Source organism: Ranitomeya imitator, chromosome 2 (assembly GCF_032444005.1).
Source record: "Ranitomeya imitator isolate aRanImi1 chromosome 2, aRanImi1.pri, whole genome shotgun sequence".
In the NCBI taxonomy this organism is placed as follows: domain Eukaryota; kingdom Metazoa; phylum Chordata; class Amphibia; order Anura; family Dendrobatidae; genus Ranitomeya; species Ranitomeya imitator.
The window spans coordinates 117,174,796-117,246,884 of NC_091283.1; positions in this window are offsets into that span (position 1 = coordinate 117,174,796).

The following is a 72,089-nucleotide window of genomic DNA, read 5'->3' on the forward strand; positions in this document are numbered from 1 at the left end:
AAAAAAAAAAAAAGTGGGAGATTAATATTGGCCTCTGGGCTTGTGTGCCAGTCCTGAGCGTGCCATCTCTCTCACAAATAGTGGGCCATAGAAAGCCTATTTATTTTTTTTTTTTTGGTTTTATAAATTCTCCCTGAAAAAAAAAAAGGGAGATTAATATTGGCCTTTGGGCTTGTGTGCCAGTCCTAAGCGTGCCAAAAAAATATATATAGAAAAAAGCATCACTGCATCACATGCACACCATCCAAATAATAACAAATATATAGAAAAAATATATATATAGTTTATTAACACATCTAAAACACACCAACAATATAAAACATACTTAAAAAACATCAAAAACAATGCATCACAGGTTAAATAGCCGTACAGATAGTAATAGGGTAAGCACCAATATCTAACCTAACTGGCTCATATATATTGTTCCATGTGGTTATAACAAAGTCAGCCAGCCACTAGTACAGATCCAAATGAAGGAAAAAAGGCTGAATAAATATATCACCACAAATAGAAGGCCATAGCTAGATAGGTGACCAAGGTCCTAGTAATAAACAGGACATAAGGTAAAAGTAATCACCCATAACACGGCACAGAAAAAGCTCATAGTAAGATTCAAATGAGCATACAACCTGATGTGACCCTAATATCCCACGCGTATCGCCCGGCGAACCGGGCTTCCTCAGGGAATGTGCAGGAAGACGTATAGATGTGACTTATATACATACAGCGTAATCATCAATGCCATACCGGTGTGGAATGCACGGCCGACCGGAAGGAGCAGGAGACTCGCGAAGCCGCAGAACTACAGATGCGCTGATAGGACAAGACGGCGCACACAGATAAAACTCCACCCCCCCATGAGGAGGACAGAAAACAAGTGCGCCTGTGCAGACCCAATAGTAAACTGCACAGACGCCAGATACGGCGCCATGGAAACCAAGATGGAACACATAATGTGCGTCCGGAGCTGGTATATCAGCATAACTCCACCCACAAAAAAAAAGGGGGGGGGAAAGGGGGGAAAAAAAAGAGGGAGAGAGAGCGCCCATGTAAAGATGTAAAAATCTAAACACGGCTGTGCCAGTGGTAACGCCGCAGAAGACCCAACCGCCAAAGATAAGGCAGGATACCACTTCCAACCTCAGTAAATGTGTGTATATAGATGATACATGTGTAAGGCCCGCGCAAGACGGCCCAAAACCACTAACAGATAGACCGTCATAGCAACTATAACAGAAATACCTAGAGGTATATATGGTAATACCCGAATAACACCTGTTATAAATATAGCACGGTGAAATTCGTATGACCTATAGACCCAAAATAAGGGCAAACAGGTATAGCCCCGATATGCAACCATAAACCATACTTTCCAGGTCATACATCAGGCACTCTCCGGAGAGTCCACCACACATAACCACATACAAGAATCACACAAATATTGATATCCCACACCAATCCATAATACTAAGACAAACTTTATTACATCCTGCAGCATCATATAAATTAAGGGCAAGTATATTTACATAAAATGTTCTAGAGCGTCCTAAAAGAAACGTTTGTAGATGTAATAAGACAATATAGCCCTCAACAATGAATCCTGCGACGAATATATCCTTGGAGAAAGAAGAGGTAGAAACGAACCCAAAGGAGCTATTAGAGAGGAAATCCTCCCATAGCATAAAATAGAAAACCATTCACCTGCCTAATGAGCCAGGGCTAGGGGCTAGTGAAATCAAAACGCAGGGATAATCCACTCACCTACCTAATGAGCCAGTCCTAAGGATTAATATAGTACAAGACCCAAGCATCTAAATATCCTTAACAACCTATAAAAAATCATAACAAACCCATATAAAGCAAAATCCCCTTCAAAAACCCAAATTACCCTAACAACAACAAAATATCTAACTAAACAATACTATAAATATACAGAGGGCCACTAAAGGGCCATATTCATAAGGCAGTCCATATTCCATAGGAACTCAGGGGTTCCAATCCAATATCCAGGTAGGCATCCTCCACATCCAATTTTTGATCGCCAGAAGTCTACGTCCAACAGGGAATTTAGCCTAGGAATCCAGTGAAGAGCAATTCTTCGTTCAAACCTGCGGGAGCAACAGAACCCAAATTAAAGATCCAGCGAGCCTCCTTTTGCAAGAGGGACCGTTTGTGAACACCCCCTCTATTAGATATCTGGAGACTTTCCAGGCCAATGACTTTGGTGTTCAACACTCGGCCACCATGATGAGCTAAATAGTGGGCAGCTACCGGGGTTAACATCTTTCCTTTAAGGGAATCAGTAGCCGCCAGGTTTATAGTAGAAAAATGCTTTTGGGTCCTGCGACGTAGCTCCTGGGAGGTTTGGCCCACATAGATGTATTGACAGGGGCAAATCAGAGCATAAATGACATACGCCGTCTTGCAGTTGATATAAGAGCGTAGTCTATGCTTACTCCCATCCTTAGGGTTAGTAAAGAAATCCCTAGTTGGAACCATATGTGGGCAGATGTTGCAATCACCACACGCAAAGGACCCATGTAGTACCACACCCCGATGTAGCCTCGTGGTCTGCCTCCTATAATGACTATTAGTCAGAAGGTCCCGAAAATTCGGGGCCCTCCTGGCTGTAAGAAGAGGCCTATCCCCCACCACTAGGGACGTGTGTAAATCCGTGGCCAAAATATCCCAATGTTTTTGCAGGATCCGTCGAACTTGTGGCCAATTATCATTATAGTTAGTAATAAACCTGGATTTGCCATCTCGTACCTTGCTCCGAGGTTCAAGCAATGATTCTTGTGTACATGCCGCCGCACGCTGAAAGGCTTTAGCGATGCTTTTCTTAGGATAATGCCGCTGTTTAAACCGGTCCGTCAGTCCACGGGCCTCTATCCGGAAGTCTTCATCAGAGGTACAGTTCCTTCGAGTCCTCAGGAACTGTCCTATAGGGACGCCATCTTTAGTATGCTTCGGATGAAAACTTCTATAGTCCAACAGACTATTAGTCGCGGTGGACTTGCGAAACAGCCTCGTCGAAAGCCCATCGCCACTAACCTGAAGCTGCAGATCCAAGAAGGTGACTGTCATAGGGGAGAAAAAATATGTAAGAATGATGTTATGTACATTCTCATTCAGAGAATCAATAAACTCACGACACCCCTGTTCGTCACCTTCCCAAATAAAGAACACGTCGTCGATATAACGACTCCAATACCGGACGTGTTCCTTAAACTCCTTCAGGGGGTAGACCATGGTAGCCTCCCACCAGCCTAAAAAAAGATTAGCAATGGCCGGGGCACATCTAGCGCCCATGGCCACCCCCGAGGTCTGAAGATAATAGGTACGGTCAAACAAAAAGTAATTGTGCCTCATAATGAACTCCATAAGGTCTACCACCCAAGAATCATGCAAGCGATCTGATTGTCCAAATTTATCAAAGAAGTATAGGGCGGCCGTAACCCCATCTTCATGACTTATATTCGAGTACAGAGACTCGACATCGCACGTCACTAGCAAGAACTGAGACGGCAACGAAACTCCCCGACAGATACGGATAAAATGCGCCGAATCTTGAACAAATGAATGTAAATCCTTGACCATCGGCTGAAGAAAATGGTCAACATAGACACCAGCCTTTTCACACAAGCTGCCTATACTTGCCACAATAGGACATCCTGGTGGCCTGTGTAGGCACTTGTGGATTTTCGGCAACATATAAAATGTTGCCGTAATCGGAATCTCAACCCAAAGGAATTTAAACTCCTGATGTCCAATAATGTTCAAGTCCATAGCCCTTTCCAAAAGACGTCTAAACTTAGCAGCAAAGACCCCCGTAGGATCAGAGGGGAGCCTCTTATAAAAACAACTATTGCCAAGTTGGCGTTGGGCTTCTTCCAAATAGAGCGCATGCGGCCACAGCACAACATTGCCGCCCTTATCCGCTTCTTTCACAAGGAAGGCAGTATTAGACCTAAGCCCATTAAGGGCCCGTTTCTCCTCGCTACTAAGATTGCCCATGATGGAAGGGCATGGGCGTAGAGCCATGATGTCCCTCTTTGTGAGTTCAAAAAAGACCCTAACGGCAGGAACAAGGGAAAACGGAGGTGCCACGTTAGATCTACTTCTAAAGGGAAAAGGGTTCTTACCACTGTCTGGCTCATTCTCCTGTAGCAGCTGCAACAAATCCTGAAACACCATCTGTTCTGTTCGATCAAAACCTCCCATCATATGTGGTCTATTGTGGAGGACCTGTAATACAAGGCATCGGCAAAATAAGTAGAGATCCTTGACAAGTGTAAACTTGTCCAACGGGTATACTGGGGAGAACGTAAGACCCCGCTGAAGCACAGAGAGCTCAATGGGAGAAAGCACATAATCAGACAGGTTTACTACTCGTAGTACATCAGAGACTACCTGGTCACCTGAAGATGGATTCGTGGCCCCTTGGAGAGCATCTACTTGCGATGGCCTTTGTACGGTTTGTGTGTTGCCGGCCGACGGTTCCCAAACCGAGTTATCCGTGTTGACATGGCTACAGCGTTTCCGCCCCCGTCTGACCCGACGTCGGGCTCGCTGTCTGCCGAGGATAAAAAATCACTCTCCGAAGTGCCATCCATTCTCCTAGTAGCCGCATGTATGGTATCTCCGATATTTCGGGTCTTAGTGCCCTGTCTTGAGTTGCCTTGATGTCTCCATTTAAACACCTTCTGTGCCTCAAAATCATTGCGATCTCTTAGAAATTTAGATTTCTTTCTCAACATTATCTCGTGATCATACTTGTCCAAAGTCTCCTTCAGCTTAACCTTAAATGGCTGGACCTGGGTGGCATCATCAAATTTTATTAGCCTGGATTCTAACTCCTTAATACTAACCTTAGTATCTACAAGGAGTTTTCTATCGTGTTCCAAAAGCATATGTATGATAATGCCTGAACACTTGAGCAATCACTGCTCCCAGGTAATACGAAAATCCGGAGAAGGTTCCCAAGCTGGAAAAATGGACACTCTTAGACCTCGGGGTACAATGTTAGTCTTCACATACTCCTCCAGGCTCCGTATATTCCAAAAAAAAAAAAGGGAGATTAATATTGGCCTTTGGACTTGTGTGCCAGTCCTAAGCGTGCCATCTCTCTCTCAGATAGTGGGCCATAGAAAGCCTATTTATTTATTTTTTTATTGGGTTTATAAATTTTCCCTGAAAAAAAATAAAAAGTGGGAGATTAATATTGGCCTCTGGGCTTGTGTGCCAGTCCTGAGCGTGCCATCTCTCTCACAAATAGTAGGCCATAGAAAGCCTATTTATGTTTTTGGTTGATTTGGGTTCTAAATTCTACCTGAAAAAATCACTACATCAATCAGTGGGAGATAAATATTGGCCTCTGGGCTTGTGTGCCACTCCTGACTCCTGTGTGCGTCATCTCTCACTCAGTGGGCCATAGAAAGCCTTTTTTTGTTTTATTTGTTTTCTAAATTCTCCCTGAAAAAATCATTTTATTTTATTTGGTTTCTAAATTCTTCCTGAAAAAATCATTTTATTCTATTATTTTTTTTTCCTAAAGTCTCCCTGTAAAAAACAAAAAAAACAAATCAGTGGGAGATTAATATTGCCCTTTCTGCTTGTGTGCCAGTCTTGACTCCTGGGTGTGCCATCTCTCTCTCTCTCTCCAATTGTGGGCCATAGAAAGCCTATTATTTTTTTAGCTTGATTTGGGTTCCAAAATCTACCTGAAAAAATCACTACATCAATCAGTGGGAGATAAATATTGGCCTCTGGGCTTGTGTGCCACTCCTGACTCCTGTGTGCGTCATCTCTCATTCAGTGGACCATAGAAAGCCTTTTTTTGTTTTATTTGTTTTCTAAATTCTCCCTGAAAAAATCATTTTATTTTATTTGGTTTCTAAATTGTTCCTGAAAAAATCATTTTATTCTATTTTTTTTTTTTCCTAAAGTCTCCCTGAAAAAAAAAAAAACAACAAATCAGTGGGAGATTAATATTGCCCTTTCTGCTTGTGTGCCAGTCTTGACTCCTGGGTGTGCCATCTCTCTCTCTCTCTCCAATTGTGGGCCATAGAAAGCCTATTATTTTTTTAGCTTGATTTGGGTTCCAAAATCTACCTGAAAAAATCACTACATCAATCAGTGGGAGATAAATATTGGCCTCTAGGCTTGTGTGCCACTCCTGACTCCTGTGTGCGTCATCTCTCACTCAGTGGGCCATAGAAAGCCTTTTTTTGTTTTATTTGTTTTCTAAATTCTCCCTGAAAAAATCATTTTATTTTATTTGGTTTCTAAATTCTTCCTGAAAAAATCATTTTATTCTATTATTTTTTTTTCCTAATGTCTCCCTGAAAAAAAAACAAAAACAAATCAGTGGGAGATTAATATTGCCCTTTCTGCTTGTGTGCCAGTCTTGACTCCTGGGTATGCCATCTCTCTCTCTCTCTCCAATTGTGGGCCATAGAATGCCTATTATTTTTTTAGCTTGATTTGGGTTCCAAAATCTACCTGAAAAAATCACTACATTAATCAGTGGGAGATAAATATTGGCCTCTGGGCTTGTGTGCCACTCCTGACTCCTGTGTGCGTCATCTCTCACTCAGTGGGCCATAGAAAGCCTTTTTTTGTTTTATTTGTTTTCTAAATTCTCCCTGAAAAAATCATTTTATTTTATTTGGTTTCTAAATTCTTCCTGAAAAAATCATTTTATTCTATTATTTTTTTTTCCCAAAGTCTCCCTGAAAAAAACAAAAAAAACAAATCAGTGGGAGATTAATATTGCCCTTTCTGCTTGTGTGCCAGTCTTGACTCCTGGGTGTGCCATCTCTCTCTCTCTCTCCAATTGTGGGCCATAGAAAGCCTATTATTTTTTTAGCTTGATTTGGGTTCCAAAATCTACCTGAAAAAATCACTACATCAATCAGTGGGAGATAAATATTGGCCTCTAGGCTTGTGTGCCACTCCTGACTCCTGTGTGCGTCATCTCTCACTCAGTGGGCCATAGAAAGCCTATTTTTGTTTTATTTGTTTTCTAAATTCTCCCTGAAAAAATCATTTTATTTTATTTGGTTTCTAAATTCTTCCTGAAAAAATCATTTTATTCTATTATTTTTTTTTCCTAAAGTCTCCCTGAAAAAAAAACAAAAAACAAATCAGTGGGAGATTAATATTGCCCTTTCTACTTGTGTGCCAGTCTTGACTCCTGGGTGTGCCATCTCTCTCTCTCTCTCTCTCCAATTGTGGGCCATAGAAAGCCTATTATTTTTTTAGCTTGATTTGGGTTCCAAAATCTACCTGAAAAAATCACTACATCAATCAGTGGGAGATAAATATTGGCCTCTGGGCTTGTGTGCCACTCCTGACTCCTGTGTGCGTCATCTCTCACTCAGTGGGCCATAGAAAGCCTTTTTTTGTTTTATTTGTTTTCTAAATTCTCCCTGAAAAAATCATTTTATTTTATTTGGTTTCTAAATTCTTCCTGAAAAAATCATTTTATTCTATTATTTTTTTTTCCTAAAGTCTCCCTGAAAAAAAGAAAAAAACAAATCAGTGGGAGATTAATATTGCCCTTTCTGCTTGTGTGCCAGTCTTGACTCCTGGGTGTGCCATCTCTCTCTCTCTCTCCAATTGTGGGCCATAGAAAGCCTATTATTTTTTTAGCTCGATTTGGGTTCCAAAATCTACCTGAAAAAATCACTACATCAATCAGTGGGAGATAAATATTGGCCTCTGGGCTTGTGTGCCACTCCTGACTCCTGTGTGCGTCATCTCTCACTCAGTGGGCCATAGAAAGCCTTTTTTTGTTTTATTTGTTTTCTAAATTCTCCCTGAAAAAATCATTTTATTTTATTTGGTTTCTAAATTCTTCCTGAAAAAATCATTTTATTCTATTATTTTTTTTTCCTAAAGTCTCCCTGAAAAAAACAAAAAAAACAAATCAGTGTGAGATTAATATTGCCCTTTCTGCTTGTGTGCCAGTCTTGACTCCTGGGTGTGCCATCTCTCTCTCTCTCTCCAATTGTGGGCCATAGAAAGCCTATTATTTTTTTAGCTTGATTTGGGTTCCAAAATCTACCTGAAAAAATCACTACATCAATCAGTGGGAGATAAATATTGGCCTCTGGGCTTGTGTGCCACTCCTGACTCCTGTGTGCGTCATCTCTCACTCAGTGGGCCATAGAAAGCCTTTTTTTGTTTTATTTGTTTTCTAAATTCTCCCTGAAAAAATCATTTTATTTTATTTGGTTTCTAAATTCTTCCTGAAAAAATCATTTTATTCTATTATTTTTTTTTCCCAAAGTCTCCCTGAAAAAAACAAAAAAAACAAATCAGTGGGAGATTAATATTGCCCTTTCTGCTTGTGTGCCAGTCTTGACTCCTGGGTGTGCCATCTCTCTCTCTCTCTCCAATTGTGGGCCATAGAAAGCCTATTATTTTTTTAGCTTGATTTGGGTTCCAAAATCTACCTGAAAAAATCACTACATCAATCAGTGGGAGATAAATATTGGCCTCTAGGCTTGTGTGCCACTCCTGACTCCTGTGTGCGTCATCTCTCACTCAGTGGGCCATAGAAAGCCTATTTTTGTTTTATTTGTTTTCTAAATTCTCCCTGAAAAAGTCATTTTATTTTATTTGGTTTCTAAATTCTTCCTGAAAAAATCATTTTATTCTATTATTTTTTTTTCCTAAAGTCTCCCTGAAAAAAAAACAAAAAACAAATCAGTGGGAGATTAATATTGCCCTTTCTGCTTGTGTGCCAGTCTTGACTCCTGGGTGTGCCATCTCTCTCTCTCTCTCCAATTGTGGGCCATAGAAAGCCTATTATTTTTTTAGCTTGATTTGGGTTCCAAAATCTACCTGAAAAAATCACTACATCAATCAGTGGGAGATAAATATTGGCCTCTGGGCTTGTGTGCCACTCCTGACTCCTGTGTGCGTCATCTCTCACTCAGTGGGCCATAGAAAGCCTTTTTTTGTTTTATTTGTTTTCTAAATTCTCCCTGAAAAAATCATTTTATTTTATTTGGTTTCTAAATTCTTCCTGAAAAAATCATTTTATTCTATTATTTTTTTTTCCCAAAGTCTCCCTGAAAAAAACAAAAAAAACAAATCAGTGGGAGATTAATATTGCCCTTTCTGCTTGTGTGCCAGTCTTGACTCCTGGGTGTGCCATCTCTCTCTCTCTCTCCAATTGTGGGCCATAGAAAGCCTATTATTTTTTTAGCTTGATTTGGGTTCCAAAATCTACCTGAAAAAATCACTACATCAATCAGTGGGAGATAAATATTGGCCTCTAGGCTTGTGTGCCACTCCTGACTCCTGTGTGCGTCATCTCTCACTCAGTGGGCCATAGAAAGCCTATTTTTGTTTTATTTGTTTTCTAAATTCTCCCTGAAAAAGTCATTTTATTTTATTTGGTTTCTAAATTCTTCCTGAAAAAATCATTTTATTCTATTATTTTTTTTTCCTAAAGTCTCCCTGAAAAAAAAACAAAAAACAAATCAGTGGGAGATTAATATTGCCCTTTCTACTTGTGTGCCAGTCTTGACTCCTGGGTGTGCCATCTCTCTCTCTCTCTCCAATTGTGGGCCATAGAAAGCCTATTATTTTTTTAGCTTGATTTGGGTTCCAAAATCTACCTGAAAAAATCACTACATCAATCAGTGGGAGATAAATATTGGCCTCTGGGCTTGTGTGCCACTCCTGACTCCTGTGTGCGTCATCTCTCACTCAGTGGGCCATAGAAAGCCTTTTTTTGTTTTATTTGTTTTCTAAATTCTCCCTGAAAAAATCATTTTATTTTATTTGGTTTCTAAATTCTTCCTGAAAAAATCATTTTATTCTATTATTTTTTTTTCCTAAAGTCTCCCTGAAAAAAAGAAAAAAACAAATCAGTGGGAGATTAATATTGCCCTTTCTGCTTGTGTGCCAGTCTTGACTCCTGGGTGTGCCATCTCTCTCTCTCTCTCCAATTGTGGGCCATAGAAAGCCTATTATTTTTTTAGCTCGATTTGGGTTCCAAAATCTACCTGAAAAAATCACTACATCAATCAGTGGGAGATAAATATTGGCCTCTGGGCTTGTGTGCCACTCCTGACTCCTGTGTGCGTCATCTCTCACTCAGTGGGCCATAGAAAGCCTTTTTTTGTTTTATTTGTTTTCTAAATTCTCCCTGAAAAAATCATTTTATTTTATTTGGTTTCTAAATTCTTCCTGAAAAAATCATTTTATTCTATTATTTTTTTTTCCTAAAGTCTCCCTGAAAAAAACAAAAAAAACAAATCAGTGTGAGATTAATATTGCCCTTTCTGCTTGTGTGCCAGTCTTGACTCCTGGGTGTGCCATCTCTCTCTCTCTCTCCAATTGTGGGCCATAGAAAGCCTATTATTTTTTTAGCTTGATTTGGGTTCCAAAATCTACCTGAAAAAATCACTACATCAATCAGTGGGAGATAAATATTGGCCTCTGGGCTTGTGTGCCACTCCTGACTCCTGTGTGCGTCATCTCTCACTCAGTGGGCCATAGAAAGCCTTTTTTTGTTTTATTTGTTTTCTAAATTCTCCCTGAAAAAATCATTTTATTTTATTTGGTTTCTAAATTCTTCCTGAAAAAATCATTTTATTCTATTATTTTTTTTCCTAAAGTCTCCCTGAAAAAAAAAAAAAAAAAAAATCAGTGGGAGATTAATATTGCCCTTTCTGCTTGTGTGCCAGTCTTGACTCCTGGGTGTGCCATCTCTCTCTCTCTCTCCAATTGTGGGCCATAGAAAGCCTATTAATTTTTTTAGCTTGATTTGGGTTCCAAAATCTACCTGAAAAAATCACTACATCAATCAGTGGGAGATAAATATTGGCCTCTGGGCTTGTGTGCCACTCCTGACTCCTGTGTGCGTCATCTCTCACTCAGTGGGCCATAGAAAGCCTTTTTTTTGTTTTATTTGTTTTCTAAATTCTCCCTGAAAAAATCATTTTATTTTATTTGGTTTCTAAATTCTTCCTGAAAAAATCATTTTATTCTATTATTTTTTTTTCCTAAAGTCTCCCTGAAAAAAAAAAAAAAATCAAATCAGTGGGAGATTAATATTTACATTTGTGCTTCAGTGACAGTCCTGCGTGTGTGGCATCTCTCTCATTTGTTGCCACCAACAACAGAGTGTGTAACATTGTGCCTGATTTTCGTTGTGGTCTCACTCACCTGTAAAGGGGTAGCTAAATCATACTGAAGTTATAGCTCACCGTGTAAGTTGTGTGACAGCAACAAATACCGTTAGTTTGTTTACGTTTTTAAAACAATGAGGAAGTCTGGTGGAAGAGGTCGTGGCCGGGGGCGTTCATTGTCAGCTGGTAATGAGGGTAGTGGTAGTGGTGGAGCATCAGCTGGTCGTGGGAAAAAAATATTGCACCTAAGTCTGGAGCTGTGGAGCCAGGTTCGTCGTCTGGCTACACAAGGCCTCGAACGCTCCCTTTTCTGGGAGTAGGAAAACCGCTTTTAAAGCCGGAGCAGCAAGAGCAAGTTTTGGCTTATCTTGCTGACTCAGCCTCTAGCTCGTTTGCCTCCTCTCGTGAAACTGGTAAATGTCAAAGCAGCGCGTCGTTAGTGGATGTTCACGGTCAGGGACTAGTCGCTTCCTTGTCCTCTTCAGCAAAAACAACAACAGAGAAGAATGCAGCAGGCGGCACAACGGGTTACTCCATGGAGCTCTTTACACATACCGTCCCTGGCTTAGAAAGTGAAGCAGTTAACAGTCCATGCCCATTACAAGTTGAATCTGATATGGAGTGCACTGATGCACAGCCACAGCCAGACTACTATGCTGGTCCTTTGACTCAGACCACAACATTGCCCTCGCAGGGTAATGATCAAGAATCAGACCCTGATGAGACTATGTTGCCCCATCACGAACGCTATACCACCGACCGACACGGTGACACAGACGAAGTTGCACACGAGCTACAAGAAGAGGTAATAGATGACCCAGTTCTTGACCCCGATTGGCAGCCATTGGGGGAACAGGGTGCAGGCGGCAGCAGTTCTGAAGCGGAGGAGGAGGGGCTGCAGCAGGCATCAACATCGCAACAGGTTCGATCTGCCGGGCCCGTATCTTGCCCAAAACGCGTGGCAAAGCCAAAACCTGTTGGAGGACAGCGTGGCCATCCGGTTAAAGCTCAGTCTGCAATGCCTGAAAAGGTATCCGATGCTAGAAAGAGTGCAGTCTGGCATTTTTTTAAACAACATCCAATTGATCAGCGCAAAGTCATCTGTCAAAAATGTTCAACTACCTTAAGCAGAGGACAGAATCTGAAAAGTCTCAATACAAGTTGCATGCATAGACATTTAACCACCATGCATTTGCAAGCCTGGACTAACTACCAAACGTCCCTTAAGGTTGTAGCACCCTCGGCCAATGAAGCTAGTCAGCAACGCAACATCCCTTCCGGCAGTGTAGGGCCACCATTTTCCGCACCACCTGCAGTATCTGTGCAGGTTTCTTTGCCAGGCCAAAGCAGTCAGGGTCAGGGAATCACCAGTTTCGTAGTAGGAAACACTGCATCTAGGGCACCGGCGGCAACAATACCATCTCCCACCGTCTCTCAGTCTGCCATGTCCACCGGCACCCCCGCTAGTTCCACGATCTCCAGCTCTCCAGTCCAGCTCACCCTACATGAGACTATGGTTAGAAAAAGCAAGTACTTAGCCTCGCATCCGCGTACACAGGGTTTGAACGCCCACATAGCTAGACTAATCTCGTTAGAGATGATGCCTTACCGGTTAGTTGAAAGTGAAGCTTTCAAAGCCCTGATGGACTACGCTGTACCACGCTACGAGCTACCCAGTCGACACTTTTTTTCCAGAAAAGCCATCCCAGCCTTCCACCAGCATGTTAAAGAGCGCATCGTCCATGCACTCAGGCAATCTGTGAGCACAAAGGTGCACCTGACAACAGATGCATGGACCAGTAGGCATGGCCAGGGACGTTACGTGTCCATCACGGCACACTGGGTGAATGTTGTGGATGCAGGGTCCACAGGGGACAGCAAGTTTGGGACAGTTCTGCCTAGCCCACGGTCTAGGAAACAGTTGGCTGTAGCCGTTCGCACCCCCTCCTCCTCCTCTTCGTCCTCCTGCAGAAGCGAGAGCTCGTCCACAGACCGCAGTCGCACAACCACTCCATCCGCAGCTGCCACTGTTGCACACCAGGTCTCCCATTATGGGGCAGCTACTGGCAAACGTCAGCAGGCTGTATTGGCTATGAAGTGTTTGGGCGACAACAGACACACCGCGGAAGTTCTGTCCGAGTTCTTGCAGAAAGAAACGCAGTCGTGGCTGGGCACTGTAGATCTTGAGGCAGGCAAGGTAGTGAGTGATAACGGAAGGAATTTCATGGCTGCCATCTCCCTTTCCCAACTGAAACACATTCCTTGCCTGGCTCACACCTTAAACCTGGTGGTGCAGTGCTTCCTGAAAAGTTATCCGGGGTTATCCGACCTGCTCCTCAAAGTGCGTGGACTTTGCTCACATATCCGCCGTTCGCCCGTACACTCCAGCCGTATGCAGACCTATCAGCGTTCTTTGAACCTTCCCCAGCATCGCCTAATCATAGACGTTGCAACAAGGTAGAACTCAACACTGCACATGCTTCAGAGACTGTGCGAACAGAGGCGGGCTGTTATGTTTTTGTGGGAGGATACACATACACGGGCAGGCAGTAGGATGGCAGACATGGAGTTGTCAGGTGTGCAGTGGTCGAAGATTCAAGACATGTGTCAAGTCCTTCAGTGTTTTGAGGAATGCACACGGCTGGTTAGTGCAGACAACGCCATAATAAGCATGAGCATCCCCCTAATGCGTCTGCTGATGCAAAGTTTGACGCACATAAAGGATCAGGCGTCTGCAGCTGAGGAAGAGGAAAGCCTTGATGACGGTCAGCCATTGTCTGGCCAGGGCAGTGTACAGGACGAGTTAGCGGGCCAAGAGGAGGAGGAGGACGAGGAGGATGATGGGGATGATTATATTTTTAATGAGGAAGCTTTTCCGGGGCCACTGGAAATTGGTGGCGCGGCAAGGCCGGGTTCTGGTTTTTGGAGGGACACAAGTGACGTGGATTTGCCTGAAACTGCCCCTCAACCAAGCACAACCGCAGATTTGAGAACTGGAATTTTGGCCCACAAGGCGGATTATGCCTTACGTATCCTCAAAAGGGACACACGCATAACTAAAATGATGAACGATGACGATTACTGGTTGGCCTGCCTCCTTGATCCTCGCTATAAAGGCAAATTGCAAAATATAATGCCACATGAGAACTTGGAACTAATATTAGCAACCAAACAATCAACTCTTGTTGACCGTTTGCTTCTGGCATTCCCTGCACACAGCGCCCGTGATCGTTCTCACACGAGCTGCAGGGGCCAGCAGACCAGAGGAGTTAGAGGGGCAGAAATCAGAAGTGGCGTTGGCCAGAGGGGTTTTCTGACCAGGTTGTGGAGTGATTTTGCTATGACCGCAGACAGGACATGTACTGCAGCATCAATTCAAAGTGACAGGAGACAACATTTGTCCAGTATGGTTACAAACTATTTTTCATCCCTTATCGATGTTCTCCCTCAACCGTCATTCCCATTTGATTACTGGGCATCAAAATTAGACACCTGGCCAGAATTGGCAGAATATGCATTGCAGGAGCTTGCTTGCCCGGCAGCTAGTGTCCTATCAGAAAGAGTATTCAGTGCTGCAGGTTCAATACTAACAGAAAAAAGGACTCGTCTGGCTACCCAAAATGTAGATGATCTAACCTTCATTAAAATGAACCACAACTGGATTTCGAAATCTTTTGCCCCACCTTGCCCGGCTGACACCTAGCTTTCCTATGAAAAGGTCTTGCCTGTGGACTATTCTGAATGCCTTTTCCAATCTCGTAATTTTCTGCACCTGATTGTCCAGCATACGACATGTTTACACCTCACTAAATGGCCAAACTCCCCACACGGGGCCGTGGTATCGACACTTGGCGACAGCACCCGTGAGAGTGCTGTTTGTCTGAAGAGGTGGGTGTGCCCACTTTTGGTCGACGGTACTGCCACTGGGTCCCTCCTAGTACAATAAAGTGTCTCTGGCGGTGGTGGTGCGCACCCAACGTCAGACACACCGTTGTAATATGAGGGGCCCTGGGCCTGTACCGCCGGCCACAAGACAGTTCCCCCCCCCCCAGCTCAAACAGTGCTCTACCACTTGCAAAATTATCTCACAGCTCCACCAATGTTTAGTCTATGCGCTGACATCCTTCAATGCCTGCCACTGACAATACCATTGTATTGACATTTTTGTTATGTTAGGCCTTCGAAGCCTGTCTGCGGTCACTCCTTCCACTATGCCTCCACTGACCACACCACTGCTGCCCATGTCCCCCTGGAACCAATTTAAAATTGCCTACAGCCAGCCCAATTTTTTTATTTTAGGCCTTCCATGCCTGTCTGCGGTCCGTTCTTTCTACTACTACTACACTGACCAGGCCACTGCTGCCCGTGTACCCCTGGAACCAATTTAAAATTGCCTACAGCCATGTGTTATTATTTTAGGCCTTCGATGCCTGTGTGCGGTCACTCCTTCCACTAGGCCTCCACTGACCACACCACTGCTGCCCGTGTACCTTTGGAACCAATTTAAAATTGCCTACAGCCATGTGTTATTATTTTAGGCCTTCGATGCCTGTCTGCGGTCACTCCTTCCACTAGGCCTCCACTGACCACACCACTGCTGCCCGTGTACCCCTGGAACCAATTTAAAATTGCCTACAGCCATGTGTTATTATTTTAGGCCTTCAATGCCTGTCTGCGGTCACTCCTTACAATATGCCTCCACTGACCACACCACTGCTGCCCGTGTACCCCTGGAACCAATTTAAAATTGCCTACAGCCAGCCCAATTTTTTTATTTTAGGCCTTCGATGCCTGTCTGCGGTCCGTTCTTTCTACTACTACTACACTGACCAGGCCACTGCTGCCCGTGTACCCCTGGAACCAATTTAAAATTGCCTACAGCCATGTGTTATTATTTTAGGCCTTCGATGCCTGTCTGCGGTCACTCCTTCCACTAGGCCTCCACTGACCACACCACTGCTGCCCGTGTACCCCTGGAACCAATTTAAAATTGCCTACAGCCATCCCAATTTTTTTATTTTAGGCCTTCGATGCCTGTCTGCGGTCACTCCTTCCACTAGGCCTCCACTGACCACACTACTGCTGCTCGTGTACCCCTGGAACCAATTTAAAATTGCCTACAGCCATGTGTTATTATTTTAGGCCTTCGATGCCTGTCTGCGGTCACTCCTTCCACTAGGCCTCCACTGACCACACCACTGCTGCCCGTGTACCCCTGGAACCAATTTAAAATTGCCTACAGCCATGTGTTATTATTTTAGGCCTTCGATGCCTGTCTGCGGTCACTCCTTACAATATGCCTCCACTGACCACACCACTGCTGCCCGTGTACCCCTGGAACCAATTTAAAATTGCCTACAGCCAGCCCAACTTTTTTATTTTAGGCCTTCGATGCCTGTCTGCGGTCACTCCTTCCACTAGGCCTCCACTGACCACACCACTGCTGCCCGTGTACCCCTGGAACCAATTTAAAATTGCCTACAGCCAGCCCAATTTTTTTAGTTTAGGCCTTCGATGCCTGTCTGCGGTCCGTTCTTTCTACTACTACTACACTGACCAGGCCACTGCTGCCCGTGTTCCCCTGGAACCAATTTAAAATTGCCAACAGCAATGTGTTATTATTGTTAGGCCTTCGATGCCTGTCTGCGGTCACTCCTTCCACTAGGCCTCCACTGACCACACCACTGCTGCCCGTATACCCCTGGAACCAATTTAAAATTGCCTACAGCCAGCCCAATTTTTTTATTTTAGGCCTTCGATGCCTGTCTGCGGTCCGTTCTTTCTACTACTACTACACTGACCAGGCCACTGCTGCCCGTGTTCCCCTGGAACCAATTTAAAATTGCCAACAGCAATGTGTTATTATGTTAGGCCTTCGATGCCTGTTTGCGGTCACTCCTTCCAATAGTTCTCCACTGACCAGACCAATGCTGGCCGTGTACCCCTGGAACCCAGCTGAAAGTGCATGTAGCCTCCTTTTTTTCTTTGTTTTATATTTAGAAAGCCCAGATGAACTACGCTGTGCAACGGTTCAAGCTACCCAGTCGACATTTCTTTTGCGAGAAAAGCCATCCCAGCCCTCCACCGGCATGAAAAAGTCTGCATTGTCATAGCACTCAGGCAATCAAACAGTAGAAAGGTGCACCTGACAAGAGACGCATGGACCAGTAGGCATGTCCACAAAAAGTTACGTGTCCATTACGGCGCACTGGGTTAATGTGTTGGATGCATGGTCCACAGGGGACAGCCTACAAAGTCTGTCTGCAGTCCCTAATTCCAATTTTCCTCCGCTGACCACACCACTGCTGCCCGTGTACCCCTGGAACCAATTTTACAGTGTCTACAGCCTAATTTTGTTATGTTAGGCCTACTACGCCTGTCTGCGGTCTCTCCTTCCAATACTCGTCCACTGACCACACCACTGCTGCCCGTGGACCCCATGAACCTATTTTTAATTGCATAGAGCATCCTTTTTTTAATAGTAGGCGTACAAAGTCTGTCTGCGGTCCACTATTGAAATTGTCCTCCACTGCCCAGAGCACTGCTGCTTGTGTACCCCTGTAACTTTTTTAAGCTGCAGTGAGCCACATTTTTGAGTTAAGTCCTACTACCTGTGTCTGTCTGCGCCACTCAATTCAGCTGTGTTCCTTTGAAAAAAGCTGAGCGTCAATAGTCTTGTTTTCAGCATCTAGGAATTTTAAAACTGCATTGGGGGTACAACTTTGGTAGGGCCTACTAACGGTGTCTGCCTCCCCAAGGTGTGCCCCAGGTTTCCTCGCCATTGCTTCGATCTTAATGCTCTCGTTTAGTAGTTGTTGGAAACTACACTGCATTAGGCCTACAAATTGGGTATGGGGTGTAGAGAGATGGTGTGTTCCACTCCAAGGTGTTCTCCAGGTTACCTTTCCTGAGCTCCGATCTTCCGGCTCTCGTTTAGTAGTTCTTGGAAACTACACTGCATTAGGCCTACAAATTGGGTATGGGGTGTAGAGAGATGGTGTGTTCCACTCCAAGGTGTTCTCCAGGTTGCCTTTCCTGAGCTTCGATCTTCCGGCTCTCGTTTAGTAGTTCTTGGAAACTACACTGCATTAGGCCTACAAATTGGGTATGGGGTGTAGAGAGATGGTGTGTTCCACTCCAAGGTGTTCTCCAGGTTGCCTTTCCTGAGCTTCGATCTTCCGGCTCTCGTTTAGTAGTTCTTGGAAACTACGCTGCATTAGGCCTACAAATTGGGTATGGGGTGTAGAGAGATGGTGTGTTCCACTCCAAGGTGTTCTCCAGGTTGCCTTTCCTGAGCTTCGATCTTCCGGCTCTCGTTTAGTAGTTCTTGGAAACTACACTGCATTAGGCCTACAAATTGGGTATGGGGTGTAGAGAGATGGTGTGTTCCACTCCAAGGTGTTCTCCAGGTTGCCTTTCCTGAGCTTCGATCTTCCGGCTCTCGTTTAGTAGTTCTTGGAAACTACACTGCATTAGGCCTACAAATTAGGTATGGGGTGTAGAGAGATGGTGTGTTCCACTCCAAGGTGTTCTCCAGGTTGCCTTTCCTGAGCTTCGATCTTCCGGCTATCGTTTAGTAGTTGTTGGAAACTACGCTGCATTAGGCCTACAAATTGGGTATGGGGTGTAGAGAGATGGTGTGTTCCACTCCAAGGTGTTCTCCAGGTTACTTTTCCTGAGCTCCGATCTTCCGGCTCTCGTTTAGTAGTTCTTGGAAACTACACTGCATTAGGCCTACAAATTGGGTATGGGGTGTATAGAGATGGTGTGTTCCACTCCAAGGTGTTCTCCAGGTTGCCTTTCCTGATCTTCGATCTTCCGGCTCTCGTTTAGTAGTTCTTGGAAACTACACTGCATTAGGCCTACAAATTGGGTATGTGGTGTAGAGAGATGGTGTGTTCCATTCCAAGGTGTTCTCCAGGTTGCCTTTCCTGAGCTTCGATCTTCCGGCTCTCGTTTAGTAGTTCTTGGAAACTACACTGCATTAGGCCTACAAATTGGGTATGGGGTGTAGAGAGATGGTGTGTTCCACTCCAAGGTGTTCTCCAGGTTGCCTTTCCTGAGCTTCGATCTTCCGGCTCTCGTTTAGTAGTTGTTGGAAACTACGCTGCATTAGGCCTACAAATTGGGTATGGGGTGTAGAGAGATGGTGTGCTCCACTCCAAGGTGTTCTCCAGGTTGCCTTTCCTGAGCTCCGATCTTCCGGCTCTCGTTTAGTAGTTCTTGGAAACTACACTGCATTAAGCCTACAAATTGGGTATGGGGTGTAGAGAGATGGTGTGTTCCACTCCAAGGTGTTCTCCAGGTTGCCTTTCCTGAGCTTCGATCTTCCGGCTCTCGTTTAGTAGTTCTTGGAAACTACACTGCATTAGGCCTACAAATTGGGTATGGGGTGTAGAGAGATGGTGTGTTCCACTCCAAGGTGTTCTCCAGGTTGCCTTTCCTGAGCTTCGATCTTCCGGCTCTCGTTTAGTAGTTCTTGGAAACTACACTGCATTAGGCCTACAAATTGGGTATGGGGTGTAGAGAGATGGTGTGTTCCACTCCAAGGTGTTCTCCAGGTTGCCTTTCCTGAGCTTCGATCTTCTGGCTCTCGTTTAGTAGTTCTTGGAAACTACGCTGCATTAGGCCTACAAATTGGGTATGGGGTGTAGAGAGATGGTGTGTTCCACTCCAAGGTGTTCTCCAGGTTACCTTTCCTGAGCTCCGATCTTCCAGCTCTCGTTTAGTAGTTCTTGGAAACTACACTGCATTAGGCCTACAAATTGGGTATGGGGTGTAGAGAGATGGTGTGTTCCACTCCAAGGTGTTCTCCAGGTTGCCTTTCCTGAGCTTCGATCTTCCGGCTCTCGTTTAGTAGTTCTTGGAAACTACACTGCATTAGGCCTACAAATTGGGTATGGGGTGTAGAGAGATGGTGTGTTCCACTCCAAGGTGTTCTCCAGGTTGCCTTTCCTGAGCTTCGATCTTCCGGCTCTCGTTTAGTAGTTCTTGGAAACTATGCTGCATTAGGCCTACAAATTGGGTATGGGGTGTAGAGAGATGGTGTGTTCCACTCCAAGGTGTTCTCCAGGTTGCCTTTCCTGAGCTTCGATCTTCGGCTCTCGTTTAGTAGTTCTTGGAAACTACACTGCATTAGGCCTACAAATTGGGTATGGGGTGTAGAGTAGTGTTGAGCGATACCTTCCGATATCGGAAAGTATCGGTATCGGATAGGATCGGCCGATATTCAAAAAATATCGGATATCGCCGATACCGATACCCGATCCCAATGCAAGTCAATGGGACCAAAATATCGGAATTAAAATAAACCCTTTCTTGCCTTGTAGGTTCATTCTACATGAAGGAAAACAACTAAGAATAATGCCGGATGTATTTGGGGAGGTGGCGGAGACATTAAAGTCATAGAGGTTTATCCCAATCAAATAGAATAGCATGTTTTTTGTTTTTTTTTTAAGACGTTCGGAGTGACAAAGATATTGACTATGTAAATGTTTTTTTTTATTTTGTCAGATATTGATGTTTCACTATTCCACGCCCTTCCCCTTCTTTTTTTTCTTTTTTTTTTTTTCTTTTACCACACTTTCATCTTCATCATCATCAGCATCTTTGACATCAACTTCTTCACCTTCTTCATCCTTTACCTTTTTTTTTTTATTACATTCTTCATATTCATTTTATTCAACTATTATTATTCTTCCTATTCTACATATTCTTTTTGTTCCACTGTTATTATTCTTCCTATTCTACTTCTTCATCATATTCTCATTTGTGACAGGCATTCCCGTAGTTGTTATCTATAAAAGTTGGAAGATTACACCTTCCGTTCTGCCAGTCACAAAAGTTACATTTGTCCGCGTTCAGTTTGGCCTGCAGCATCAGGCTTTATCCAGGGGCACCACGAGGAGGAACGGACTCACCCCCATACACTGCTTAGTCTTCTTCTGCATATAATTTAGATAATATCTTTTGCTCTGATATTAAGTCTTATGCTTAATTTTCTTCTGCTCTTTGTTCTGCAGCCTCTTGTTCTTCTGCTTCTCGGTCTTCCATGTCGTCGTCTCCAGGGTCGTCGTCTCCAGTGTCGTCATCTCAGCCGTCGTCGTCTCCGCCGTCGTCGTCTCCGCCGTCGTCATCGGGGTGGACTTCCGGGTCGTCGTCGTCGTCATCGGGGTGGTCTTCCGGGTCGTCGACTTTAGGGTCTTCAACTTGGAAATGTAGCAGAAGGTACAAGAAGGCTGAGAAAATGCCAAGAACCAGCTGATGGAACTGGAACTCGGATGGCTACCCGAAGGTTCAAGAGCCTATGGAACTACCGAGGACCAGCTGACGTTACTGGAACCCGGTTAATAAGCAGGAGGTACCCATGCTAAAAAGCACTACCAAGGACCGCCTGACGTTGGCGGAACTCGGATACCCAGAAGGAGGCACCTAAGCCAAAGGCTCTGCCCGGAACCAGCTGACGGTACTGGAACCAGGATGGGGAGCAGAAGGTACAAGAGCAAAAGACACTGCCGAGAACCAGCTGATGGTGCTGGAACCAGGTGGTGGACCTGAAGGTCCACAGGAGAGGAGAGAAAAGCTAGGCCGCGAGGCAGCCGCAGTTACCGAACCCCAACAGTCTTACAGGGGGAGCTGGGCCTACTGGCACTACAGAACCAGCCTTGACTACCAGTTCACGCAGCCCACATAGGAAGCTCCTAAACTGGAGGCACCCTGGAGTTGGCTAACCCGACCGCAACACGACGGGGCAAGCATAGGCGTCTCAGCGAGTTTGACACAACCCGGAAACAGCTGACGGTGCTGAAACCAGGCTTGGCACGAGGGAGTACCTGTGACAAAAACACTGCCGAGAACCAGCTGGCGGTGCTGGAACCCAGATGCGTTGCCCCAGTGTGCAAGAGCCAATGGCACGACCGAGGACCAGCTGACGGTGCTGGAACCCGGTTACTAAGCTGTAGGTGCCCGCGCTTAAAAGCACTACCAAGGACCGCCTGACATTGGCGGAACTCGGATACCCAGGAGGAGGCACCTAAGCCAAAGGCTCGGCCTCGAACCAGCTGACGGTGCTGGAACCAGGTGGTGGACCCCAAGGCCCACAGGAGAGGAGAGAACAGCTAGGCCGCGAGGCAGCCTCAGTTACCGAACCCCAACAGTCCTACAGGGGGAGCTGGGCCTACTGGCACTACAGAACCAGCCTTGACTACCAGTTCACGCAGCCCACATAGGAAGCTCCTAAACTGGAGGCACCCTGGAGTTGGCTAACCCGACCACACCACGACGGGGCAAGCATAGGCGTCTCAGTGAGCTTGACACAACCCGGAAACAGCTGACGGTGCTGAAACCAGGCTTGGCACGAGGGAGTACCTGTGTCAAGAACACTGCCGAGAACCAGCTGGCGGTGCTGGAACCCAGATGCGTTGCCCCAGTGTGCAAGAGCCAATGGCACGACCGAGGACCAGCTGGCGGTGCTGGAACCCGGTTACTAAGCTGTAGGTGCCCGCGCTTAAAAGCACTACCAAGGACCGCCTGACGTTGGCGGAACTCGGATACCCAGGAGGAGGCACCTAAGCCAAAGGCTCGGCCTGGAACCAGCTGACGGTGCTGGAACCAGGTGGTGGACCCCAAGGCCCACAGGAGAGGAGAGAACAGCTAGGCCGCGAGGCAGCCGCAGTTAACGAACCCCAACAGTCTTACAGGGGGAGCTGGGCCTACTGGCACTACAGAACCAGCCTTGACTACCAATTCACGCAGCCCACATAGGAAGCTCCTAAACTGGAGGCACCCTGGAGTTGGCTAACCCGACCGCAACACGACGGGGCAAGCATAGGCGTCTCAGTGAGCTTGACACAACCCGGAAACAGCTGACGGTGCTGAAACCAGGCTTGGCACGAGGGAGAACCTGTGTCAAGAACACTGCCGAGAACCAGCTGGCGGTGCTGGAACCCAGATGCGTTGCCCCAGTGTGCAAGAGCCAATGGCACGACCGAGGACCAGCTGGCGGTGCTGGAACCCGGTTACTAAGCTGTAGGTGCCCGCGCTTAAAAGCACTACCAAGGACCGCCTGACGTTGGCGGAACTCGGATACCCAGGAGGAGGCACCTAAGCCAAAGGCTCGGCCTGGAACCAGCTGACGGTGCTGGACCCAGGTGGTGGACCCCAAGGCCCACAGGAGAGGAGAGAACAGCTAGGCCACGAGGCAGCCGCAGTTACCGAACCCCAACAGTCTTAAAGGGGGAGCTGGGCCTACTGGCACTACAGAACCAGCCTTGACTACCAATTCACGCAGCCCACATAGGAAGCTCCTAAACTGGAGGCACCCTGGAGTTGGCTAACCCGACCGCACCACGACGGGGCAAGCATAGGCGTCTCAGTGAGCTTGACACAACCCGGAAACAGCTGACGGTGCTGAAACCAGGCTTGGCACGAGGGAGTACCTGTGTCAAGAACACTGCCGAGAACCAGCTGGCGGTGCTGGAACCCAGATGCGTTGCCCCAGTGTGCAAGAGCCAATGGCACGACCGAGGACCAGCTGGCGGTGCTGGAACCCGGTTACTAAGCTGTAGGTGCCCGCGCTTAAAAGCACTACCAAGGACCGCCTGACGTTGGCGGAACTCGGATACCCAGGAGGAGGCACCTAAGCCAAAGGCTCGGCCTGGAACCAGCTGACGGTGCTGGAACCAGGTGGTGGACCCGAAGGCCCACAGGAGAGGAGAGAACAGCTAGGCCGCGAGGCAGCCGCAGTTACTGAACCCCAACAGTCCTACAGGGGGAACTGGGCCTACTGGCACTACAGAACCAGCCTTGACTACCAATTCACGCAGCCCACATAGGAAGCTCCTAAACTGGAGGCACTCTGGAGTTGGCTAACCCGACCGCACCACGACGGGGCAAGCATAGGCATCTCAGTGAGCTTGACACAACCCGGAAACAGCTGACGGTGCTGAAACCAGGCTTGGCACGAGGGAGAACCTGTGTCAAGAACACTGCCGAGAACCAGCTGGCGGTGCTGGAACCCAGATGCGTTGCCCCAGTGTGCAAGAGCCAATGGCACGACCGAGGACCAGCTGGCGGTGCTGGAACCCGGTTACTAAGCTGTAGGTGCCCGCGCTTAAAAGCACTACCAAGGACCGCCTGACATTGGCGGAACTCGGATACCCAGGAGGAGGCACCTAAGCCAAAGGCTCGGCCTGGAACCAGCTGACGGTGCTGGAACCAGGTGGTGGACCCCAAGGCCCACAGGAGAGGAGAGAACAGCTAGGCCGCGAGGCAGCCGCAGTTACCGAACCCCAACAGTCCTACAGGGGGAGCTGGGCCTACTGGCACTACAGATCCAGCCTTGACTACCAATTCACGCAGCCCACATAGGAAGCTCCTAAACTGGAGGCACTCTGGAGTTGGCTAACCCGACCGAACCACGACGGGGCAAGCATAGGCGTCTCAGTGAGCTTGACGCAACCCGGAAACAGCTGACGGTGCTGAAACCAGGCTTGGCACGAGGGAGTACCTGTGTCAAGAACACTGCCGAGAACCAGCTGGCGGTGCTGGAACCCAGATGCGTTGCCCCAGTGTGCAAGAGCCAATGGCACGACCGAGGACCAGCTGGCGGTGCTGGAACCCGGTTACTAAGCTGTAGGTGCCCGCGCTTAAAAGCACTACCAAGGACCGCCTGACGTTGGCGGAACTCAGATACCCAGGAGGAGGCACCTAAGCCAAAGGCTCGGCCTGGAACCAGCTGACGGTGCTGGAACCAGGTGGTGGACCCCAAGGCCCACAGGAGAGGAGAGAACAGCTAGGCCGCGAGGCAGCCGCAGTTACCGAACCCCAACAGTCCTACAGGGGGAGCTGGGCCTACTGGCACTACAGAACCAGCCTTGACTACCAATTCACGCAGCCCACATAGGAAGCTCCTAAACTGGAGGCACCCTGGAGTTGGCTAACCCGACCGCAACACGACGGGGCAAGCATAGGCGTCTCAGTGAGCTTGACACAACCCGGAAACAGCTGACGGTGCTGAAACCAGGCTTGGCACGAGGGAGAACCTGTGTCAAGAACACTGCCGAGAACCAGCTGGCGGTGCTGGAACCCAGATGCGTTGCCCCAGTGTGCAAGAGCCAATGGCACGACCGAGGACCAGCTGGCGGTGCTGGAACCCGGTTACTAAGCTGTAGGTGCCCGCGCTTAAAAGCACTACCAAGGACCGCCTGACGTTGGCGGAACTCGGATACCCAGGAGGAGGCACCTAAGCCAAAGGCTCGGCCTGGAACCAGCTGACGGTGCTGGAACCAGGTGGTGGACCCCAAGGCCCACAGGAGAGGAGAGAACAGCTAGGCCGCGAGGCAGCCGCAGTTACCGAACCCCAACAGTCCTACAGGGGGAGCTGGGCCTACTGGCACTACAGAACCAGCCTTGACTACCAGTTCACGCAGCCCACATAGGAAGCTCCTAAACTGGAGGCACCCTGGAGTTGGCTAACCCGACCGCAACACGACGGGGCAAGCATAGGCGTCTCAGCAAGTTTGACACAACCCGGAAACAGCTGACGGTGCTGAAACCAGGTTTGGCACGAGGGAGTACCTGTGACAAAAACACTGCCGAGAACCAGCTGGCGGTGCTGGAACCCAGATGCGTTGCCTATTAAAGATTGTCTTCCTAGAGCCCCAACTAGCGGTGCTGGAGCAAAGGGTAAGCAGTGGGAGCAGAGTGTAGGCCGAAGCCTGCACTGGAGGCAGCTTTGTGTCAGCGTTGCGTTTGCAGGACACTTTGCCGGCTACACAGTGTGGGAACAGCTGGCGTTGCTGAACCCCACTAACACAATGGCGGGTGTTTTTCTCTGTGCAGCTAGCACTTGCGGGCAAAAACTAGCGATGTTAGAGCCCGTGGTGAAGCAGGAGGAGGAGGAGAGGAGCAGAGTGTAGGCCGAAGCCAAGTTGAACCAATTTCAAAGGAAACCTTTAACCCCCCCTCAGGTGTTACAAAGTACAAGAGACACACCTTGTGCAGTATTAATGCTGCACAAGTGAAAGGTTGCTCTATTAATTTGTCTACTTGCACACGCTGAATGAAAGACGTACACAATTTAGCCCATTCTACAGTCAAACTGTAGTGGATGCGTGACTTGGCTTTTTAAGGAGACGCAGCACAGGTGTCCCAAATAACGCCTTGGTGCTTGGCGCAGCTTCCTGAGCGTTGTTATTTGCTGTACAGGAGTCTGCACTCTTGTGTTATCCCTTGGCAATGCCCTGTTAGAGCTGCCCGTCTTATGACCTCATTTCATGTTGGCCGGTGCGGTTAACGATGGCCATAAATCCCAGACCCACAGTGCCTTTTCATAAAGTCACACTGTGGTGCTGGGATTCGTGGCCTTGAGCAGTAAATATTTTGGCCGCTCACACACGTCCTTACACCTGCTTCAGACTGGGCGGCCTCTGCTGATCCCTTCTCGCATGCCGCGGCTATGAGGCTGCACAGTCTGAAGAAGGCGGAAGGAGATGAGTTAAGACAGGCGAAGATATGCACTGCTCGTGCCCATCAATCACACCCTCGCAGTCAAAATAAGTAAGACAACGAGGAGCATTGTTTCAGGCAGGGCGGACGCACAGGCGCAACAAGCCAACCAATGATGTCAGAAGACGGGCAGCGCTACCAAGGGGGGTGCTGCGTATCATTAGAAAGGAAAGTCACACCTCAGGGACAGTGGAATGGTCTCTAATGAGACACATTTTGTACGTGTTGAGTTCCACGTGGGCAAGGAGAAAAAGTCAGCCACCTTGTACAAATGCAGCAGTACTGCTGTACAAGGTGGCTGTTATACATAGAAACACCTGGGGGGGTGGGGCCAGGTTCCCTTTAATTTCTGTTCATGTGCCTGTGTGGCGTTTGCAGGTCACGTTGCCAGCTACACAGCAGGGGAACAGCTGGCGGTGCTGAACCCCACTAACACATTGGCTGGTGTTTTTCTCTGTGCAGCTAGCACTTCCGGGCAGAAACTGGAGGTGTTTGAGACCAGGGTCAGCAGGAGGAGGAGAGGAGCAGAGTGTAGGCCGAAGCCTGCACTGGTGGCAGCTTTTGGTCAGTTGTGCCAGCGTGGCTTGTGCTGGACACGATGCCGGCTACACAGCGGGGGAACAGCTGGCGGTGCTGAACCCCACTGACACAATGGTGGGTGTTTTTCTCTGTGCAGCTAGCATGTCCGGGCAGAAACTGGCGGTGTTTGAGCCCAGGGTCAGCAGGAGGAGGAGAGGAGCAGAGTGTAGGCCGAAGCCTGCACTGGTGGCAGCTTTTGGTCGGTTGTGCCAGCGTGGCTTGTGCTGGACACGATGCCGGCTACACAGCAGGGGAACAGCTGGCGGTGCTGAACCCCACTAACACATTGGCTGGTGTTTTTCTCTGTGCAGCTAGCACTTCCAGGCTACAACTGGCGGTGTTATAGCCCAGGGTCAGCAGGAGGAGGAGAGGAGCAGAGTGTAGGCCGAAGCCTAGTTGAACCAATTTCAAAGGTAACCTTTAACCCCCCCTCAGGTGTTGCAAGGTACAAGAGCCACACCTTGAACTGCATTAATGATGCACAAGTCAAAGGTTGCTCTCTTAATTTTGCTCCTTGCACACGCTGAATAAAACACGTACACTATTTAGCTCATTATACTGTCAAACAGTAGTGGAGGCGTGACTTGTCTTTTTAAGGAGACGCAGCACAGGTGTACAAATTTACACCTAGGTGCTGGGCGCAGATTCCTTACCGTTGTTATTTGCAGTACAGGAAACTGCGCTCTTGTGTTATCCCTTGGCAATACCCTGTTAGTGCACGCCGTCTCATGACCTCATTTCATGTTGGCCGGTGCGGTTAACGATGGCCATAAATCCCAGACCCACAGTGCCTTTTCCTAAAGTCACACTGCGGTGCTGGGATTCGTGGCCTTGTGCAGTAAATATGTTCGCCGCTCACACATGTCCTTACACCTGCTTCAGACTGGGCGGCCTCAGCTGATCCCTTATCGCATGCCGCGGCCATGAGGCCGCACAGTCAGAAGAAGGCGGAAGGAGGGGAGTGAAGACAGGGGAACATATGCACTGCTCGTGCCCATCAATCACACCCTCGCAGTCAAAATATATGAGACAACGAGGGGCGTTGTGTCGGGCAGGGCGGACGCACAGGCACAGCCAGCCAACCAATGATGTCAGAAGACGGGCAGCGCTACCAAGGGGGGTGCTGCGTATCATTAGAAAGGAAAGTCACACCTCAGGGACAGTGGAATGGTCTCTAATGAGACACATTTTGTACGTGTTGAGTTCCACGTGGGCAAGGAGAAAAAGTCAGCCACCATGTACAAATGCAGCAGTACTGCTGTACAAGGTGGCTGTTATACATAGAAACACCTGGGAGGGTGGGGCCAGGTTCCCTTTAATTTCAGTTCATGTGCCTGCGTGGCGTTTGCAGGTCACGTTGCCGGCTACACAGCAGGGGAACAGCTGGCGGTGCTGAACCCCACTAACACATTGGCTGGTGTTTTTCTCTGTGCAGCTAGCACTTCCGGGCAGAAACTGGAGGTGTTTGAGCCCAGGATCAGCAGGAGGAGGAGAGGAGCAGAGTGTAGGCCGAAGCCTGCACTGGTGGCAGCTTTTGGTCAGTTGTGCCAGCGTGGCTTGTACTGTACACGATGCCGGCTACACAGCGGGGGAACAGCTGGCGGTGCTGAACCCCACTGACACAATGGTGGGTGTTTTTCTCTGTGCAGCTAGCATGTCCGGGCAGAAACTGGCGGTGTTTGAGCCCAGGGTCAGCAGGAGGAGGAGAGGAGCAGAGTGTAGGCCGAAGCCTGCACTGGTGGCAGCTTTTGGTCGGTTGTGCCAGCGTGGCTTGTGCTGGACACGATGCCGGCTACACAGCAGGGGAACAGCTGGCGGTGCTGAACCCCACTAACACATTGGCTGGTGGTTTTCTCTGTGCAGCTAGCAGTTCCGGGCAAAAACTAGCGGTGTTTGAGCCCAGGGTCAGCAGGAGAGGAGCAGAGTGTAGGCCGAAGCCTAGTTGAACCAATTTCAAAGGTTACCTTTAACCCCCCCCTCAGGTGTTGCAAGGTACAAGAGCCACACCTTGTGCAGCATTAATGCTGCACAAGTAAAAGGTTGCTCTATTTAATTTGCTCCTTGCACACGCTGAATAAAACACGTACACTATTTAGCCCACTATACTGTCAAACAGTAGTGGAGGCGTGACTTGTCTTTTTAAGGAGATGCAGCACAGGTGTACAAATTTACACCTAGCTGCTGGGCGCAGATTCCTGAGCGTTGTTATTTGCTGTACAGGAGTCTGCGCTATTGTGATCCCTTGGTCATGCGCTGTGAGCGCTTCCTGTCTTCTGACCTCATTTCATGTCGGCCGTTGCGGTTAGCGATGGACATGAATCCCAGACCCACAGTGTGTTTTTCAAAAAATCACACTGCGTGGCTGGGATTCGTGGCCTTGTGCAGTAAATATGTTTGACACTCACACATGTCCTTACACCAGCTTCAGACTGGGCGGCCTCATCTGATCCCTTATCGCCTACCGCGGCCATGAGGACACCCAGTCTGAAGAAGGCGGAAGGAGATGAGTGAACACAGGCAAACATATGGACTGCACATGCCCATCAATCACACCCTCGCTGTCCAAAAAAATAAGACACCGAGGGGCATTGTTTCGAGCAGGGCAGACGCACAGGCGCAGCCAGCTAACCAATGATGTCAAAAGACGGGCAGCGCTAACAAGGGTCGTGCTGCGTATCATTAGAAAGGAAAGTCACACCTCAGGGACATTGGAATGGTCTCAATGAGACACATTTTGTACGTGTTGAGTTCCACGTGGGCAAGGAGAAAAAGTCAGCCACCTTGTAAAAATGCAGCAGTACTGCTGTACAAGGTGGCTGTTATACATAGAAACACCTGGGGGTGGGGGGCAGGCTCCCTTCAATTTCAGTTCATGTGCCTGCGTGGCGTTTGCAGGTCACGTTGCAAGCTACACAGCAGGGGAACAGCTGGCGTTGCTGAACCCCACTGACACATTGACTGGTGTTTTTCTCTGTGCAGCTCGCATGTCCGGGCAAAAACTGGCGGTTTTAGAGCCCAGGGTCAGCAGGAGGAGGAGAGGAGCAATGTGTAGGCCGAAGCCTGCACTGGTGGCAGCTTTTGGTCGGTTGTGCCAGCGTGGCTTGTGCTGGACACGATGCAAGCTACACAGCAGGGGAACAGCTGGTGTTGCTGAACCCCACTGACACATTGACTGGTGTTTTTCTCTGTGCAGCTCGCATGTCCGGGCAAAAACTGGCGGTGTTAGAGCCCAGGGTCAGCAGGAGGAGGAGAGGAGCAATGTGTAGGCCGAAGCCTGCACTGGTGGCAGCTTTTGGTCGGTTGTGCCAGCGTGGCTTGTGCTGGACACGATGCAAGCTACACAGCAGGGGAACAGCTGGCGTTGCTGAACCCCACTGACACATTGACTGGTGTTTTTCTCTGTGCAGATCGCATGTCCGGGCAAAACTGGCGGTGTTAGATCCCAGTGTCAGCAGGAGGAGGAGAGGAGCAGAGTGTGGGCCGAAGCCTAGTTGAACCAATTTCAAAGGTTACCTTTAACCCCCCCTCAGGTGTTGCAAGGTACAAGAGCCACACCTTGTGCAGCATTAATGCTGCACAAGTAAAAGGTTGCTCTATTTAGTTTGCTCCTTGCACACGCTGAATAAAACACGTACACTATTTAGCCCATTATACTGTCAAACAGTTGTGGAGGCGTGACTTGTCTTTTTAAGGAGACGCAGCACAGGTGTCAAAATTTGCACCTAGGTACTGGGCGCAGAATCCTGAGCGTTGTTATTTGCTGTACAGTAGTCTGCGCTATTGTGATCCCTTGGCCATGCGCTGTGAGCGCTTCCTGTCTTCTGACCTCATTTCATGTCGGCTGTTGCGGTTAGCGATGGACATGAATCCCAGACCCACAGTGTGTTTTCAAAAAATCACACTGCGTGGCTGGGATTCGTGGCCTTGTGCAGTAAATAGGTTTGCCGCTCACACATGTCCTTACACCTGCTTCAGACTGGGCGGCCTCAGCTGATCCCTTATCGCCTACCACGGCCAGGAGGCCGCACAGTCTGAAGAAGGCGGAAGGAGATGAGTTAAGACAGGCGAACATATGCACTGCTCGTGCCCATAAACCACACCCTCGCTGACAAAATAAATATGACAACGAGGGGCGTTGTTTCTAGCAGGGCGGATGCACAGGCGCAGCCAGCTAACCATGATTACAAAAGACGGGAAACGCTACCAAGGGGGGTGCTGCGTATCATTAGAAAGGAAAGTCACACCTCAGGGACAGTGGAATGGTCTCAATGAGACACATTTTGTACGTGTTGAGTTCCACGTGGGCAAGGAGAAAAAGTCAGCCACCTTGTACAAATGCAGCAGTACTGCTGTACTAGGTGGCTGTTATACATAGAAACACCTGGGGGGGTGGGGCCAGGTTCCCTTTAATTTCAGTTCATGTGCCTGCGTGGCGTTTGCAGGTCACGTTGCCGGCTACACAGCACGGGAACAGCTGGCGGTGCTGAACCCCACTAACACATTGGCTGGTGTTTTTCTCTGTGCAGCTAGCACTTCCGGGCAAAAACTAGCGGTGTTTGAGCCCAGGGGCAGCAGGAGGAGGAGCAGAGTGTAGGCCGAAGCCTGCACTGGTGGCAGCTTTTGTTCTGTTGTGTCAGCATGGCTTGTGCTGGACACGTTGCCGACTACACAGCAGGGGAACAGCTGGCGGTGCTGAACCCCACTGACACATCAGCTAGTGTTTTTTCTGTGTAGACAACACTTCCAGGTGGCAACTGACAGTGTTTAAACCCAGGGAATCAAAGAGGAGCAGAGTGTAGGCCGAAGCCTGCAGTGGAGCAAGTTGAAAGGGAACCTTTAACCCTTCCCCCCCCCCCCAGGCATTTGTTGCTGAAAGAGCCATCTTGTACAGCAGTAATACTGCACATGGAAAATGGTGGCTCCGAAAATTATGCTCCTTGCAAACGCTGAAGTACACACTCATATAATGTGTCCCCTCACACCGTCAAACCGTCCCGGAAGTGGGACTTTCCTTTGTAATGTGACACAGCACAGCCGTCATTCCAACCCCCTTGGTGCCGTGCGCCACCTCCTCAACGTTGTTTGGTTCTGTCACGGAGCCCGCGCTGTAATGTTATCCCTTGGCCATGCACAGTTAGCGGTGCCCGTCTTCTGACATCATTTAGGTGTCAGGCTGGCAGTGCCTGTGCGTCCAAGCTGCCCGAGATCCAACCTCGCAGTGTCATCTAATGTAATCCCACTGCGGGCCAGGGATCCATGGGCATGCGCAGTGCATATCATCGCCTCTCACTCACCTCCTTCCTGCTTCTTCAGACTGTGCGGCGTCACGGCCGTGGCATGCTATTAGGGATCAGCTGACGCCGCCTAGTCTGAAGAAGCGTGAAGAAGGGGAGTGGGAGGCTAGTATATGCACTGCGCATGGCCATGGATACCAGGCCCACTGTGGGATCACATTAGACGACACTGCAAGTTTGGATTTCGGGCAGCGTGGATGCACAGGCGCAGCCAGGACGACAACAAATGATGTCAGAGGACGGGCAGCGCAAACTGTGCATGGCCAAGGGATAACATAACAGCGCAGGGTCCAGGACGGAATCAAACAACGCTAAGGAGGCAGCGCACGGTGCCAAGGGGGTAGCAATGACGGCTGTGCTGCGTCACATTACAAAGGAAAGTCCCACCTCAGGGACAGTTTGACGGTGTGAGGGGACACATTACATGAGTGTGTAGTTCAGCGTTTGCAAGGAGCATAATTTCAAGAGCGACCTTTTCCTTGTGCAGTATTAGTGCTGCACAAGGTGGCTCTTTCAGTAACAAACGCCTAGGGGGGGGGGACAGGTCCCCTTACATTTTAGTTGTGCCAGCGTGGCGGTCGCATGACACGTTGCCGGATACACAGCTGGAGATCAGCTGACGTTACTGAACCCCAATAACAGAGGAGCGACTGTTGACTGTGCAGACAGCACTTCCAGGCACCAACTGGCGGTGTTAGAGCCCAGGGACAGCAGGAGGAGCAGATTGGAGGTATTGCCGCACACACAGCTGGGGATCAGCTGACGTTACTGAACGTTACTGAACCCCAATAACAGACGAGCGACTGTTGACTGTGCAGACAGCACTTCCAGGCACCAACTGGCGGTGTTAGAGCCCAGGGACAGCTGGAGGAGCAGAGGAACAGAGTGTAGGCCGAAGCCTGATTGGAGCAAGTTGAAAGGGAACCTTTAACCCCCCCAAGACGTTTGTAGCTGAAAGAGCCATCTTGTGCAGCACTAAGGATGCAAAAGGAAAAAGTTGCTCTTTTAATTATGCTCCTTGCAAACACAGAAGTAAACACTAAAAATGTGTCCCCTTATACCGTAAAACCGTCCCGGAGGTGCGAATTTCCTTCGTAATGGGACACAGCACAGCTGTCATTCCTATCCCCTTGGTGCCGTGCGCTGCCTCCTCAGCGTTGTTTTAAGCTGTCACGGAGCCTGCGCTGTTCTGTTATCCCTTGGCCATGCCCAATTAGCGCTGCCTGTCTTCTGACATAATTTGGTGTCAGGCTGTCAGTGCCTGTGCGTCCACGCTGCTCCAGATCCCACCTCGCAGTGTCGTCTAACGTAATCCCACTGCGGGCCTTGGATCCATGGGCATGCACAGTGCATATCCTCGACTCTCACTCCCCTCCTTCCCTCTTCTTCAGCTGACGGCGCACAGTCTAAAGAAGGTGGAGGGAGATGAGCGAGAGCCCGAGGGGAAGATATGCACTGCGCATGCCCATGGATCCAAGGCCCGCAGTGTGATTCAATCAGAAGACACTGCGAGGCGGGATCTCGGGCAGCGCGGCCGCACAGGCGCAGCCAGCCTGACACCAAATTATGTCAGAAGACAGGCAGCGCAAATAGGGCATGGCCAACGGATAACAGAACAGCGCAGGCTCCGTGACAGCTTAAAACAACATTGAGGAGGCAGCGAATGGCACCAAGGGGGTAGGAATGACGGCTGTGCTGCGTCACATTACGAAGGAAAGTCCCAGCTCCGGGACGGTATAACGGTATCAGTGAACACATTTTATAAGTGTTAAGTTCTGCGTGTGCAAGGAGCTAAAATAAAAGAGCTACCTTTTCCTTGTGCAGCATTACTGCTGCACAAGATCGCTCTTTCAGTAACAAACGCCGGGGGGGGGACAGGTTCCCTTACATTTAGGTTGTTGTGACAGCGTGGCGGTCGCATGACACATTGCCGGCTACACAGCTGGGGATCAGCAGACGTTACTGAAACCCAATAATACTGGGTCGTATGTTTTTACTGTGCAGCCTGCACTTCTGAGCCGCAACTGGCGGTGTTGGAGCCCAGGAATAGCAGTTCAGGTGGTAGAAAGATGAACACATCAGGAGACCTGGATGACACCCAATTACTTAATCAGGCAGAGGAGTGGCAAATTCCTGCGAGATCCAGGCCTGGTTCATTTTCAGGAAAGTAAGCCGGTCAACGTTATCGGAGGATAGTCGCATGCGACGGTCTGTTAGTACACCACCTGCGGCACTAAAGACACGTTCCGATAAGACACTAGCCGCAGGGCAAGCCAGCACCTCCAATGCATACTGGCTTAGCTCTGGCCATGTATCCAGCTTAGAGACCCAAAACTTCAACGGGGAAGAGCCGTCTGGGAGTACAGTAAGAGGGCAAGCCATGTAGTCTGTCACCATCTGACGGAACCGTTGCCTCCTGCTGACTGGAGCCGCCGGTGATGGTGTAGACATTTGGGGCGGGCACACAAAAGTGTGCCAGAGTTGTGCCATACTGTGCTTGCCTTGGGCAGAGGCACTGCTTCTGCTCCCTCTTTGGGCAGAGCCTCCCCCACTGCCTCGACGCACTGAGCTGCTTTGTAAAGCACTAGCAGCACTCCTCTCAGTTGGACTGGAGAAGATGATGGAATTCACCAGTGTGTCATGGTACTCCCGCAATTTATGCTCCCGGGTCAACGCTGGGATGAGGTTTTGGACGTTGTCCCGGTAGCGAGGATCGAGGAGGGTGAACACCCAATAATCAGGCATGTTGAGAATGTGGTCGATGCGGCGGTCGTTTCTCAGGCACTGCAGCATGAAATCCACCATGTGCTGCAGACTGCCAACTGGCCCAGAAATGCTGTCCCCTGCTTGAGACATGATCTCTGCCCGCTCGTCATCACCCCACCCTCGCTGTACACACTGACCACTGGACAATTGTGTTGCTCCCTCCTCTGGACAGAGCTCTTCCTCCTCCATTGACTCCTCCTCATCCTCCTCACAAAGTGGCCCCTGCGTACCCCTTTGTGAGGAACCACGTGGCGCTGACTCTCCAGAAGCTGATGGAAAAGGTGACTCCTCATCCTCCACCTCTTCCACAACATCATCCCTTAACCCTTGCAAAGTTTGCTGAAGCAGGCAGATAAGGGGGACAGTCATGCTGACTAGTGCATCATCTGCACTTGCCATCCGCGTGGAATAATCAAAAGGATGCAAAACCTGGCAGACGTCCTTCATAGGGGCCCACTCTGTGGTTGTGAAGTCTGATCGGCGCTGACTGCGACTTCTTTGCGCCTGATGCAGCTGGTACTCCATAACTGCTTGCTGCTGCTCACACAACCGCTCCAACATATGTAACATGGAATTCCACCGGGTAGGTAGGTCACATATGATGCGGTGTTCCGGAAGGCGGAATCGGCGCTGCAGAGCAGCAATGCGGGATCTTGCCAAGCTGGAACGCCGCAAGTGAGCACACTCTAGGCGGACCTTGTGCAGCAGGGCATCAAGATCCGGATAGTCCCTCAGAAAACTCTGCACAACCAAATTGAGCACATGTGCCAGACATGGGATGTGAGTGAGGTTGCCAAGGGCCAAAGCTGCCACCAGATTTCGGCCATTGTCACACACTACCATGCCTGGCTGGAGATTCGCTGGCAGTAACCACACATCGCTCTCCTGCTTGATGGCATTCCAGAGCTCCTGCGCTGTGTGGCTTCGATTCCCCAGCTTGGATTACTCGTGCTGCTGACCCCTGATGAACCCCCTTGCAACAATGGGGGGGGAAACGCGTCGGGCATTGTTTTGGGGATAAGATTTTGATCGAGTGCTGCTTTTGTCATCTCTGTATCATCATCTCCTATGGCGTCACCCGGATTTCGGGTTCTCGTGCCGCAGCTCACAGATGAGTATCTTTAATCTTACTGTGCCAATCATTGAATTACTATGCTGCTGTGACTATTGCTTCTGCACCCTTTATTATTAAGGGATAAGTCTGAGTCATTACGGGGCTTCTTGTGACGATAACACTGTTATAATTATCGGTCCTTTGCCCCCTTTTTTAAATTTGGCACTTCGCACTTTATTATTGCCGTGGGTACTTGCATTATCGGAGATTGATATAATAGCCTTTTTTTTTGTCCATATGAGGGGGCTTTTTGGGCAAATTCTTTAAACATTTGTATATTGCCTGTTCGGCTAGAGACGATTGTGTCTCGCTAACATAATCATATACTGATTGACTTTATGATATAAATGTGTCCCCCTATTGGATATGTTATCATCTTTTTTATTTTTTTGATGATGTGAGATTTATTTACTGCATCCTGATATACCTTTTGCTAGCTGGGCATATCCGATTTTGTAGACTGAAGCCCAATCTGTGATATACTGATCTCTCTATTACACTACATTATCTGGTTAGGTTATTTTCTTTATGTTTTTGTTTCACATTTTTTATTTACTTTTGTGGTTATCAGGGTGTATTGGGACATTTTTCTGATCTTTATCTCCATTGTAGGGATTTTTTGAGGGATCCTAGGGTAAGTCGACGCTGAGTGGGGGCGCCAACCGTTTCAAAGTAGGGTGCCAACCTCCACTGTCAGGTAGGGTTTGTCCGTTAGGCATTTATTAGGTTGCTCCAGGTTTCCTGTATCGTAGGGATCTCTAGGGATTCTTAGGGCGAGCCGCCGTGGAGTGGGGGCGCCAAGCGTAATTTAGGGTGCCAACCCCCGCTGCCAGGTAGGACAAAGCATAGTGTAGCTCTAGGACCATATAGGCACATTTCTGTTATTGTGTTTTAATGATTAGAGTGTTTTAGTAGTATATATTAATAAAGGTTATTTTTTATGAATCCTGTTTTTCTTTGGTTTTTTTGTGGCTTCGATTCCCCAATGAAACTAGTTTCAAGACGGCCTGCTGACGTTTGGCCACGGCTGTGCTCATGTCGGTCATAGGTAAACGTTCACGGGTCCATGTAGAGGTGGACTGTGACGGATCCTGCAGAGATGATTCTGAGGAACTTGTGTAAGAGGAGGAGTCAATGCGTACAGACTGGATTCCTGCAATCCTTGGAGTGGGCAGGACACGTCCTGCGCCACTCGCACGATCTGTACCTGGCTCAACAACATTAACCCAATGGGCAGTGAGGGAAACGTATCGCCCCTGTCCATGCTGACTGGTCCACGCATCGGTGGTGAGGTGGACCTTGCTACTGACGGTGTTCAGTAGCGCATGTTTTATGTTTCCCTCAACATGCCTGTGCAGGGCAGGGACAGCTTGCCTGCTGAAGTAAAAGCGGCTTAGCACCTTGTACTGTGGGACTGCCAATGCCATCAAGTCACGGAAGCTGTCAGTCTCCACCAGCCTGAATGAGAGCATTTCCAGGGACAACAGTTTGGCAATGCCTGCATTCAGAGCCTGTGCTCGGGGGTGGTTGGCCGAGAATGCCCGCCTTTTCTCTCATGCCTGTACTACCGATGGCTGTAGAGTAGACTGGGTGTGTGAGGATGACTGGGAAGGTGGTGCTGTGGGTGGAATTACACAAGGTCTCTGGACAACAGTGCCAGAGGTTCTTCCATGGCGATCCTGGGAGGAAACCAAACCAGCTGTGCGTGAGCTGGAGGAAGAGGCAACACGAGCTGAAGAGGTGGTAGCTGCCGCTGTTGGTTGGCCTACATCTTCAGAGTGTTTCTGTAACTCCACCGCGTGCCTGGTCCGCACATGTTTCCACATATTTGTGGTATTGAGGTTGCTGACATTTTTCCCTCTTTTTACTTTCTGATGACACAGCTTGCATTTGACAAAACAAATGTCATCTGCAACTGTGTCAAAAAAGGACCAGGCACTGCAAGTCTTGGGAGCGCCCTTTTTGGCTTTGGAAAGAGACAGGCTCCTAACGGGTGCCAAAGTGGAGGCTACAGGCTCCGCAGTCTTCCCCCTCCCTCTCCCTCTTTGGCCCGTAAGGGGAATCTCTTCCTCAGAGCTGCTCCCACCACCTTCCTGTTCCTCACGCCATGATGGGTCAACAACCTCATCATCTCCACTACCCTATGCCACCAACTGCTCCTCCTGGGTAGTCTCAGCAGCACAGTACGCACCAGAAAGCGGCACCTGAGTTTCATCATCAGATGCGTACTGCGCTGTGGTCACCGGAGGCACTGGCCCACCCGCCTCTTCAGAGTCAGAGAGACAAAGCTGTTGGGCATCACTGCACATTGCCTCTTCTTCCATTTCTCCAATGCTGCTTGGCTGGCCCCCTGTTTCCAAGCCAAGAGATTCAGAGAACAGAAGTAGAGACGGCTCCTGTCCTGGGCTCTCTGACTGCCTGGCCAATTTGGCAGGTGGTGAAGAGACAGATGGCTGCTCTCCAGTGCTCTGTGCCTGAGAGGATGTGGCACTAACTGAAGTCGATGCCGAGGCGTTAGCTGCCATCCACCCAACAACGGCTTCAATTTGGTCTTCACGCAGCAGTGGTGCATGGCGCTCTCCGACAAAGCTGCGCATGAAGGACTGTTCCCTGCTGAAACTGAGTGACGACAAGTCACCGGTGCCCGCAGCAGGCACAGAATCACCACGTCCTCTCCCTGCTCCTCTCCCTGCTCCGTGCCCACGCCCACGTGCCTTACTCCCTGCCCTCTTCATCTTGGTTGACAGATAAAGATAAGCAGAAAAGTACTAAGGCCTTAGTGTGCTTATTCCTGAAATGCTCCTCCTAACAGGTGTAAGAAACACTAATGTTGTAAAGTGTGGACTAAACTTTATTATTTTTCAAATGTGGCCTACACAAGTGTTAAGTTGTGTTTGGTGAACTTTCCTTTTTTTTTTTTTGCAGATCGGACTACAGAGCAAGTTTAACTCACACGGGGACCGTGCAGACAGCCGTAAACGGCGCTGCAAGGCCCAAAAACCCTCCTCTAGGTTATCCTATGTAGTGTTTTTCCACTATTTAGCTGGAGACGGGTGGAAAGACACTAATAGGAATTTTTTTTTTTAAATTTTAAACAGGCCGCACTATTTGAAAAAAAGGAAATTTTTTTTCAAGGTATGAGGCAGTAACGCACCCTGAGCTGAATCCAACCGGCTATGGCTGCACACAGACTACAGGGCGAGCTGCGCTCACACAGAGACCGTGCAGACAGCCGTAAACGGCGCTGCAAGGCCCAAAAAAACCCCTCTAGGTTATCCTATGTAGTGTTTTTCCACAATTTAGCTGTAGACGGGTGGAAAAACACTAATAGGAATTTTTTTTTTTAAATTTTAAACAGGCTGCACTATTTGAAAAAAAGGGAAATTTTTTTCAAGGTATGAGGCAGTAACGAACCCTGAGCTGAATCCAACCGGCTATGGCTGCACACAGACTACAGGGCGAGCTGGGCTCACACGGAGACCGTGCAGACAGCTGTAAACGGCGCTGCAAGGCCCAAAAAAACCCCTCTAGGTTATCCTATGTAGTGTTTTTCCACAATTTAGCTGGAGACGGGTGAAAAGACACTAATAGGAAATTTGAGAAAAAATGTGCAGCAGGCTGCACTATGAGCAAAAAAGGACAACTGTGTGAGGCAGTGTGAACCCCCCCTGAGCTGAATACAACCGGGTATATGGCTGCACACAGACTACAGAGTGAGCTGCACACACACACACACACACACACAGAGACCTTGCAGAACGCTGTTAAAACAGCGCTGCAAGGCAAGAGCAAGGTGAACAGTGAAGAACACACAGCGTTTTGCTAAATTAGCCTTGGGAAAGGAAAATAAAGCAATTAGCTATCTCAACTGGCCCTCAGTTAGAACACAGCGTCCTGTCCCTAACTGAAATCACAGCAGAGTGAGCGCAAAATGGCGGCAGCATTTTTTATAGTGCAGAGTGACATCATTTCAGCAGCCAATCACAGCCTTGCCAGTACTTACATGCCCACCATGCTAAACAGGATGTGCCCACACTTCCATTCATTCCTCATTGGCTGCTGCGTTCAGTTTGAATTCTGGGAACTTCCGATTCCGGTATCCGATACGCGGGAAGTATCGGAATTCGGTATCGGAATTCTGATACCGCAAATATCGGCCGATACCCGATACTTGCGGTATCGGAATGCTCAACACTAGTCACCAGAGGAGCGAGGTTTCAAAGCCAGAAATAGTTTACAATTATTTTTGAAACTCAGAAATTTAGTTCTATCTCCAAAAAACAAATCAGGAATAGGAATTCTCGGTTCTAACATAGAATTCTGAACCACAAAGTCTTGAATATTTTGTACTCTTGCCGTGAGCTGATCCACACATGAAGACAGACCTTTAATGTCCATCGCTACACCTGTGTCCTGAACCACCCAAATGTCTAGGGGAAAAAAAAGGCAAAACACAGTGCAGAGAAAAAAAAATGGTCTCAGAACTTCTTTTTTCCCTCTATTGAGAATCATTAGTACTTTGGGCCTCCAGTACTGTTGTGATAAGGTAATTCAGTACCACAGTGGACATAGAGGTCAGAGCACATACAGTGACCTGACAATAACCCAAAAACATAGAACGAGCTCTGAGACGTGGGAACTCTGCTGACCGCAATCCCTAATCCTCTCCAACCACACTAGAGGCAGCCGTGGATTGCGCCTAACGCTCCCTATGCAATTCGGCACAGCCTGAGAAACTAGCTAGCCTGAAGATAGAAAATAAGCCTACCTTGCCTCAGAGAAATACCCCAAAGGAAAAGGCAGCCCCCACATATAATGACTGTGAGTTAAGAGGAAAAGACAAACGTAGAGATGAAATAGATTTAGCAAAGTGAGGCCCGACTTTCTGAACAGAGCGAAGATAGGAAAGGTAACTTTGCGGTCAACACAAAACCCTACAAAAACCACGCAAAGGGGCAAAAAGACCCTCCGTACTGAACTAACGGCACGGAGGTACACCCTCTGCGTCCCAGAGCTTCCAGCAAGCAGGAAAAAACAAATAGACAAGCTGGACAGAAAAAAAAGCAAACAAAATAGCAAAGCGTAACTTAGCTATGCAGAGCAGCAGGCCACAGGAACGATCCAGGAGGAAACAGGTCCAATACTAGAACATTGACTGGAGGCCAGGATCAAAGCACTAGGTGGAGTTAAATAGGGCAGCACCTAACGACTTCACCACATCACCTGAGGAAGGAAACTCAGAAGCCGCAGTACCACTTTCCTCCACCAACGGAAGCTCACAGAGAGAATCAGCCGAAGTACCACTTGTGACCACAGGAGGGAGCTTTGCCACAGAATTCACAACAGGGCTCCCTGCGGGCTTCCCTGAGCCCCCCGCAGCAACGCGATGTGATCGCGTTGCTGCGAGGGTCTTACCTCCCTCCCTGCCTGCTCCAGACCCAGATCCAATATGGCCGCGGCATCCGGGTCCTGCAGGGAGGGAGGTGGCTTCACAGAAGCCTGCTCAGAGCAGGCACTGTGAAGCAGCCTGCACTTCTCTCAGATCGGTGATCTGACAGAGTGCTGTGCAAACTGTCAGATCATCGATCTGTGATGTCCTCCCCTGGGGCAAAGTAAAAAAGTAAAAAAAAAAATTTCCAAATGTATAAAAAAAAAATAAAAAAAAATATTCCAAAATAATGAAAAAAAAAATATTATTCCCATAAATACATTTCTTTATCTAAATAAAAAAAAAAACAATAAAAGTACACATATTTAGTATTGCCGCGTCCGTAACAACCCGACCTATAAAACTGGCCCACTAGTTAACCCCTTCAGTAAACACCATAAGGGTATGTTCACACGTTCCTGATTTTCATCCTTTTTTTTTCAGGACTGAAACCGCAGGTCTTGGCAGAAAACGCAGGTCCTTTTTTTGGTCCTTTTTTTGTGCTTTTTTGGTGCGTTTTTTGATGCGTTTTTTGATCCTTTTTTTATGCAGTTTTCTATGCAGAGTCTGTGTGTTTTCTAGGAAGTTTTTTTTAGGGTTAAAGTGGCTGAAAATACCCAAACCCTAACCCTAACCCTACCCCTAACCCTAACCCTAACCCTACCCCTAACCCTACCCCTAACCCTACCCCTAACCCTACCCCTAACCCTACCCCTATCCCTAACCCTACCCCTAACCCTAACCCTACCCCTAACCCTAACCCTACCCCTAACCCTACCCCTAACCCTAACCCTAACCCTATTCTAACCTTAGTGGAAAAAAAAAAATTCTTAATTTTTTTATTGTCCCTACCTATGGGGGTGACAAAGGGGGGGGTTTCATTTACTATTTTTTTATTTTGATCACTGAGATAGGTTATATCTCAGTGATCAAAATGCACTTTGGAACGAATCTGCCGGCCGGCAGATTCGGCGGGCGCACTGCGCATGCGCCCGCCATTTTGCAAGATGGCGGCGCCCAGGGAGAAGACGGCCGGACGGACACCGGGAGGCCGAGTAAGTATAAGGGGGGGAGATTAGGGCATGGGGGGCATCGGAGCACGGGGGGGCATCGGAGCACGGGGGGGCATCGGAGCACGGGGGGGGGGCATTGGAGCATGGGGGGTGGGATCGGGGCAGCCACACTCCGCCCACGCACTTCCGCCCGCTTCCCCGCACTTCCTGCTGCAGCGGTTCGGCACCACAAACCGCAATAAAACCCGCAGATATATTTTTGATCTGCGGGTTTTATTGTGGGTTTGACCTCACAATGGAGGTCTATGGGTGCAGAACCGCTGCGGCTCCGAAAAAAGAAGTGACATGGTACTTCTTTTTTACCGCGGCTATTCAGCGCGGCTTTTTTTCCCGATTCCCGCATCATGTGCACAGTGGTTCCTGTTTTCCATAGGGTACATTGTACTGTACCCTGCATGGAAAACAGCTGCGGAACCGCAGTGGAAAAAACGCTGCGGTTCCGCAGAAAAAAACGCACTGTGTGAACATGGCCTTAGAAAAAAAAAAAAAAAAACCGAGGCAAAAAACAACGCTTTATTATCATACCGCCGAACAAAAAGTGGAATAACACGCGATCAAAAAGACAGATATAAATAACCATGGTACCGCTGAAACCGTCATCTTGTCCCGTAAAAAACGAGCCGCCATACAGCATGATCAGCAAAAAAATAAAAAAGTTATAGTCCTCAGAATAAAGCGATGGAAAAATAATTATTTTTTCTATAAAATAGATTTTATCGTATAAAAGCGCCAAAACATAAAAAAAATATAAATGAGGTGTCGCTGTAATCGTACTGACCCGAAGAATAAAACTGATTTATCAATTTTACCAAACGCGGAACGGTATAAACGCCTCCCCCAAAAGAAATTCATGAATAGGTGGTTTTTGGTCATTCTGCCTCACAAAAATCGGAATAAAAAGCGATCAAAAAATATGACGTGCCCAAAAATGTTACCAATAAAAACGTTAACTCGTCCCGCAAAAAACAAGACCTCACATGACTCTGTGGACCAAAATATGGAAAATTTATAGCTCTCAAAATGTGCCCAAACAGGTTTTTACCCCAACATATGGGGTATCAGCGTACTCAGGACAAATAGGACAACAACCTTTGGGATCCAATTTCTCCTGTTACCCTTGGGAAAATACAAAACTGGGGGCTAAAAAATAATTTTTGTGGAAAAAAAAAGATTTTTTATTTTCACGGCTCTGCGTTATAAACTGTAGTGAAACACTTGGGGGTTCAAAGTTCTTACAACACATCTAGATAAGTTCCTTGTGGGGTCTAGTTTCCAAAATGGGGTCACTTGTGGGGGGCTTCTACTGTTTAGGTACATTAGGGGCTCTGCAAACGCAATGTGACGCCTGCAGACCATTCCATCTAAGTCTGCATTCCAAATGGCGCTCCTTCCCTTCCGAGCCCTTCCATGCGTCAAAAACGGTGGTTCCCCCCCACATATGGGGTATCAGCGCACTCAGGACAAATTGGACAACAACTTTTGGGGTCCAATTTCTCCTGTTACCCTCGGGAAAATACAAAACTGGGGGCTGAAAAATAATTTTTGTGGGAAAAAATTTTTGTTTTATTTTTACGGCTCTGCATTATAAACTTCTGTGAAGCCTTGGTGGGTCAAAGCGCTCACCACACATCTAGATAAGTTCCTTAGGGGGTCTACTTTCCAACATGGTGTCACTTGTGGGGGGTTTCTACTGTTTAGGTACATTAGGGGCTCTGCAAACGCAATGTGACGCCTGCAGACCATTCCATCTAAGTCTGCATTCCAAATGGCGCTCCTTCCCTTCCGAGCCCTTCCATGCGTCCAAACGGTGGTTCCCCCCACATATGGGGTGTCAGCGCACTCAGGACAAATTGGACAACCACTTTTGAGGTTCAATTTCTCCTGTTACCCTCGGGAAAATACAAAACTGGGGGCTGAAAAATAATTTTTGTGGGAAAAAATTTTGTTTTATTTTCACGGCTCTGCATTATAAACTTCTGTGAAGCCCTTGGTGGGTCACAGCGCTCAAAACACATCTAGATAAGTTCCTTAGGGGGTCTACTTTCCAAAATGGTGTCACTTGTGGGGGGTTTCAATGTTTAGGCACATCAGTGGCTCTCCAAACGCAACATGGGGTCCCATCTCAATTCCTGTCAATTTTGCATTGAAAAGTCAAACGGCGCTACTTCCCTTCCGAGCTCTCCCATGCGCCCAAACAGTGGTTTACCCCCACATATGGGGTATCAGCGTACTCAGGACAAATTGTACAACAACTTTTGGGGTCCAATTTCTTCTCTTACCCTTGGGAAAATAAAAAATTTGGGGTGAAAAGATAATTTTTGTGAAAAAATATGATTTTTTATTTTTACGGTTCTGCATTATAAACTTCTGTGAAGCACGTGGTGGGTCAAAGTGCTCACCACACCTCTAGATAAGTTCCTTAGGGGGTCTACTTTCCAAAATGGTGTCACTTGTGGGGGGTTTCAATGTTTAGGCACATCAGTGGCTCTCCAAACGCAACATGGCGTCCCATCTCAATTCCTGTCAATTTTGCATTGAAAAGTCAAACGGCGCTCCTTCCCTTCCGAGGTCTCCCATGTGCCCAATCAGTGGTTTATCCCCACATATGGGGTATCAGCGTACTCAGGACAAATTGTACAACAACTTTTGGGGTCCAATTTCTTCTCTTACCCTTGGGAAAATAAAAAATTGGGGGCGAAAAGATAATTTTTGTGAAAAAATATGATTTTTTATTTTTACGGTTCTGCATTATAAACTTCTGTGAAGCACTTGGTGGGTCAAAGTGCTCACCACACCTCTAGATAAGTTCCTTAGGGGGTCTACTTTCCAAAATGGTGTCACTTGTGGGGGGTTTCAATATTTAGGCACATCAGGGGCTCCCCAAACGCAACATGGCGTCCCATCTCAATTCCAGTCAATTTTGCATTGAAAAGTCAAATGGCGCTCCTTCACTTCCGAGCTCTGTCATGCGCCCAAACAGTGGTTTACCCCCACATATGGGGTATCGGCGTACTCAGGACAAATTGTACAACAACTTTTGGGGTCCATTTTCTCCTGTTACCCTTGGTAAAATAAAACAAATTGGAGCTGAAGTAAATTTTTTGTGAAAAAAAGTTAAATGTTCATTTTTATTTAATAAACATTCCAAAAATTCCTGTGAAGCACCAGAAGGGTTAATAAACTTCTTGAATATGGTTTTGAGCACCTTGAGGGGTGCAGTTTTTAGAATGGTGTCACACTTGGGTATTTTCTATCATATAGACCCCTCAAAATGACTTCAAATGAGATGTGGTCGCTAAAAAAACATTTTGTTGTAAAAATGAGAAATTGCTGGTCAACTTTTAACCCTTATAACTCCCTAACAAAAAAAAATTTTGGTTCCAAAATTGTGCTGATGTAAAGTAGACATGTGGGAAATGTTACTTATTAAGTATCTTGTGTGACATATCTCTGTGATTTAATTGCATAAAAATTCAAAGTTGGAAAATTGCGAAATTTTCATAATTTTCACCAAATTTCCATTTTTTTTCACAAATAAACGCAGGTAATATCAAAGAAATTTTACCACTATCATGAAGTACAATATGTCTTGAGAAAACATTGTCAGAATCACTGGGATCCGTTGAAGCGTTCCAGAGTTATAACCTCATAAAGGGACAGTGGTCAGAATTGTAAAAATTGGCCCGGTCATTAACGTGCAAACCACCCTTGGGGCTTAAGGGGTTAATGTTGGGCTCAGCAAAGGACATAAATTCTAAAAATCTACCAGAAAAAAGAAACAGCCTTACCAACACCAAGTCAGATTACAAATGCTCTATCAAGAAGCAGCAGACCTCCATGATAAAGACAGGGGGCAGCACAGGTGCTAAATGTTGATGAAAACAGTCACTCACAAACCTACCAATTCATGGAGGGGGTGGTTTACTAGTACAAAATGCACACAAATGAGTCTTGTGTAGTATGCCAGTTACACAGATACATGTGATGCACAGTGTGTGGCTCACAGCCTAGTAAAGAGGCCCCCTACTATTAAATAAGGTGGCTGCCCAGCACTATATAAGTGCACCTCACAAGGACAGACCTGGCTGCATCCTGCAAAAATGGAAACAATGTGCAATCAAAAATGAAAAATACTGTATAAATACATAACATGAGGTATTGGTTGATGTTTTATCCAAAATACACAAGCTCGCAAACCAAATCAAGGGTCCCCATACTTGCGAGTTCTAACATTAAAATTAAAAATGGCTCACCAAAGGCCATAAATTTAAAAAAAACTACCAGAAAAAGAAACCACCTTACCATCACCAAGTCAGTTTACAAATGCACTAGTAGGATGCAGCAGACACCAATGACACAGGTGGGGCAGCATCGGGGCAAAATACTGATGGAACAGTCACTTAAAAACTTACTAATTAATAGAAGGGGTGGCTGCGTACTAGAAAATGCACAAAAATGAGGCTTGTGTAAGACTGTAAGCCACACACTGTGCATCACCTACCTGTGTGACTGGCGTCCTATGCAGGCTTCATTTGTGTGACATTATGTCATAGATTTTCGTGGAATAATGTTTAATTGTTCTTAAAGTAGCACAGATATATTAAGTTATTTGAAGGCATTATGTATTACAGTACAGTTTAAATCTTAAAAAAATGTTATATTAGACAAAAACAACGGCAATATGATGTCTAACATACTTTTAACTATTCAAGGAAAGAATTATGTTTAATTGATAGAGAAAATTTTACTTTGATGAACCGTTTTTTAAAATGTATGTAATTATTTAACATTGCTGTTTTTAATCAAACTGACTGATTGGCTTAAAGGGGTGGTCTGAAACACGAATTAATTTTAATTCTAAGTACCTTTCTATTTGATAATGTAATCTTTTTTCAATTATACTTTAATTAAAAAATCCCTATCCATCCCTCACTGCACCCTTATCTAACTGCTTTATTTATTTTCTCCTTCTTCTTTGATGATACTACATTTGAGAATCCCAGTGCATACTGGGGTGGTCAAACAAAGCATCATCAATGGGCAGAGGCTGCGGCAGTGACAAGAAATGAAGCATTACCTCCGTATCAGCGGCTGGGCTAGTGCCTGCCCTACTGAGCATGCGTCAGTTGTCAATTCCAACACATGCTCACTAGATTCTTCTCACTGTGCTATATGCACAATGACACTGCGCTCTCGCTCTGGCTCTGATGGGAAGTAATGAGCTAAGAGTAAAGTGCACTGTCAATGCGCATTTTAAGAATACCCGGCATGCAGAGACCAGCACTGCCCCTGCAAGTGACTAGTAAAACTAGATTCCACAGTTTTTGCTGGACTTTGGCCAAGTTAATTCAAGTGAATTCTTCAATGTATGCACTTGATTATTGGGGCAGCTATCTTGTCTAAATTGTTTTGATAGCATTTAGAATTTACAGTAGCCATATGGGTCAAAAACAACAATAGTCTGAAGATTAATCATTAACTTTTATGGTCGAGTGTTCTAGGCATGACATCAATGAATGCAACAGTATGGACCTCAAAACATAAGGATAGAGCATCACTGTAAACAGTGCAAGGATAATCCTGTGAAGAAGCCGGTTTTCCCAGTGATATGCATGGATATCTCATCTTCCACATGAACTATTTAGAGGCTACTTACACCATGTGAAAGTTCTTTTAGTTATTTCAGCACATGGAGATAGTTTCTTAATTATGTTCTTCGTGTCTTTTTCATATAGTTTTGGCTCATTGATTACATTATTTGCTTGCCTACATTAAAGTTTAGTATTTACTATTGCAGTGGTTATAAATGCTGATAGGTGAATCCCTGGGTAGGGTGGGTTCAGCTGAACCGTTAATAAAAAAGTTTGGTTTGGGCAGCAGATCAGTACCGGAACCCAAACTTGGACCCCAGTCACATGAACGGGGGGCCATGCATCCAGTGTTTGCCACAATGTCATGTACATGACAGCGTGGCAAACACTGCCTTTAATCGGCGGTAAGATCATTATTTCCAGGCAGAAAGCCAAGGCTCCACCGCTGTCACATGACACCAGACAATACAAAGGTGATGTGAACACCACAAATATGAACATCACTTTCCACCGACATAGAGCAAGCGGGAAGAGATGGCAAAGCACCAGAATTGGCGCATCTAACAGATGCACCTTTTCTGGTGCTGCTGCGGCCTGCTATTTTTAGACTGGGGGAGCCAATATCCATGGATCCTTAAAAGTCTGAGAATACCAGCCCCAGTTGTCTGCTTTAGCTTGGCTGGTTATAAAAAATGGGGGGACCCAATGAAGTTTTAAAAATTATTTATTTAAATAGTTAAAAAAAACTGTTTTTGATAACCAGCCTTGCTAAAGCTGACAGCTGTGGGCTGCAACCCACAGCTGTCGGTTTTGCCTGGCTGGTTATCAAAAATACAGGGGAACCCAGACTATTTTTTTTACATTTAATTATTAATAGCACGGGCGCCAGCTGATGAACACTCCCATCAGATAAGTCTTCTCTCACTGTTTTTTAACGTAAAAGGATACAAAGTACCCCAAAAATACCACTCAATGAAAATAAATATGTAGATAAAATAAAAACATATTTTTATTCAAAAGTAATAACCATTAAAAAACATGAATCAAGGGTGAGCTTGATACATGCAGGATGAATAAAAATAGAGGAAGTAATTAAGTAAAAATAGGTGGTAAAGTGGAGAAATCAGGCTGCAGCTAGTGATAGCAGCAATATAAATAAGTCCATATCACCAGGTATGTAGAAAATGGTTAGTGCATAAATGTAATTAATAAAGAACCACTGAAAACAACCACATGGAAAGGGACAAAGTGTAGAGCTTACCCATGATGCAGCAGACTGCCCATCCACAATGCCACAGATGCCCCGACGCATGTTTCATGGATGTGCTTTCTCAAAGGGAGTGTGTCTCATCTTATCTCATTTCATCTATATATACTGTATGGCATTGAAGTCGGCGAATCATAGGCAGCACATGTCAGCACCACCCCAGGGTCACAGCTGCATCGCATTCAGGCAAACTACCCCGGTGTGTATGTGGGGAGGAAATGCCTCTCTGACATCAGTGACACATGCTGGTAGTTGTCAGAGGCCTTCTGCAATGTACAGACATTGGGTGTGGTAAACATGCGCATGCAGGTCACAATCTTTGTGAAGCACAGTGGAGGCAGCCATTTTGGGGTGTAGAGTATGTATGGAAAGTATTCATACCCATTTAAATTTTTCACTCTTTGTTTCATTGCAGCCATTTGGTAAATTCAAAAAAGTTCAAACTCTGCACCTCATCTTGACGAAAAAAACATAAATGTAGTAATTTGTGCAAATTTATTAAAAAACAAAAACTGAAACATCACATGGTCATAAGTATTCAGACCCTTTTCTGAGTATTGAGTAGAAGCACCCTTTTGAGCTAATACAGCCATGAGTCTTCTTGAGGTCCACAGCACTCTGGAAGAGGTTTTCATCCAGCATATCTCTGTACTTTGCTGCATTCATGTTTCTGTCAAGGATAACCAGTCGTCCTGCCACTGCAACTGAAAAACACCCCCATAGCATGATGCTGCCTGTTATGGAACTGCGACACAGAACTAGAATAGAAGGGGTGAAAACTGACCCTGCACTGAGACTAGGCTGATACCCTATGATAGAGTGGGTGACCCATTCCTTGTGAATAGACCTACTGACGATCCTAGGTTAAACTCAAGCAAAGACCTATAGACAGGGGGAAGGAGGTCTATGAAAGATCTATGGACTGGGTATAAAAACAGGTCACCTCCTAATAGAAAACACAGAGACGGTTGCAGAAACCAACGGAAAACAGAAACCAAGGATAGCAGAACCAGAGATCCCAGAACTGCACAATATCAAACACAGAAAGCTATCAAAGCACATAGCCAGAACTCTAGCAGATTAACACTGTTGTCCAGCCTGGAATGGGAGGCAGGTTCTGGGTAATAAAGGGTGATACCATCACCTGACCTTAGACAACCCAGCACCAGGGGAAAAAGACCAGCCTCCAGAAAACCACAACAAGATGGTGGATGGTCAAAAAACAAAACAGATTCTAACAGTGCCACCACGTTTCACTGTTGGGATTGTATTAGGCAAGTGATGAGAAGTGCCTGGCTTTCTTCACACATAGAATTATCACCAAATAGGTCTATCTTCATCTCATCAGACCATAGAATCTTATTTCTCATAATCTGGGAGTCCTTCATGCGTTTGTTAGCAAACTCTATGCGGGCTTTCATATGTCTTGCACTGAGGTGAGGCTTCTATCGGGCCACTCTGCCATAAAGGCATGACTGGTGGAGGGCTAGAGTGACAGTTGATTGTGGAATTTTCACCATCTCCTTACTGCATCTCTGGAGCTCAGCCACAGTGATCCTGGGGTTCTTCTTTACCTCTCTCACCAAGGCTCTTCTCCCATGATTGCTCAGTTTGGCTGGACAGCCAGGTCTAGGAAGACTTCTGGTGGTCTCAAACTTCTTCCATTTAAGAATTATGGAAGTCACTGTGCTCTTAGGAGCCATAAGTACTGCACAAATTCTTTTGTAACCTTGGTCAGATCTGTGCCTTGCCACAATTCTATCTCTGAGCTCCTTCGCTAGTTCCTTTGATCTCATGATTCTCATTTGGGTCTGACATGCACTGTGAGCTGTGAGGTCTTACAGGGCCGGCCTGAGAGATTACGGTGCCCTAGGTGAAACTATTTTGTTGTGCCCCTACTATTCTTGGCAGTAGATGAAAACTTGGGATATAAATTTAGGAGCAAAATAAAGCACAACAACAATGATTAATTAACTCTCTCCTAACTCTTTAATCTTCTGAGAAGTTGTATAAGACATATATATATATACAAAGTAATCAATAACACAAAACAAAAATGACCATAGGTAATTAAAATTTTTGTTTCCTTGCCTTTTTTTAAAAGGATGACACTAAGTCACCGAGATTAATTTGTTTAGCAACTTCAGATTCTATCGAAATTGTTGCCAACCCAACCAACCTCTCTTGCATCAAATTTGCCCTTAAATATGTTTTAATTAGCTTTAGTTTTGAGAAGCTTCTCTCTCCTGAGGCCACGGACACAGGCAGAGTCAAAAGAATTCTTAGAGCCACCACCAGGTTGGGGACACTTTCTTTCAAGTCAGACTTAAGCAAAAGTTCAAGAACGTCTTTTGGTGATGAATCTTCTGGAACACGTCTTGACATTGCCTGCAGTTCACCACATAGCTCTATGGCATCGACGTCTTTGACTTCGTTGTGTGTAAGAGACTTTTCCAGAGCTTTACACTTATCCAGAACAAATTGGTTTTCCCTCAAGTGAATGGATGTGGTACAAAAATCCAAATTTCAATTCCATTTCTTTCAGCTGAGTGAACCGCACATCAACTGAAGTTATAGCAGTATCTAAGATCGCAACGTAAAAGTTAATTTTGAAACTCTGTTTCTCATCTCTTATGGGCTCATCTTTCCCTTCATAAGAGAACTGTCTGGTTTTTTTCTTTAAACGTTTTGGCACAGAACTTGACTCAAAATTAGCTGGTATGCCAAGCTCTTCAGCGATTTCCCTCGCATCAACTAACAGCTTCTCAAACTCTTCATCGCTTCTTAATGATTGCAGATATTTCTTTGTTTTGTCAAGGTGTTGAGAAGCAGCAGCTAAATCAAATTCTTGTGACTGAAGTAACTTACTTATCAAATTGATTTCGTACAAAATGTTGAACCATAGTAGAACAGATGTAACAAAAGAAAAGGTTCCAACTTATATAGCAAGACCTTGAGCTTCTAGCCGGGAGACATTTCCAGAGCTTCCTGTGAGACTAATATTTTCTGCTATGTCCATTAGGGCATCATGGATTTCGCTCGATTGGTAATGGAGGGGGGCCAGAGCATCAATTCTACTTTCCCACCTTGTTTCGCTTAGAGGTTTTAGAGTCAGAGATGGCAAATGACGCACGAGTACTTCCCAACGCTGAGTTGAAGAAGAGAAAAATACGTAGAGCTTTTGAACTAACAGGAAAAAAGTTGTCACTCCAAAACAACATTTAGCAGCATCGTTGACGACTAAGTTTAGAGAATGGGAGCTGCAAGGCACAAAGAATGCACGTGGGTTTATGTCCAAAATTCGTCTTTGTAGTCCAATGTTTTTTCCCTTCATGTTGCTGCCATTGTCGTAGCCTTGCCCTCGTAAGTTGTCCACAGAGAGTGTCAGTTCTTCAAATTTATTCAAGACAGTGGCTGTCAAACCACCTCCAGTTGTATCAGAAACAGGAATGAATCCCAAGAAGTGCTCTTTAATTTCAAACCTTTTGTCTTCTGACGTGGAAACAAACCGAACAATGATAGTCATTTGTTCAGCATGAGACACGTCTGAAGTACAATCCAGCAGTACAGAAAAGTATTTTGCAGTTTTGACATCATCAAGAATCTTTTCCTGAATACCATTACTTAGCAGTTGAATCATCTCATTCTGTATTGTTTTTCCCAAATAATATGCATGAATCTCTTTGTCCCGGATTTTCTGAATGTGCTCACACATGACGGGATCGAACATAGCCAAATACTCCACAAATTTCAAAAAGTTCCCATTATTAGATGCAAACAATGCATCATTTGATCCACGGAACGCTAAGTTTTGCGTACCTAGTACCCTCACTAGAGCTATCAACCTTTCTAAAATTTGATACCAGTATTTTTCTTGCTCTTCAATTTTGCGTAAGTGTTCCTCATCAATGGTCTTGTTCATCTTAAGTCTATTTTCGAGTTCCTTCCATTTTTGAAAGCTAATCATGTGATCTTTGCTTTTTTCGTGGCTGGCTAAAATAGCAGATATGTTTTTCCAGTCATTTACACCATCAGTACCTAAGGCTGAGCGTTTGATGATTCCTAATTGAAGTGATGAGTCTCAAAACAACGTGCAGCAAAAACAAAAAACTGAATTTTTCTGAATAGAATACGTTAGCCAATTGCGTTCAAGACTTTCACCATTGACAAGACGACGTTTACAGTGAACACAAGAAAATTTTCTACGATTAGTGTCCAAAGGAAAATCGAAATCTTTAACTTGTGTAGGGCCGAGTTTTACTACATGTAGGCGTAAGTCATCATTGATTATGGTCCATGTAGCGGGATCATCCAAATAGTCTTTGCGTAGTATTTCTATAGATGTACCAGCCTCCATGTCAGTACTGGTACTGATCAGTACTGGTACTGGTTGATCAGATCTACCACCAGATATTGATGGTTGTAGTTCACTATTTTCAGCATGAGAAACAAATTCTATTACCACATTCGATATTTCAGAGGCAACAGAAGCCTGTTGTTCCAACGTTTGGAATTCCGCGTCTTCATTTCTATTGCTTAGATATTTTAAAAATGACCCTTTGATTTTTGAAAGTGATTTCTCCTCCTCAGCTTTTCTTTTACGGTTCTGAAACCCTCAAAGTTTTTTCTTCTTATCAGCCATGACTCGTTACAACACACAGCATTTACCTAAAAGTTAACGCGCCGATTAACATTGTTATCTGAACATTATATAATACGATTTTACTTTTAAGAAAAAAAACACAAATTTCTTTAACAATTTCCAATGTTTCCAATATTTTTGAAAATCAAAACAATATACCTACCTCGCAGCGCCTAACACTTTAGAACCTAGGCCAAAAATTTACTAAAAACCTCCTATTTTCTATTTGCATTCATGAAACATCATGGAACAATGAATCTAATGAATATACAAAATAACAGCAATGGCTCACATGATAAAGCATGCAAACAGTAGAGACATACCTCGAAAATATTATAGTCACACGCGCCGATATGCAAAAAACGTAGATACTATCTATCTCCCTTGCCTTAGCTGGCCTGACTGGCAGTCCAGCCACGCAGTCTACGCCAATGCGTCAAAACAGACTCCACCCACTAACTGCATCGACTGCTGATGACATCTATCAATATAATCGCCAACTAGTACCTAGTACCTAAAGTCAAAACTACGTATAAATAGGCCATATGGTACACCTACCTTTTAAGTATACGTATTTTTTTCTCTCGGGCGCCCCCTTAGTGTAGTGTGTGCTAAGTGTGCATTTTTGGTTGTTTGCTTTGCTTTGCCAACATTTGAAAACTTAGGAGCAAAATAAATGCGCGGGATCAAACACCTGTCAGCAGACGATGCAAACGACTGACGTCCGTAGTTTAGCGCCTCCTTTCCATGCGTAAATTAAAGCTCAACGGTTTTTCTTTTAAATTTATGGTAAAAAAATTTATGTACACTTTTCTTTCCATCCCTAAAACGTTTTGCTTTTTGAAAAGATTTTTTATAATTTTTTCTATTTCTTCTCTGGCGCCCCCTTTGGGTCGGCGCCCTAGGTGGCTGCCTAGTTCGCCTATACGTTCAGGATGGCCCTGAGGTCTTTTAAAGACAGGTGTGTGCCTTTCCAAATCAAGTCCTATAAGTTTAATTAAACAGCTGGACTCCAATGTAGGAGGAGAACCATCTCAAGGAGGATCACAAGGAAATTGACAGCATGTGACTTAAATATGAGTGTCTAAGCAAAGGGTCTGAATACTTATGACCATGTGATATTTCAGTTTTTCTTTTATAATAAATTAGCAAAAATTACTACATTTCTATTTTTTCAGTCAAGATGGGGTGCAGAGTGTACATTAATGTGAAAAAATTAACTTATTTGAATTTACTAAATGGCTGCAATGAAACAAAGAGTGAAAAATGTAAAAGGGTCTGAGAACTTTCAGTATCCACTGGAAATTGTACAATTTTTGAAGGGTTGAATGTTAGAAAGGACTAACCATACCATGATCAGACATGAATGGTAATAAACGCTTTTGATTATAATAATTGTTTGAATTTGTGTTCTCTTCTATACAGTGCAATTGTGTATTCTTTGTTTTCTTTGTATTATTTCATTCTGTGCAAGCCAGGGTGTGGCCACCCTTTTCTAAGCTGGAAATTGTGTAAGGCTCCCCCAGATTGGTGTTCCACTGGTTGGGCCCAGTCCTTTATGTCTGCCCTTATTCACAATGAGGCCAACATTGGCACAGGGTAAGGTTTTTAAAATTAGACAGTGTAGGACTCTCCCAATCAGAGTTACCTTGTCATGGTGGGATGGTTTTTATGCTATTTTTTTTTAATCAAAAACAGTATTACTAAAACTATGTGCTATTCAGATGCACGTTTTGCTTTTTACTTAGTTACAGCAGGGTTTTTGCTCATTTATTCTCTTGTAGGTTTTACAGTGTAATTTTGTGCAGATTCAAATGAAATTTATTAGTGTTCTAGAGAGTTGAATTTTTATGTGCCTTGTTAATATAGTGAATCTTCTATTTTATTGCATAATGTTCTAGGCATGCTCTCTAATCTGTGCAGAGGTCATTGTGTAGGGAAGTTAAGAGGTAATCAATACCTCTCCTATCAACTATTGTGAGCAATATGAATTTGTGCTATGTGTAGTGTTTGAGGGTGCCAGCTTCCGTTGTAATCCTGTATTTGAATATATTAAATTGACTTTTGAAAATAGATTTCTGGATTTGTTTTTAGACAAAAAATTAAAAAAGACATTACCAAAATCTTTAAATAAATTAATTTAACTTATAATATTGTTTGAAATGATAGGTCATTTCCTTATGGCATATTCCCTTTATCCTTGTTGCCACATAGAATTGTATCATTTTAATGAAATCTTATTGTTTTACAATCAATGCTTTTACAATCTGGTCAGCATACTTATCTACTGCTCTGAAGATTGTGATGTTTCACTAGGTACAAGTTGTTCTTATTCCAAATGCTTAAAATTTCAGAACATTTAGCACAAATAGGAGTTGATTGAATTCAAAGAAAATGTCTAATTCTAGCTAAGCACACCTTCAAAAAATCTCTATTCTTCGTGCAACAGAATGGTGCACATAACTAAAGCCTTGATTGGTACAGTTGTTATTTATGACATTGTACTTTCAATGAGCATGTGTATGAAAAACAATGTTACTTCTCTGTTTCTACAAATTTGAAACATATTGATACTGTACATATAAAGTCTATCACAGAATGAGGTATCAAGAGTGATGTCTCCTGGTATAATTGGGCATACTATTTATTCAGGCTACCAATGTGTGCCAGGTTTAATAGTCCATAGCTTATAATGAAATAAAATTAAAAATTATTTCTCATTATCAATATGATAGCCAAAAGAAGTGTAGCTCACATTATTCATTTCTGTAATGCAGACTGGTTAGTTGATTCATAGACTACTATCTAATTTTTTGCATCCTGACTATGGAGTTCTTTATTGTTCAAATTCAAAGCACCCCTCCAGCTTTTTTTTGTTTCTTTTTCAGTGCTGTAGTGATAATTTAACCCTAAGTTCCGTGCCCCCACTCTTATACTCACACTTCGGCATCTTCACCTTCATTCGGTGCTGCACTGGTCCCACTGTGCCATCTTGTGACTGCAGAGTCCGACTGGCCGGTATCATGCTGCTGCAGTGCAGTGTAACACAACCTCCACCAGAGGGATCTTGAGAGGGAAGTGAGACTGCGTACACAGAGTAGCTCCGAGAGGAGCAGCACAGGTGCCACCAAGTGGCGAGAGAGTGGTCAGGCAAGCCAAGTCAATAAACGTTCTGAGGCAAAGTACAAAAAGGAGTAAGCAATATACGTGGTCAGGAGCAAGCCAGGCAGGTCAGCAATGGTCAGAAGTGGATAAGACAAAGACAGAAAGCAAAAGCGAGTCCGAATACAGGCCGAGTCAGAAACCAGATAATCAAACCGAGAAATAGAGAAAATGCTGGGAAAAGGGCAGACAGAGGAAGACAAAAGACACGGGAAAGTCTGGGATCACAGCAGGTTTAATCAAGGGTTACCAGAGTCACGTTCACACGCCGAAGGCAGAACTATAGCTGACACCACAACCTGGATGCCTGGGAGCTAAATAGCAAACCTGAACCCAGAGTGAGGCAGAGCAAAGTTAACCCTTGACATGATCTGCTCAGCAAAAGAGCAGGCAGGACTAAACACTGGAATGGATCATGACAGCCGGATGTTAGAAGCTACGCCAGAAGCTCCCAATGCAAATCTACGAGAGCCAGAAGCAGGTTCTCTTTGTGTTGTGAATTCTGTGGCCAAGCTCCCTCCTGTGGTCGAGAGTGGTACTTCGGCTGGTTCTGTCTATGAGCTTCCTTTGGTGGATGAGAGTGGTACTGCGGCTTCTGAGTTTCCTTCCTCAGGTGATGAGGTTAAGTCGTTAGGTGCTGCTCTATTTAACTCCACCTGGTGCTTTGATCCTGGCCTCCAGTCAATGTTCTAGTATTGGTCTTGCTTCCTCCTGGATCGTTCCTGTGGCCTGTCATTCCTGCATAAGCTAAGTCTGCTTGTGTTACTTTTGTTGCTATATTTTTTGTCCAGCTTGCTATATTGTTTTTTTCTTGCTTGCTGGAAGCTCTGAGACGCAGAGGGAGCACCTCCGTACCGTTAGTCGTTGCGGAGGGTCTTTTTGCCCCTCTGCGTGGTTGTTTGTAGGTTTTTGTGTTGACCGCAAAGCTATCTTTCCTATCCTCGGTCTATTCAGTAAGTCGGGCCTCACTTTGCTAAATCTATTTCATCTCTGTGTTTGTATTTTCATCTTTACTCACAGTCATTATATGTGGGGGGCTGCCTTTTCCTTTGGGGAATTTCTCTGAGGCAAGGTAGGCTTATTTTTCTATCTTCAGGGCTAGTTAGTTTCTCAGGCTGTGCCGAGTTGCATAGGGAGCGTTAGGCGCAATCCACGGCTACCTCTAGTGTGGTGTGATAGGATTAGGGATTGCGGTCAGCAGAGTTCCCACGTCTCAGAGCTCGTCCTATGTTTTTGATAATTGTCAGGTCACTTTGTGTGCTCTGAACTTCAAGGTCCATTGTGGTTCTGAATTACCTGTTCATAACAGTACTGGAGGCCCAAAGTACTAATGCTTCTCAATAGAGGGAAAAGAGAAGTTCTGAGACCATTTTTTTTTCTTTGTACTGTGTTCTGTCTTTCTTTTCCCCTTTACATCAGGGTGGTTCAGAACACAGGTGTGGACATGGACATTCAGGGTCTGTCCTCTTTGATGGATAATCTCACTATAAATGTACAGAACATTCAAGATTTAGTGGTTCAGAATCCTATGTTAGAACCTAAAATTCCTATTCCTGAGTTGTTTTCTGGAGATAGAGCTAAGTTTTTGAATTTTAAAAATAATTGTAAACTATTTCTGGCTTTGAAACCCCACTCCTCTGGTGACCCAGTTCAACAAGTTAGGATCATTATTTCTTTATTACGTGGCGACCCTCAAGACTGGGCATTTTCCCTTGCGCCAGGAGATCCTGCATTATGTAATATTGATGCGTTTTTTCTGGCGCTTGGATTGCTGTACGACGAACCTAATTCAGTGGATCAGGCAGAGAAAAATTTGCTGGCTCTGTGTCAGGGTCAGGATGAGATAGAGATTTATTGTCAGAAGTTTAGAAAGTGGTCCGTGCTCACTCAATGGAATGAATGTGCGCTGGCAGTTATTTTCAGAAAGGGTCTCTCTGAAGCCCTTAAGGATGTCATGGTGGGATTTCCTATGCCTGCTGGTCTGAATGAGTCTATGTCTTTGGCCATTCAGATCGGTCGACGCTTGCATGAGCGTAAATCTGTGCACCATTTGGCGGTATTATCTGAGCATAAACCTGAGCCTATGCAGTGCGATAGGACTTTGACCAGAGCTGAAAGGCAAGAACACAGACGTCAGAATGGGCTGTGTTTCTACTGTGGTGATTCCACTCATGCTATCTCCGATTGTCCTAAGCGCACTAAGCGGTTCGCTAGGTCCGCCACCATTGGTACGGTACAGTCGAAATTTCTTTTGTCCGTTACTTTGATCTGCTCTTTGTCTTCCTATTCTGTCATGGCATTTGTGGATTCAGGCGCTGCCCTGAATTTGATGGACTTGGAGTTTGCTAGGCGCTGTAGGTTTGTCTTGGAGCCCTTGCAGTGTCCTATTCCATTGAGAGGAATTGATGCTACGCCTTTGGCCAAGAATAAGCCTCAGTATTGGACCCAACTGACCATGTGCATGGCTCCTGCGCACCAGGAGGTTATTCGTTTTCTGGTGTTGCATAATCTGCATGATGTGGTCGTGTTGGGGTTGCCATGGCTACAAGTCCATAACCCAGTATTAGATTGGAAATCAATGTCTGTATCCAGCTGCGGTTGTCAGGGGGTACATGGTGATATTCAATTTCTGTCTATCTCATCATCCACCCCTTCTGAGGTCCCAGAGTTCTTGTCTGATTACCGGGATGTATTCGATGAGCCCAAGTCCAATGCCCTACCTCCGCATAGGGATTGTGATTGTGCTATCGATTTGATTCCTGGTAGTAAGTTTCCTAAGGGTCGACTTTTTAATTTATCTGTACCTGAGCACGCCGCTATGCAGAGTTACGTGAAGGAGTCTTTGGAGAAGGGTCATATTCGCCCGTCATCGTCGCCATTGGGAGCGGGGTTCTTTTTTGTGGCCAAGAAGGATGGTTCGCTGAGACCTTGTATTGATTACCGCCTTCTAAATAAAATTACGGTCAAATTTCAGTACCCCTTGCCGCTGCTGTCTGATTTGTTTGCTCGGATTAAGGGGGCTAGTTGGTTCACCAAGATAGATCTTCGTGGTGCGTATAATCTTGTGCGTATTAAACGGGGCGATGAATGGAAAACAGCATTTAATACGCCCGAAGGCCATTTTGAGTACCTGGTTATGCCATTCGGGCTTTCTAATGCTCCATCAGTGTTTCAGTCCTTTATGCATGACATCTTCCGAGAGTACCTGGATAAATTCCTGATTGTATACTTGGATGATATTTTGGTCTTCTCGGATGATTGGGAATCTCATGTGAAGCAGGTCAGAATGGTGTTCCAGGTCCTGCGTGCTAATTCTTTGTTTGTGAAGGGGTCAAAGTGTCTCTTTGGTGTTCAGAAGGTTTCATTTTTGGGGTTCATTTTTTCTCCTTCTACTATCGAGCTGGATCCTGTTAACGTTCAGGCCATTTATGATTGGACTCAGCCAACATCTCTGAAGGGTCTGCAGAAGTTCCTGGGCTTTGCTAATTTTTATCATCGCTTCATCGCTAATTTTTCTAGTATTGCTAAACCGTTGACTGGTTTAACCAAGAAGGGTGCTGATGTGGTCAATTGGTCTTCTGCTGCTGTGGAAGCTTTTCAGGAGTTGAAGCGTCGTTTTTCTTCTGCCCCTGTGATGTGCCAACCAGATGTTTCGCTTCCATTCCAGGTCGAGGTTGATGCTTTCGAAATTGGAGCAGGGGCTGTTTTGTCGCAGAGAAGTTCTGATTGCTCGGTGATGAAACCATGCGCCTTCTTTTCCAGGAAATTTTCGCCTGCTGAGCGAAATTATGATGTTGGCAATCGAGAGTTGCTAGCCATGAAGTGGGCATTCGAGGAGTGGCGTCATTGGCTTGAAGGAGCTAAGCATCGCGTGGTGGTCTTGACTGATCACAAAAACTTGACTTATCTCAAGTCTGCCAAATGGTTGAATCCTAGACAGGCTCGTTGGTCGCTGTTTTTCTCCCGTTTTGACTTTGTGGTTTCGTACCTTCCGGGCTCTAAAAATGTGAAGGCGGATGCCCTGTCTAGGAGTTTTGTGCCCGATTCTCCGGGTTTGCCTGAGCCGGCGGGTATTCTCAAAGAGGGGGTAATTTTGTCTGCCATCTCCCCTGATTTGCGGCGGGTGCTGCAGAAATTTCAGGCTAATAGAACTGACCGTTGCCCAGCGGAGAAACTGTTTGTCCCTGATAGGTGGACGAATAAAGTTATCTCTGAGGTTCATTGTTCGGTGTTGGCTGGTCATCCTGGAATCTTTGGTACCAGAGATTTGGTGGCTAGATCCTTTTGGTGGCCGTCTCTGTCGCGGGATGTGCGTTCTTTTGTGCAGTCCTGTGAGATTTGTGCTCGGGCTAAGCCCTGCTGTTCTCGTGCCAGTGGGTTGCTTTTGCCCTTGCCAGTCCCTAAGAGGCCTTGGACACATATCACTATGGATTTTATTTCGGATCTCCCCGTCTCTCAAAGAATGTCGGTCATTTGGGTGGTTTGTGATCGCTTCTCTAAGATGGTCCATTTGGTGCCCTTGTCTAAATTGCCTTCCTCCTCTGATTTGGTGCCATTGTTTTTCCAGCATGTGGTTTGTTTACATGGCATTCCAGAGAACATCATTTCTGACAGAGGTTCCCAGTTTGTTTCGAGGTTTTGGCGAGCCTTTTGTGCTAGGATGGGCATTGATTTGTCTTTTTCCTCGGCTTTCCATCCTCAGACAAATGGCCAGACTGAACGAACCAATCAGACCTTGGAAACATATCTGAGATGTTTTGTTTCTGCTGATCAGGATGATTGGGTGTCCTTTTTGCCTTTGGCTGAGTTCGCCCTTAATAATCGGGCCAGCTCGGCTACTTTGGTTTTGCCGTTTTTCTGCAATTCTGGGTTCCACCCTTGTTTCTCTTCAGGGCAGGTTGAGTCTTCGGACTGTCCTGGTGTGGATACTGTGGTGGATAGGTTGCAGCAGATTTGGACTCATGTAGTGGACAATTTGACTTTGTCCCAGGAGAAGGCTCAACGTTTCGCTAACCGCAGGCGCTGTGTGGGCCCCCGACTTCGTGTTGGGGATTTGGTTTGGTTGTCATCTCGTTATATTCCTATGAAGGTTTCCTCTCCTAAATTTAAGCCTTGTTTCATTGGTCCATATAGGATTTCTGAGGTTCTTAATCCTGTGTCTTTTCGTTTGACTCTTCCAGCTTCTTTTTCCATCCATAACGTGTTCCATAGGTCATTGTTGCGGAGATACGTGGCACCTGTGGTTCCATCTATTGATCCTCCTGCTCCGGTTTTGGTTGAAGGGGAATTGGAGTATATAGTGGAGAAGATTTTGGATTCTCGTGTTTCGAGACGGAAACTCCAGTATCTGGTTAAGTGGAAAGGGTATGGTCAGGAAGATAATTCCTGGGTCTTTGCCTCTGATGTTCATGCTGCCGATCTGGTTCGTGCCTTTCATGTGGCTCATCCTGGTCGGCCTGGGGGCTCTGGTGAGGGTTCGGTGACCCCTCCTCAAGGGGGGGTACTGTTGTGAATTCTGTGGCCAAGCTCCCTCCTGTGGTCGAGAGTGGTACTTCGGCTGGTTCTGTCTATGAGCTTCCTTTGGTGGATGAGAGTGATACTGCGGCTTCTGAGTTTCCTTCCTCAGGTGATGAGGTTAAGTCGTTAGGTGCTGCTCTATTTAACTCCACCTGGTGCTTTGATCCTGGCCTCCAGTCAATGTTCTAGTATTGGTCTTGCTTCCTCCTGGATCGTTCCTGTGGCCTGTCATTCCTGCATAAGCTAAGTCTGCTTGCATTACTTTTGTTGCTATATTTTTTGTCCAGCTTGCTATATTGGTTTTTTCTTGCTTGCTGGAAGCTCTGAGACGCACAGGGAGCACCTCCGTACCATTAGTCGTTGCGGAGGCTCTTTTTGCCCCTCTGCGTGGTTGTTTGTAGGTTTTTGTGTTGACCGCAAAGCTATCTTTCCTATCCTCGGTCTATTCAGTAAGTCGGGCCTCACTTTGCTAAATCTATTTCATCTCTGTGTTTGTATTTTCATCTTGACTCACAGTCATTATATGTGGGGGGCTTCCTTTTCCTTTGGGGAATTTCTCTGAGGCAAGGTAGGCTTATTTTTCTATCTTCAGGGCTAGTTAGTTTCTCAGGCTGTGCCGAGTTGCATAGGGAGCGTTAGGCGCAATCCACGGCTACCTCTAGTGTGGTGTGATAGGATTAGGGATTGCGGTCAGCAGAGTTCCCACGTCTCAGAGCTTGTCCTATGTTTTTGATAATTGTCAGGTCACTTTGTGTGCTCTGAACTTCAAGGTCCATTGGGGTTCTGAATTACCTGTTCATAACATCTTTGACTTACATCGAGTTGGGACTTCTGGGTCGCTCAATGAAAAACTTGAGCAGCTGGCAGGCTACAAAGTGCTAGAGCGGCAGTGATAACAGATGAAGACACCAGATGGCGAGTATTGAAACACAACTCTAGCGGTAAAATACAAAAAAAACTGTTAACCCTGCTGTTCTGTTCGGGTCATAGTGACCCGAACAGACTTTTTGCGGCCCTGTAGATTTTTTTCTGTAAGTCTCTAAAACTTGAGACTCCTTGACTTTTCCTCATTTGGGGGGACCTACCTATGAGTATTTTTTTTTTTTCGTTTACTTTTTGCTACACGCAAAAAGTTACACTTGTTGTGTTCGGGTCATAGTGACCCGACATCGTTTTTTACAGCTGTGAGGCCATATTTTCAGTGAAATAAAGGAGTTATAACCTCAGTTGGGTCTATTTATTGCATCTACTATTGTATATCAATTGATTTATTTCCTAAATTATTTCAATGGGGTCGTACACGCGCTCTACTGGGGGTATGCATTGAGATCTGTGCACCATAAAAATGGCTTTATATTGATTATTTTTGGTGCGCAGTCTATTCTAAAATGTAGAGTGCATCCGGAGAGATCACTAGGTGTGCACTACACGTGTATATTATGCGCAGAACGGACTGCTCAGAACGCGCTGTCTAAGACTTTTTTTTGTAAAGCTGAGCTGTAAAGTCTTGCAAATAATTTTTTTTTGCTAAGTAAGTCTGTCTTCCTGGCTTATCTGCTTGTTTTCAGAAGGGTTCTTATCTTCTCTGCTCTTATCAGTACACATATGCTAGCCCAGACATGTTACCTTTCAGTTTCTTTGTAGAGCAGCTGTGTGCTTCTACCCCCATGGCCTCTTCCGGCATCAAAAGAAAAAGATGCAGCTATTGCCGTTCTACTTGTGACAACAAGACGAGTATAACATGTTCTGGCTGTAAAACATTTCTATGCAAAAATCATGTGTATTGTTTTTCATGCAAGAATCCGTAAATTTATATGATCATGTAAATATATTCACATTGTAATGTTTATTATCTTTAATTTTTTATCACAAAATGTTTGATTTGATTGTTTGTTTGTTTTTTTACAAAATATGTGTAGTTTTCTATTTTCGTTTTGCTCATTGGATGGATCTGTTTTTTCAGAATAAAAACAAAAAAAAAGATTTCTAGTTCATTTTTCTTTTTTTTTTACTACCAAACATGTTCACAAACAATCTAGTAAGCAAAAAGTATAAAAAAATGGAGTTAGAGTGTCTAAAATCAAGGTTTAATAAGCCGGGTCATAGTGACCTGGAACACTACAAGTGTATAGTAAATGCAAACAAAACAGCAGGGTTAATACATTCATTAATTAGATGATAAAAATTACTTGACAAGCTGCAATTCACACCACAACCATTGGCACATGTAGCAAAACAGAGAAACAACTAGACTAATACATAGATACAATAGATAGTATTGTAATAGCATATTCCATTCACATTTCTTCAGAAATGACTTCTTGGTAGCATTTTGCAAACACACTAACTTATGGAAAATCTTAACTGATTTTCTGCCACATAAATAAAAGATTGTATAGGACTCTAGGGGTCTTTGATTTCTGGAGCCTTTGAAGACCCCAGTTAACTATTTATAATAATCAATGGAGCATAGAACTATAACAAATGTGAAAACATGTAACCGTAACAAATAATAACTTTTCAAGAGAAATGGAAATGACATCAGGGTTTACACACTAATTCAGCAATCCATCATATTAGGAGGCATGCAGCAGGTTAGTTTATATGTGGAGATTTTGGAACACATTGATACAATATTCACAGAATGGTGTAATATTGTTCACATGGAAAACCTTCGCAAAAAATTGCTTTGTTTCCACATAACAGTATATTTCACCAATTGAAGTATAGGTAAAGTAGTGTGTGCATACACTTATCAGCCATAACATTAAAATGTACAGCCAAATACTGTAGAGCAAAGTGGTGTTTTTATACAATAGATATTAACTTTAAATTATTAGTCATTCTCCTTAAAATATGTCTGCAGTTTAGCAGCATAAATTATGTTTTTTAAAAAAACACATTGATATAAGGGAATATGATTGCCATAAAGTGATGTATTTGGCATTCAAAGCTGTGGTGTATGTCAAAGTACCATCCACATAACTGCCAGGGCAAAAAAATCATCCTACAGTGCATCCTTGTGCCCTCTCTTTCTCAAGTAAGTGACACACACGCACTTAGCTATCCATATGATGAAAGATTAATTGTACTTCTTCAAACCAGGCCACCTTCCAATGCTTTGTGATTCAATTATGATGCTGACATGAGCATTGTAGAAACTTTTCAAGGTGGATAAAGGTTTGCGTAAACCCAAATGCATTCAAGTGCAATGCATTGTGTGGTCTGACTTTGTTCTGTCATAGTTAGCTTAACTTTTTCAGCAATTTGTACTACAATAGCTCAGTGCTGAAAACGTTTTCTGTCCTTAAATAAGCTCCATGGCTTCACCTGAGCTGGATATACATCATAGAAAAAAAACCAAAATAGCCAGAAATATACTGTTAGGTTTTATGATTAAATTATAGTAACATAGTAACATAGTAACATAGTTAGTAAGGCCGAAAAAAGACATTTGTCCATCCAGTTCAGCCTATATTCCATCATAATAAATCCCCAGATCTACGTCCTTCTACAGAACCTAATAATTGTATGATACAATATTGTTCTGCTCCAGGAAGACATCCAGGCCTCTCTTGAACCCCTCGACTGAGTTCGCCATCACCACCTCCTCAGGCAAGCAATTCCAGATTCTCACTGCCCTAACAGTAAAGAATCCTCTTCTATGTTGGTGGAAAAACCTTCTCTCCTCCAGACGCAAAGAATGCCCCCTTGTGCCCGTCACCTTCCTTGGTATAAACAGATCCTCAGCGAGATATTTGTATTGTCCCCTTATATACTTATATATGGTTATTAGATCGCCCCTCAGTCGTCTTTTTTCTAGACTAAATAATCCTAATTTCGCTAATCTATCTGGGTATTGTAGTTCTCCCATCCCCTTTATTAATTTTGTTGCCCTCCTTTGTACTCTCTCTAGTTCCATTATATCCTTCATGAGCACCGGTGCCCAAAACTGGACACAGAACTCCATGTGCGGTCTAACTAGGGATTTGTACAGAGGCAGTATAATGCTCTCATCATGTGTATCCAGACCTCTTTTAATGCACCCCATGATCCTGTTTGCCTTGGCAGCTGCTGCCTGGCACTGGCTGCTCCAGGTAAGTTTATCATTAACTAGGATCCCCAAGTCCTTCTCCCTGTCAGATTTACCCAGTGGTTTCCCATTCAGTGTGTAATGGTGATATTGATTCCTTCTTCCCATGTGTATAACCTTACATTTATCATTGTTAAACCTCATCTGCCACCTTTCAGCCCAAGTTTCCAACTTATCCAGATCCATCTGTAGCAGAATACTATCTTCTCTTGTATTAACTGCTTTACATAGTTTTGTATCATCTGCAAATATCGATATTTTACTGTGTAAACCTTCTACCAGATCATTAATGAATATGTTGAAGAGAACAGGTCCCAATACTGACCCCTGCGGTACCCCACTGGTCCCAGCGACCCAGTTAGAGACTATACCATTTATAACCACCCTCTGCTTTCTATCACTAAGCCAGTTACTAACCCATTTACACACATTTTCCCCCAGACCAAGCATTCTCATTTTGTGTACCAACCTCTTGTGCGGCACGGTATCAAACGCTTTGGAAAAATCGAGATATACCACGTCCAATGACTCACCGTGGTCCAGCCTATAGCTTACCTCTTCATAAAAACTGATTAGATTGGTTTGACAGGAGCGATTTCTCATAAACCCATGCTGATATGGAGTTAAACAGTTATTCTCATTGAGATTATACGCCACTCCATAACAATCCAGACATAAAAAGAACACTATTTCTGGATTCTTGGACATTTTGGACATTTTATCTCATCTAGTTTAAGAATCTATCTACTTAACTCCACCACAATTGTGGCTGGTATTAGGGGTTCAAACTGGGCAATTTCCCAGGTTCACCACTCCCTTAAGGACATCAGCATTTACACCAGAAACAACATTGATAATAGCAGTTCTCAGTTATCAGTGTGGTTTCAGATGTTGAGAGTAGGGTTGAGCGACCTTTACTTTTATAGGATCGGGTCAGGTTTCACGAAACCCGACTTTCTCAAAAGTCGGGTCGAGTGAAATCGGCCGATCCTATAAAAAAGTCGGGGTCGGGGTCGGCCGAAACCCGAAACCCAATGCATTGCAATGGGTTACTATGGTTCCCAGGGTCTGAAGGAGAGGAAACTCTCCTTCAGGCCCTGGGATCCATATTTAAGTGTAAAAGAAAGAATTAAAATAAAAAATATTGTTATACTCACCCTCTGACGCGCCCTGGTACAAACCGGCAGTCTTCCTTCCTTAGAATCAGCGCTTGAAAGACCTTCGGTGACGTCGCGGCTTGTGATTGGTCGCGCGACGGCCCATGTGACCGCTCACGCGACCAATCACAAGCCGCGACGTCACCGAAGGTCCTTCAAGCGCTGATTCTTAGGAAGGAAGGCTGCCGGAAAGAAGCAGGGCGCGTCCGAGGGTGAGTATATTCTTATTAGGTATATACTCACCCTCGGACATGCCCTGCTTCTTTCCGGCAGCCTTCCTTCCTAAGAATCAGCGCTTGAAGGACCTTTGGTGACGTCGCGGCTTGTGATTGGTCGCGTGAGCGGTCACATGGGCCGTCGCGCGACCAATCACAAGCCGCGACGTCACCGAAGGTCTTTCAAGTGCTGATTCTAAGGAAGGAAGACTGCCGGTTAGTACCAGGGCGCGTCAGAGGGTGAGTATAGCAATATTTTTTATTTTAATTCTTTCTTTTACACTTAAATATGGATTCCGATACCGATTTCCGATATTGCAAACATATCGGAACTCGGTATCGGAATTCCGATACCAGATTCAGAAGATCGCCGACCTCATGGCCGACCCCACACAGGGGGGGGGGCATGAAACCCGACCTTGCCAAAAGTCGGCGACTTCTGAAAATTACCGACCCGTTTCGCTCAACCCTAGTTGAGAGTGCTTCAAGACCTTTGGTAACATCACGGTTATATGACAGTGATGTCACCATGGGTCCTGTACCTGTGGGAAAATAAAAGAACTGAAGAAGAGACAGATTGATATATATATGTATCTGTATGTAGATACTCTGTGCATACATATATGTCTGAATGTATATGTTCTATGCATACATGTGTCTGAATGCATGTGCTCTGTGTATACATACAGTATATATATGTGTGTATGTTCTTTGTGTATACATCTGTGTGTGCTATGTGTGTGTAACATGCAGCGTGTATATGTGTGTTTAACATACAGTGATTGTGTCACATACTATATGTGTAGCATTCACTTTTATAAATACTGGTAGCACAGATGAGAAAAAACATGGTTCTCAGCAACACATCGACTGATGTAAACTCCAGATGTGCAATCGATAACATGATACTGTATGGGGGCAGACTGATCTACTAGTGAATGTTTAGCTATTTACTTATTGTATTAAGTATTGAACATACCCATTTTACATAGTAACATAGTAACATAGTTAGTAAGGCCGAAAAAAGACATTTGTCCATCCAGTTCAGCCTATATTCCATCATAATAAATCCCCAGATCTACGTCCTTCTACAGAACCTAATAATTGTATGATACAATATTGTTCTGCTCCAGGAAGACATCCAGGCCTCTCTTGAACCCCTCGACTGAGTTCGCCATCACCACCTCCTCAGGCAAGCAATTCCAGATTCTCACTGCCCTAACAGTAAAGAATCCTCTTCTATGTTGGTGGAAAAACCTTCTCTCCTCCAGACGCAAAGAATGCCCCCTTGTGCCCGTCACCTTCCTTGGTATAAACAGATCCTCAGCGAGATATTTGTATTGTCCCCTTATATACTTATACATGGTTATTAGATCGCCCCTCAGTCGTCTTTTTTCTAGACTAAATAATCCTAATTTCGCTAATCTATCTGGGTATTGTAGTTCTCCCATCCCCTTTATTAATTTTGTTGCCCTCCTTTGTACTCTCTCTAGTTCCATTATATCCTTCCTGAGCACCGGTGCCCAAAACTGGACACAGTACTCCATGTGCGGTCTAACTAGGGATTTGTACAGAGGCAGTATAATGCTCTCATCATGTGTATCCAGACCTCTTTTAATGCACCCCATGATCCTGTTTGCCTTGGCAGCTGCTGCCTGGCACTGTCTGCTCCAGGTAAGTTTATCATTAACTAGGATCCCCAAGTCCTTCTCCCTGTCAGATTTACCCAGTGGTTTCCCATTCAGTGTGTAATGGTGATATTGATTCCCTCTTCCCATGTGTATAACCTTACATTTATCATTGTTAAACCTCATCTGCCACCTTTCAGCCCAAGTTTCCAACTTATCCAGATCCATCTGTAGCAGAATACTATCTTCTCTTGTATTAACTGCTTTACATAGTTTTGTATCATCTGCAAATATCGATATTTTACTGTGTAAACCTTCTACCAGATCATTAATGAATATGTTGAAGAGAACAGGTCCCAATACTGACCCCTGCGGTACCCCACTGGTCACAGCGACCCAGTTAGAGACTATACCATTTATAACCACCCTCTGCTTTCTATCACTAAGCCAGTTACTAACCCATTTACACACATTTTCCCCCAGACCAAGCATTCTCATTTTGTGTACCAACCTCTTGTGCGGCACGGTATCAAACGCTTTGGAAAAATCGAGATATACCACGTCCAATGACTCACCGTGGTCCAGCCTATAGCTTACCTCTTCATAAAAACTGATTAGATTGGTTTGACAGGAGCGATTTCTCATAAACCCATGCTGATATGGGGTTAAACAGTTATTCTCATTGAGATAATCCAGAATAACATCCCTCAGAAACCCTTCAAATATTTTACCAACAATAGAGGTTAGACTTACTGGCCTATAATTTCCAGGTTCACTTTTAGAGCCCTTTTTGAATATTGGCACCACATTTGCTATGCGCCAATCCTGCGGAACAGACCCTGTCGCTATAGAGTCACTAAAAATAAGAAATAATGGTTTATCTATTACATTACTTAGTTCTCTTAGTACTCGTGGGTGTATGCCATCCGGACCTGGAGATTTATCTATTTTAATCTTATTTAGCCGGTTTTGCACCTCTTCTTGGGTTAGATTGGTGACTCTTAATATAGGGTTTTCATTGTTTCTTGGGATTTCACCTAGCATTTCATTTTCCACCGTGAATACCGTGGAGAAGAAGGTGTTTAATATGTTAGCTTTTTCCTCGTCATCTACAACCATTCTTTCCTCACTATTTTTTAAGGGGCCTACATTTTCAGTTTTTATTCTTTTACTATTGATATAGTCGAAGAACAGTTTGGGATTAGTTTTACTCTCCTTAGCAATGTGCTTCTCTGTTTCCTTTTTGGCAGCTTTAATTAGTTTTTTAGATAAAGTATTTTTCTCCCTATAGTTTTTTAGAGCTTCAGTGGTGCCATCCTGCTTTAGTAGTGCAAATGCTTTCTTTTTACTGTTAATTGCCTGCCTTACTTCTTTGTTTAGCCACATTGGGTTGTTCCTATTTCTAGTCCTTTTATTCCCACAAGGTATAAACCGCTTACACTGCCTATTTAGGATGTTCTTAAACATTTCCCATTTATTATCTGTATTCTCATTTCTGAGGATATTGTCCCAGTCTACCAGATTAAGGGCATCTCTAAGCTGTTCAAACTTTGCCTTCCTAAAGTTCAATGTTTTTGTGACTCCCTGACAAGCCCCCCTAGTGAAAGACAGGTGAAACTGCACAATATTGTGGTCGCTATTTCCTAAATGCCCAACCACCTGCAGATTTGTTATTCTGTCAGGTCTATTAGATAGTATTAGGTCTAAAAGTGCTGCTCCTCTGGTTGGATTCTGCACCAATTGTGAAAGATAATTTTTCTTGGTTATTAGCAGAAACCTGTTGCCTTTATGGGTTTCACAGGTTTCTGTTTCCCAGTTAATATCCGGGTAGTTAAAGTCCCCCATAACCAGGACCTCATTATGGGTTGCAGCTTCATCTATCTGCTTTAGAAGTAGACTTTCC